The sequence below is a fragment of the Camellia sinensis genome, chromosome 10 (genome assembly GCF_055761805.1).
Source record: "Camellia sinensis isolate YWXY chromosome 10, ASM5576180v1, whole genome shotgun sequence".
Lineage (NCBI taxonomy): Eukaryota > Viridiplantae > Streptophyta > Magnoliopsida > Ericales > Theaceae > Camellia > Camellia sinensis.
In genome coordinates this window covers 154948519-155020607 of record NC_138970.1, presented here as the reverse complement: position 1 = coordinate 155020607, position 72089 = coordinate 154948519, and the positions used below count along the sequence as shown (strand labels likewise).

At 34.6% G+C, this 72089-nt stretch overlaps 2 protein-coding genes and 1 long non-coding RNA gene across 9 annotated transcripts; all 3 read right to left on the bottom strand.

Moving 5' to 3' along the window:
- Positions 1-22163: 22163 nt before the first annotated feature.
- Positions 22164-23823, bottom strand: LOC145801384 (uncharacterized). The gene is made up of 2 exons (XR_014342780.1): positions 22455-23823; positions 22164-22366 (listed from the first exon to the last, which is right to left on the bottom strand). It is a non-coding gene; the product is annotated as an uncharacterized LOC145801384 (long non-coding RNA).
- A 7710-nt stretch (positions 23824-31533) lies between these two features.
- On the bottom strand, positions 31534-40594 carry LOC114315065 (Metallo-hydrolase/oxidoreductase superfamily protein). Of its 6 annotated transcripts, none has more exons than XM_082892640.1 (8): positions 40219-40594; positions 40031-40127; positions 38696-38821; positions 38407-38565; positions 35684-35802; positions 35028-35219; positions 34844-34934; positions 31534-31696 (listed from the first exon to the last, which is right to left on the bottom strand). In XM_082892640.1, the coding sequence occupies exons 1-8, from the start codon at positions 40365-40367 to the stop codon at positions 31604-31606; spliced, it is 1026 nt and encodes a 341-aa protein (XP_082748766.1). In that variant the 5' UTR covers positions 40368-40594; the 3' UTR covers positions 31534-31603. The 6 variants fall into 6 exon arrangements, with proteins under 6 accessions (XP_082748766.1, XP_082748765.1, XP_082748767.1 ...); XM_082892639.1 differs by having other exon boundaries at positions 40031-40136; positions 40219-40543; XM_082892641.1 differs by having other exon boundaries at positions 40031-40118; positions 40219-40530.
- A 1986-nt stretch (positions 40595-42580) lies between these two features.
- LOC114315064 (Endosomal targeting BRO1-like domain-containing protein) lies at positions 42581-51903 on the bottom strand. 2 transcript variants are annotated; one of them, XM_028261632.2, is made up of 8 exons: positions 51573-51894; positions 51375-51443; positions 50341-50508; positions 49772-50033; positions 49522-49688; positions 49174-49323; positions 42873-43149; positions 42581-42779 (listed from the first exon to the last, which is right to left on the bottom strand). In XM_028261632.2, exons 2-8 carry the CDS (start codon positions 51417-51419, stop codon positions 42685-42687), a joined length of 1164 nt encoding a protein of 387 aa, XP_028117433.2. In that variant the 5' UTR covers positions 51420-51443; positions 51573-51894; the 3' UTR covers positions 42581-42684. The 2 variants fall into 2 exon arrangements, with proteins under 2 accessions (XP_028117433.2, XP_082748764.1); XM_082892638.1 differs by having other exon boundaries at positions 51375-51903.
- Positions 51904-72089: the final 20186 nt, after the last annotated feature.

Below are 72089 nucleotides of genomic sequence, written 5' to 3'. Positions count from 1 at the left end.
GTTGGGTTGGTAGGGCGTGGATCGGACTGATCCAAGCATTTCACAAGTTGGTTGTCCTTCGTTTTCCTGATCACACCTACAACAAGTCCAGTAAAAAGGTTTCAAAATAGATGGTTCCTTCTTACGGACCCTCCGACAATCAAATTAGATGAAGAAGACGGCGAGGGAAGGAACTTAGGCCCCGTTTGTTTTCAGAGGTAGAATGAAGGGGATTGATAGTGAGGGGATTAAGTAAAATTATGTTTGTTTTGATAATAGTTGTTAGTGTAGAGATTGTTAAATTATTTTTTTTAAATAAATATAAAATAATACAAAAAATACAAAAACATTAAACATTAATATTTTAAAAAAAAATGCCCAACATGTAAAAAAAAATTAAAAAATAAAAATAAAATAAAAAAATTTCAAAAAAAATAAAACAAATAAAATAATAATTTTTACTTAACAAAAAATACAAAAAATTAAACATTAATTTTCAAAAAAAAATTCCCGACATGTAAAAAATAAAATAAAAAATAAATATAAATAAAAAATTTCTAGTCCGCCGAACTATTTTTCTAATACCAAGTCCTAGAGGCCCATCCGAATCTCCTTGGGGAGGCCTATCCTAATCCGGAGCTCACTATCAATCCCCTCCCCATCTCTCAAAACAAACACAATATTAGTGGGTCTCACCTCACTACGAATCTCAATCTCCCCTCTAACTCTCTAAACAAACGAAGCCTTAGAGAAATTTTTGCGCTAAGCAATGGAGGGAGAGGGAGAGAGAGTTATTTGTTATTAAGCGTTCCCCAGAAACTTCCTTATATCTCTTGTTAATCATTTCTTTATCCATTCATGATGTTCCATTGTCTGAAAATCCGCCACTTACTTGTCGTCAACCATGGCCATTTCCCTATGCTTCAGAGTGAGAGGTCTTATTGCATTTAATGCCTTAGTAGTCTCATTTAATACTTGGCGCATGGGTTCAATAACTTTGCAAAATTTTTGTCTGCCACGTCGCTGGACTCATGCTTGACACGTGTCCAACTGGTGCCTAGGCTTGACTGTCGTGGGTTCTCTATCAGGGTTGGTGTTGGGCCCGTTCTACTGGCTCTATGATGATAACTAATCAAATAATTATTTAGGGAACCCATAGCAGCCAAGGGTTAGGCCCTTCTGGGCCATGCCCATTAATACCCTACACTAATTTCACACAATGATACTCATTCATTAGTTGAAGAAGAGATTAACTTATTTTTAGAAGCTAAAATGTTAAACACAATTTAAATTAACAATTAATTTTAGAAGTATTCTTTTTATATATATTTATACAATTGAGAGGGTGATTTTTGATAAAAATTGGGCCGAGCTATGAGATGGGCTTTGTGGCCCAAAGTGACCAAAAACTTGGTGAAAAGGCCGCAATGTTACTCCGGCCCAGAAAAGGCCGCAGTGTTACTCCGGCCCAGGAGAGGCAAGGCTACTCCGGCCTAAGAGAGACAAAGTTACTTCGGCACAGTGACTGTAAAAGATACTTCGGTCCGAAAGCAACTTGGAGTTATACCGGTATTGGGGTTAGACCGGCCGAAAGTCGTTGGTTCGGTCCAAGACCGCATCATGGGTTCTGCATGGAAAGCTGAGATAAGAAAGGGAAAATACAAGGACCGAACTAAGGATGAGTTCGGTTTATTCAGTGGCTCTGCATAGCCAAACTTATTTCGGTCATATAGTAGTTCGGCCAAAGTAAAAACCATCCCACTTGGTTTAAGCAGTGGGGGAGGGTGTAAAAGGATAAGCATTATCCTTAGAAGTATGAATCCTAGGAGGACTCTGCATGGAGAAATACAAGTCTTACTAGGATTGTGCCACGGGAAACTTATAAAAGCTCACAAACATCACCTTGGAGGAGGTAATTGAACACAAATTTTCTAAGAACATACAGCTTTTGTCTATCTGTCAAGTTACTGACTTAGGCATCGGAGAGGTTTCCGGCACACACCCGCCGGCTAGCTCACGTTTGTGTTTTCAGGTGAGAAAGCGACGTCGTACGGAGGAGCGTGGACTTGGTTAACAGGATTATACGAGGAGAATTATTTCCTCCCCGTACAACAATCATTTACCATTTTGACCAAAAGAACTAACTACAACCCCAACAAAGTGATTCTATAAGATGAACAATAAGCACATCCCCAACAAGTGAAATGTGAACTCAATCTATAAGCGAGCATAGTCCACACAAAAGGGCTACTTTCAAGACATTTAAGAGGGACTATAACTTGTCAAAAAATAATGCTCGTGCACATTTTTTTTTTTCGTCAAAATTTTCGGCCTACTTTGATTTTTGTGATCAATAAATAATAATAGCACAACTCGGGAGAATTTGGATATAGGTTGTGCCATGTGGTCGAGGTGCCGCCAAGGTGTTGGCTGAGGTGCCACATGGACGAGTCAGATTATCGAGATGATTGCGGTATTGCCAAGATATAATACGGTAATACTGAAATCCGAGATATTTGAATAGAGGATAAGAGTCATAAATAAATGATGCGCTTAGTTCGGATAAGGATAAAGCTATTGAGTAATTCATCCTTATCTAACTAAAAGTCCGAGATAAGTATTTTACTTGAGTCCTATGAAATACGAGGTCTAGGGGACGAGGGCACTATTGGCTATAAAAATAAAGTACCTCATAGTTCTAAAGGTATACTTTGACTTGGGCATTGAGTACTTATTTGATATTCTTAAGTGGTAAGTTGACTGACTTAATCGTCGGAATACCTCTGGGTGGACGAGCCACCATGGTATTCTTGTCTTCTTAGTTGGCAAGTATTTGGTTTAATTTATTCTACCACGTGCTCTTCAACTAAGTTCCCTCTGTGATTGTGAGGTCAGATATCAACACCCATAATTTCCAATAAATATGATGTGAATATTCTTTATGCTTTGCTTTAATAATGCCGTATTGGTGTCACTCAATTACAGTTGTTGCATAATTAAAGATGAGATGGACTTATTTTTTATAGTTAAAGTTCTAAACACAATTTAGATTAACAATTAATTTCAAAAGTATTATTTTATCTGCATAAACTAACTTCAACTCCAACAAAATGATCCTATAATATGCGACAATAAGCATATCTCCTATAAGTGAAATGTGAAGTTAATCTATAAGCAAGCATATTCCACACAAAAGGGTTAATTGGAAGACATTTAAGAGAGGTTAGAACTTGTCACAAAATAATGCCCATGGGCATTTCCTTCCGTTAAAATTTTAAGCCTACTTTGATTTTTGTGATTGACAAATAATAATAGCACAACTTGAGAGAATTTTCAACGAACATTATGTGAATATTCTTTGTGTTTCATTTTAATAATGCCTTGCTGGTGTCACTCAATTACAATTCCAATGAACATTGTGTGAATATTATTTGTGCTTCATTTTAATAATGTCTTACTGGTGCCACTCAATTACAATTGTTACATAGTTAAAGATGAAATTGACTTGTTTTTAATAATTAAAGTTCTAAACATAATTTAAAATAATAAATTTCAAAAGCACTATTGCCATACATGAACTAACTCCAACCCCGACAAAAGCGATCCTATAATATGCATCAATAAGCATATTCCAAACAATAAGCAAGTATATTCCAAACAAAACGAACTTAAGACAGATTATAACCGGTCACAAAATTATGCTCATGCACATTCTCTTTCATTAAAATTTTTAGCCTAAATTTTAATTTTTATGATCGACAAATAATAACTGCACAACTTGGGGGAAATTCCAACAAAGATGATGTGAATATTCTTTGTGTTTGGTTTTAATAATGTCCTATTGATTCCACTTAATTACAGTTTTTACATAGTTCAAAATGAGATTAACTTGTTTTTGTAATAGTTAAAGTTCTAAACACAATTTAAAATAATAAACTTTAAAAGCACTATTGTGTTGAAGTGTCAAACTTTCATAAATTTAAATCTTAGGATCTTGAAATACGTATCCAAAATTGGATATAGATATGGAGATACGTCATATACACATATTCTTGGATGAAATGTTATAAATTATATAAAAATATATTTGAAATTGAATACGATTCAAGAAAAATATGAAATTTTTATATTTAATTCATGTGAGGCTAAAAATATTGCTTTATTGGTAAATGTGAGTTTCTTCTTCTCATATATTGTAACAAATTAAAGGATTCGAGTGTCTAAATTGGGTACAAGTATCCGACACATATTTTACACCTTTACTCATGTTATATCCGATAGACATGGGTAAAGTGGAAAAAATAGAAGAATTCATGTAAGACAACTTACATGAATTAACAACAATCCCAACAAAAAAGTGATCCTATAACATGAATCAATAAACATATTCCAAACAAGCGAAATACGAACTCAATCCACAAGCAAAGCATATTCCAAACAGAACGTATTTAAGATAGATTGAACTGTTATGCTCATGCACATTCTCTTTCATTAAAATTTATAGCCTATTTTAATTTTTATGATCGATAAATAATACAGCACAACTCGAGGGAAATTCCAACAAATGTGATGTGAATATTCTTTATATTTCGTTTTAATAATGTCCTATTGGTTCCACTCAGTAGTTGTTAAGTAGTTAAAGATAAGATTGATGTGTTTTTATTGGTTAAAGTTCTAAACACAACTTAGAATAAGGCTGAGTTATTTTAAAGTTTAAAATTTTGAATTGGAGAGGATTTAAGAGGTTCATGGGACTCAACATAGATTATGTTTCATTAACCAAAATTGTTAATTTTGTAGAACTCTCAATATATTTCATCACTAAAAAAAATTAAATCGATCTAGTAATCGTAATTTATTCATTTTGTTGTGTTTACCTCGGAAAAAATGAGTGATAAGTATGTTCCTTTTTGAAATGGGCCTTTATGATCTATTTTTGACAGTTCAAATAATCACTACAATATATAAAAGTTTTAGAAATCAAAATTTTTTTTCCTCTAACAATATAAATTTTGTTGCAAAAAATATTTAGAGACTAATTTCAATTGTTACGAAGACAACCGCTAAAAGATCATCCTCAAAAGTCAAAAAATGAGCTTTTAAGACAAAATTTTAAAAATGTCATTAATAAATATACTTTTAAGGACAAAATAACTTAATCCAAAAAAAGTTTATTTTTAAAACAAAACTTTTGGTCCCAAAAGAGTAGTAATTCAACCCTAAGATATTACAACTGGTCATAAATTACGTTTATGCACATTTTATTTTGTTAAAATTTTAAGTTTGCTTCGATTTTTATGATCAACAAATGAATAATAGCAAAAGTTGAAAGGAAATTCCAAAAAATATTCTTTATATTTTGCTTTAATAATGTTTTACTGGCGCCACTTAATTACAATTCACTATAATAAATAACAGTTTTAAAGACTACACTTGTTAAAAAATGCTTGGATAAAAAAATGTGTAACATTAAAATATGTATATATGTATATATAATATTACCACAAAATGTATAATTGCATTTTTAAACCACAAATTGTCTTAATTCTATCAAAACATTTTGTAACATGTAACACAAAATACATAACATATATTACAAAAATACATAACATGCCGCATAAAGTATACACATAAAATTTCTCAAGATATAATATTTATTTTAACTAGTTAGTTTTTTATGCATGTAAGCCAATAAGATTCTTTCTTTTAGCTAATCATTTTAAGAATTGTTTATTTTTTTAAATTTGCATATGCCATTGAGAAAAGAAAAAGGAGAAGAGAGAAAACAAATTATTTTTTATATTTAACTAGTATGAAAGATTCTCCAAATATAACTAGTCTGAGACTCTCCAAATATAAATTATTAACTAGTCAATAGAATGTGAGATAAAATAACTAACAAGATGGCTAACCTAAACAAAATGAAGAGAAGACTAGCTAAAACAACTAAAGATATCCAGTTAGCTAACCTAGAAAAGATTCTCAAATAATTAATTTAAAATCACATTTTTTCAAAACCATTCTTATCAGACCTACATAATCCCAATAAATTGATACTATAATATGTAATAATATCACATTCTAGTTATTTAAAATTTTAAGCCTACTTAATTTTTATAGTCGACCAATGAATAATATAGCAACTGTGGAGAAATATTTTGTTAAATGTACTGTGAATATTCTAATGTTCAAGTCTAAAAATAAAAATAAAAAAACCTTCTAATGTTGGCTCAAGCTAACTTCAATCCCAAGAAAATAATTATAAGTTGTATTTGAATCATAAATTTAAGTAGAAATATGAAAAGAAAAAGTGAAAAATTAAAAAAAATGTGAATAAAATAGGAGGATTCCCTCCAATCCAAGGTGTTGTTTGGGTCGATAGGCTTACTATGGATCCCGTTTTGATAATTCGAACCATTTATTTTGTTAGACATATTATATATTTCATTTACAAAAAAATTAAATCTATCCGATAATCATCATCTAATCAATTTATTGCGTTTTTCACTAAAACACTAAACAGCAATTATTCTTTAAAAATAAACTATTCATTTTTTTAAAATAGTACATAAGCATGATGACTAGCCTGTTAGAGAGATAAAATGGAGAAAAAACTAAGTCATGTATTTAGCTAACCTATTGAAGATGCTTTAATGGGAAATTCAAAATGATACATAATTCCAAACACTACTCATCATACCTGCATAATCCCAATAAATGCTTATCACATTCTCTTTCTTTGAAATTTTAAGCCTACCATGATTTTTATGGTCGACAAATAAATAATAGCACAACTTGAGGAAAAAAAAAATAACAAATAAACTATGAATATTCTCTGTATTTTGTTTTAATATTGCTCCACTCATAAATTTAAGTTGAGTCGATTTGTTTTAATAGCTAAACATGACTTAAAATAATAGATTTTAAAAGTACTCTTCCAATGTTGGCTCCAACTTCCAATCCCAGATCTTGACAGGGTCGGTTTTGACATTTTTTTGGACCCAAAGCGAGTTTTCGATAAGGGCCTTTTATACGTTCAAGAAAAAATTACAATCAAAAGATTATCTAGTAATTTTTTTTTTTTTGGGACATAAAATTTACTTAAATATATAACAAAGTTTACAATAAGAAAAATATTCAAAATAATTTAAACTCAAGTACTAAATAAAAAATAAACAAATTGTAACAAAATATCACTTAAACACCACCATTCTCGGATTTTTAGTTGTAAAATTGCTAATCAAACTTACATAATTCAACTTATCAACTAAATATTTTTCACTGGATAATATTATTAATCCATTCAATCTTTATTGTAACATAGGTAAGATTTATTCAATTTTAAATTTGATTTTTCTTTTTTTCTCTAGAAACAATTGTAACTGACATATTTAATCATATTGTAAACACAATTCATAAATTTGGAAAACAATTATTCATTTTTTTCAAATAACTCATCAAATCAATAGGCTTTTTGATTTTTTTGGAGTAAAAACAATCACCTATTAGTTTCAAATAATTTACTACATCAACAATTTATTAGTTTTAAATCTTTTTCGAATTTTGTTGAGACCTTTCAAATTTAAATAATTTCTTTTATTAATTGGTGTGATAACTAAAAATATTTTGGGGCCTATCTTAATAAATTTTTGATGCCCAAAGTGACAACTTTGCCGGATTTGGGTCAAAGCCGGCCTTAACTCTTGATTATCAAAAAAAAATGACTGCAATTACTCTATCCTTGCATTGTTCCCTGCAACCTTGCAATTGGTAGCAGGTATGGGTGTTTTCTTTTTTTTCTTTTTTTTTTGAATAGGGAAAAAAAAAATACTTTGAGATGTCATCACGGCATCCATGAGCCTAGGCCCGAGATAGTCAGTTGCTAGCCTGATTTAATCCAACCCATAAGAAGGGACCCACCACCAAGGCACCAGCAAAGCTCAATCATACACTACAGACAAGCCCAGGGTTCGATCGAAGTACAAAGCGAGGTCACCGAAGTGAGCCACTTGAAGAACCAGTGTTTCACTCCTCCTAAGAGTTGAACTTAGGTCACGCCTGCAGAGAAAGATGCCTTCTCTATTAAGTCATCACCCCCGATAGTTAGGTATGAGTTGGTTTGAAAAATGACTTTTTAACATGATTTTTAGTTAAAATATGAGATGTAAAAAGTTAAAATGTTTTAAGAGAATATTTTACTTTTATGAAGAACATGTAAAACGTAGGATAAAGAAGAAAGAGTCTTCTAACTTTTTGTTGAGTAAATTGATCTAATGTTAATAATTACATAATTTAAATGACGTTATTTTTTATTTTTTTAAAAATAGCAATAATATAATTTTTAAATAAATATAATTTGATGATTTAACTGCGGACCATCCAATCAATATAGACTGCGGCAAATCTCATAAAACCAACCGTTGGAATTATAAAATGAATTCATCATAGTATAAGATGGAATGGGATGGTTACTGTGTAGGGGCATGACAATAATTGTTGTGCAACTGGTGTTTAGTTTTGGGCACATTTCCATAATTTAATTCATTTACTTTTAAAGATATATAGAGTAGAATATATTTGTAAAAAAATTAAATTGATAGAACATTGATGATCTTTTCATCAAATTGAATTTGTATCTGAAAAAATAATTTAAAATGTGATATAAAACTAAATAATGCAATTCAATTAAGGGGTTATCGATATCTGAACAATTTAAGTTTTTATAAATATTTTTTATTCAATGTACTTTAAAAAGTGAACAACTTAAATCATCAAAATAAATTTCATTACCATACCAATTCTGCATAAAATATATTATGAAATGAGAAGTTATTCAATGGTTTCAATACCAAATTCACTTCTAATGACTAAAACAATGAACTTTACTAATTTTATTGGGTTATTTACATGGAAATACTAATGAATTATTAACAAATATCATTTTAATTTCTTAACCATAAATGCATATAAATAAATTCCTAAATTATGATATAAAACATGTAATAACCCTATATATAGTAAAATAATTTTCCCTACCAAAGGGCACGACAGCTCTTATTGTGCCCTAGAAATACCACCCCCTCCCATCTGGAAAATTATTAAGTGGTTTAAGGGTACAAAGCATCCATGTCCTGCACTAATCACCAAGTACCAAATCTGAACACAAATTCTTGTTCTGAATTCCTTGAAAGAAAACTCTATATATCTTAAATTTTTTACTAAATAAATGACCAAATATCTCACATGAGACTCCACACTCATATGAGACATTTGATCATTCATTTAATAAAAAAATTTAATACCCCTAACATTATCCTCTAGTGAAGAACTCCTTCCCGCATCTTGATCAATGAAACCAGCGTTTGGAGACTTCCTAAAAAAAAATAATAATCACACTGCTTGGTTTTTATTTTTAGAATTTATTTTTCATTAATTTAACTTTTTTTATGTTCACTAAATTTTTTTTAATATTTTAAGTAATTTTTTAAACTTTTAGACACACCTAACATAAATACACTTAAAAAGTATAATTTTTGTGAAAAAAATCTTTAAAAAATTTACTAATTTTTTTAGTTTTTAGATACATTTAAGTAAGGAGCATCTAAAAAAGTAAAAAAATTACTTAAAATTTTTAAAATATTCACTTAAAACAAAAAAATAAAAAAAAATCAATTTTCAGAAAATTGAAACCAAACACACTGAATAATTTCTCAAAAAATTAAGAAGTCAATAATAATTTATTTTTATCAATTAATAAATTAAATCTCCTATCAATTGTTTTTCATTCACAAAATAATCTTTTTAGTATTTTTTCAAATATATTAACTTTTTTTAAATCTTCAAAAAAGTTAAAAAAAATAATAAGTCACTAAAAAAATAATCTCTAAGTATCATTTTTTTAGAAAAGCTACGACGCACACCCCAAAATGAATATATATAGTATGCATCATACACAAAAATATTATTTTTACTACAAAAATATATAATTTTTATCACAAAAATTAAGCATACATATCGTGATTCTAACATTCACAACTTTTATCACCAAAATTACATTTCTATCACAAAAATTATTAATTCTTTTCATAAAAATCCTAACTTTTCGTATGACTAGTAACATTTTGCATCATTTTTAAAATAAAATAAAAAAATTTAAATACACAACAATAACAAAACAAAAAAAAAAAAAAAAACAAACAAACAAACAAACAAATCAACAACCAGACACAAAATAGACATAGATATCTCACAACTTATCTCTTGTGAGATACCTGTCCATTATGTACTTTATTTTTTATGTTCTTAGCATTGTTGTCATTTCTATGGCAACAATTAGGCTTCTTTTCAGTTTGAAATTAGATTAGAATATGTTGTTAGATTTCATAAGCCCAACACAAAATCTACATCAATAATTTAAATCGTTTAATGTTTAGAACTAGTCAATCCTAACAAAAATTACGTTGATTGGATATTGATAATCATTTGATTAGATTAAATTTGTATCAACGGTAATTATGGTTTAAAAATAAATTATTGATGTAAATATAATCTAATCAAGTAACTATTGATATATAATTATTATAATTTCTTACAAAATAAAAATACTTAATAAATTTCATACATTAAACGATTTGAATTATCGATATAAATTGTGGGGGAAGGGGTAGGTTCGTATATGCCCTATAGAATGCTTCAGTTTGAAAAACCGAACCGGAAAGAGGTTGATAGCTAAAGACAAACCACCCTGAATTATGTACTACCCTTATGTTCAAAAAAAAAAAAAAAAAAAAATTGTACTACCCTAAGGGGTTCCCCATTCAGAATATTCGGAGCATTTCAAGCCTATGATGTACACTATTACGATAATTTGTGTAGATACATTTAGGTCAAATTTGAGAAGACTAAATAAGTGTACTTTTTGATTTTTTATGAAATATAGGTTAGATTTGGATTGGGTTTGAAGTGATTTGTTAGAGAAGTGATATGACTTAAATAAAATGATATGACTTAAATAGGATAGTGACTTTTTAATTTTTTAAATTTTTTGAAAGATGTCAAACTTAACCTTATGCTGTGTTTGGTTGGAGGATTTGGAGAGGGATTTGAAAAGGAAACGGGAAAAGGTGTGTGAAACTATGTGAAATTTAGGCATATTTTAGTCTCATTTCACTTACCTTTTCTATTTTTCTTTCCAAATCCTCCCTCAAATCCCTCAACCAAACACACCATTAATGTTTATGTGTAGGTATAGAAATGGGGAATTGCATTGAAGATATGATTTCATTGGTCAAGTATATTCTCGCTTTCTTTAACTTATCTTCCAGGTAAGAAACCCAAGAGAACGATATTCTTATCCTTTTGGAATCTTTCTTCATCAAGGCTCCACAATATATGGATATTTATGTATTATATATGATGTTTGGTTTTTTTTGCTTTAGTTTTTTTTAGTGACTTGTTAAAAATAATAATAATAATAATTAATAATGATTTAATTTTTAGATTCTTACATACTTTCCACAAACTCAAAAAAAAAAAAAAATAATACTAAAGATAAAAAAATATATATAAATTTTTTGTTTTGATGCAAAGCTCACTAAGTAGCACATAATATCAAAATATTTATAATTTTAATATACTTTTCACATATTCCAAATTAGTTTTAGACTTTTTATAAATTTCAATACATATTTTTCAAAATTAACAATAATCACATGAGCGGCCTTCACATTAATCTATATATAAATTTTGAGAATATGTGATCTTAGAACATATATGTTAAGAGGCTTAAAGAATTATACATTATATATGAAAATAAATATGATAAAAAATATATAATATTTTCAAATCTCTTAATTTATTCTGTTAATGTAAATTGTAAATGTAAATTGTACTCCACCTACCACCTCCACTTCACCTAACACACTCAACTCTACCTACCACCTCCACTTCACCCCCTACCAGCACCACCACAATCTGCTACCTTCTCTTCTATATATAGGAGTTGTAATCAATATACAATATACATCAATCTTGTAATATATAACATCAATCAATAATACAATTCTCTTTATACATTGATACATTGAATTTCAACATGGTATCAGAGCGGGTTTAGAACCTAGAATTTTTTCGCTTCACCGGCGGGCGGCAACCTCACCTTAGCCGTCCGCCGGACCTCACCCTAATCCGCTAAAATTTTCTACACATACCTTGAAATTTATTCGAGTCCACCAACACCACTGCACAATCCTCTGCTCGTCAACCTTTTGTTTCCAACTTTTTATCAGCCACCATGAACACCAAGATTGGCTCCTTAAGAGTTCCACCAGCTTCTCTACCTGTATTTCCTGTCCTCTTCATGATTGTCCTCGCACCCGTCTACAACCATATCATCGTCCCATTTTCCAAGGCAGTAACCAAAACCGAAATGGGTATCACTCATTTACAACGAATTGGGACAGGGCTAGTTCTTTCTATCGTGGCCATGGCCGTTGCAGCTCTGGTTGAACTAAAGCGAAAAAGGGTCGCAGTCCAATCTGGTATTGTGAACTCCACTGAGCCTCTTCCCATCACATTCCTTTGGATCGCTTTGCAATACTTGTTTTTAGGATCGGCTGATCTCTTTAGCTTGGCTGGCATGATGGAATTCTTCTTCACAGAAGCCCCCTTCAGCATGAGATCTTTGGCCACAGCTCTGTCATGGGCCGCCGAACGAACCCAGAACGGGCTCCGCACCGTCCTCACCCGCCACGAGCAAGGCGGCATCTTCACCGCCGGGGGCTACGCCCGCGCCTCCGGCCTCCCCAGTGTCTGCATCGCCACCTCCGGCCCTGGCGCCACCCCCCTAGTCCGCGGCCTCGCCGACGCCATGCTCGACCGCGTCCATGTCGTGGCCATCACTGGTCCAGCCCTCTGCTGCTTTCCTTTCCTTTCTTTTATTTTACTATCTCTCTCTCTGTATATGTTTATTATATTCTACCCCATCCCTCTTTTTTTTTTTTCTTTTTTTTCTGAAGCCACTTCCCCTTTTGCACCCCACCCACTCCCTCTCTCTCTCATCCTTTTTTTGAAAACACACTTTATTCCTCTCCATGTGCTGTTGCCTCACTCTTGATTCTCACTCTTTCTTTTGTCAGACTCCTCTCCCCCCCCCCCACCATGTGCTGTCGCCCGCACCCATTATCGCATATATATCTATTCTAAACATAAAAATACCACAAACAAAAAAAAAAAAAAAAAAAAAAAAAAAAAAAAAAAAACCAACAACAAAACAACAGATGAAGAGTATGGAGCAGACATTTCGATATATAATATATATATATACTAGATATTCGATATATATACTAGATCTATAATAGATATATATATATATATATTAGATATATAATATATATACCAGCTACTCTTTCGGATTTACAAAAAAAAAAAAAAAAAAACATCATCATCTCTCCTCCGTTTGATTTCCAACTCCATTATTTTTATTTATTTTCTCCAAACCACTTTCCTTCTTTTCCCCATCTTTCATTTTTGATTTCACATATATTTTTCTTATTTTTTCTTTATTTTTCTTTCACATTATTTTTAATCTTTTTCCCATTCCATTCATACCCTATAGCTTTGCACACCAAACCATATTTTATTTATCTCAACGATCAACCCTGATCACAATTTTACATAAAAAAAAAAAAAAAAAAAAAAAAAAAAAAAAAACCACAAACACAAAAACCACACCCACAGTGGGATTTTTCTCTACTCTGCCGCCGGTCTTTTCTTCTTGCCTCCGTCCTGGGCGGCCCTTGACGGTGCTGCCTCCGTGTTTCCCACTCCACTGGGCATGACCACTATTCCTTGCTCCTCCACTGCAGCATATGGCGGCCCTCCAAATCGGAACATCACGGTGGCCTTCCGCTTCAGCTCCTTGTTTTCTGCCCTTAGCACGCTCATCTCTGCTCGCGCATCCTTATACATGCGTTGGAGCAGAGCCAGCTGGGAGTTTAACTGCTGCACCTCATTTGTCCTACTCTGTAGCCGGTGCGACAGATTTGTGACCGCCGTCATGCTTTCCACACATGCCTTCAGCGTATACTGATTGGCCTCCACATCCGACTGCACCGCCATTTTTTGCTCCACAGACCGCATCGGAAAGTTCAGAGGAGCAAACCCAGCGGTGTTTGGTTGAGGTTCACTGGCCACCGCCCCAGCTCTCTCTCCTGTGGACTCGTTGAGGTCGGGAAAGAGGGTAAGCAGCCCGCGGGAAGACGAAGCCATTTTCTCTCGCAACAGAGTGTTACAGACTCTCTCTCTCAGCACAACAGTGTTACAGCCTCTCTCTCTCAGCACAACGCAGACTTCTTCAGAGGTTTCTCTCAGTTTCTTGTCTGAGCCTCTGCCTCGGCCTCAGCTCCGTCTTGGTTAAATAGCCGAGGCAGCCACGCGCATCGCGCGCCTTTTCTCGCCGACAAACTGGCACGCCTTTTCATGGCACGCCTTTTGATGCATTCGGGCACGCCTTTTGATGGCACGCCTTTTGAGGGTGCGGGCACACCTTTTGAGGGCACGACTTTTCAGGGCTCGATATCTACATCCATGTATATTTTTTGGGCAGCCTATCTATACACACTCATACAGTGTCTTCTACACCGGTCAGCTTTATCAATCCCTTTGTTTCAACCTCAAATAGGTTTCTATCTTCACACCTATTTGAGTTTGAGGGGGGGTTATACCAGTATCATGTATAAGTCGCTCATGGCGCACTCCCTAAGTCGCCTCCTCGGTGCACCACCACAGCTTCTACATCGGTCCGACATGACCCCATAAACTGTATTCTACATCGGTCTGACACGACCACACAGTGTCTGCTACATCGGTCCAGCATGACCTCGTAAACTGTCCTGCTACATCGGTCCGACATGACCCCGTAAACTGTCTTCTTCAACGGTCCGACATGACCCCGTAAACTGTCTTCTACATCTGACACGACCACACAGTGTCTGCTTCATCGGTCCGACATGACCCCGTAAACTGTCTTCTTCAACGGTCCGACATGACCCCGTAAACTGTCTGCTACAACGGTCTGACACGACCATACCGTGTCTCCTATCCTGTTTTATTTATCAGTTTATTTTTCTGTTTTGTGACTCTCTCCAAACTCAAGTTGGCTAGTGCCTATCCTCCTTGAGTTTGAGGGGGGCTGTTAATGTAAATTGTAAATGTAAATTGTACTCCACCTACCACCTCCACTTCACCTAACACACTCAACTCTACCTACCACCTCCACTTCACCCCCTACCAGCACCACCACAATCTGCTACCTTCTCTTCTATATATAGGAGTTGTAATCAATATACAATATACATCAATCTTGTAATATATAACATCAATCAATAATACAATTCTCTTTATACATTGATACATTGAATTTCAACATATTCTTTAAGGAGCACGATAACAAGACCATATACACAAATGTTTGGCAAGTAATATCATATCTCTTCTACTGATCAATAATAGTGTATTAACAATAATATTTAAAACTTTCTCAAAAATAAAATGTATATATATACAATTTATTTTCAATATGACGGACAAAAAATAGATCAAGAAATGATTCATAAAAAATAAAAGTTGAGATTAAACTCAATTATGGAGAAATTCGCATTCACAATAAATCTCAGCTTATCATTGTTCTTTTTATGGCTTATTCTGTCTTTTAATTATATATTCGTAACTAATATTAATTTAAATTTAAACCACATATTCTCAACCTATTTTTTCAAAAAATATGTATACATCTTTTTTGGGTCTACCAATTGACTAAACGAAATTAAATGGGTGTTAGGTACATGCCCGAAAACCAACCAACCAAATGAAAGGTGGCCAAAATGCCATGTGATCTAGATCTATTCATATGCTCATATTTGTTTTGTCTTTCGATTTAAAAAATAAATAAAAACATTAGATGTATAATTGTGTGACACATCACATTTTTGGCATGAATCTCTCCGTGTTTATAACATGTGGATTCACTCTGAAGAAATCAAGGATTAGATTGTGTTTTTTTTTTTATTTGTGTGTTGTGAAAAGATAGACATTGAAGATAGAGCAAGAGAGAGAGAGAGAGTTGTGTTTTTATTTTATTTCAAATATGGATGTCCCTTCAGTGAATCTGAAGGCCAAATGGCTCTTGCAGTCTCCTAAACCACAGAACACTGTCTAGTACCACAGAAAAAGTCTTGTTTTGATGTATTTGATGGTTGATGATTCTATAATGGTCCTTCATTTTTTTGGGTTGTTTGGTAAGAAAAAAAATAGTCTGATTTAGGTTAAAATTGATAAAATAAATTAAAATAGTTAATACGATAAAATATCAGATCAAATTTATAATCATTTTATTTTTTTTTTCACAAACATTACATTCAACTACAAAATAATTCAATCATCTTCCTAAACACAAAAATTTTAACCTATTAAAATAGTCAAAAACTAAAATAACTTACTAAAATAGTAACTTCTCAAACACCCACTTTGAAAAATTTATTGATGGGCACCACAGGGTTATGTTCCAGGCCAATTATGCATTATTATATTTTTTTATCTTTTTTAATCACTTAATATAAAATTATAAATTTTATCTTCTTCATTAATTATAATACATATGTAACATACCGATGCGCTATCCTAAACCAGCCAATAATTTCTCTTTCATTTTGGGATTGTAGATATTTTTTCCTAGAAAATATACAAATTTTTATCATCAAATCTATTCAAAACGTGAGTGTACCAGTTAAATTATGACTTATTTAGGGAAATATGTTAAAAGTTAATTTTTTTATTTTTTTTAAAAAATGGGTAAAGTAATAAAGAGATGATATGACTAAAAAAAATAAAAAAAAATTGACGTTTAACTCAATTATCAAAATAGGCTTATAACTAAAATATGTGGTACGTCATCTTTATATTTTATGGATTGTTTGAGATGTTAATGGTATATTTTTAGTGTTTTTATTTTTATTTTTTTTTGAATTATATCATATTTTTATTTTTCTACACATCTTTATAAGAAAATTTTAAAAATTATTAAAATAGCCTATATAATCTTAATTGTAGGTATTTTTTAGAGTTTTTTTTTTCAAAAAAAAAATACTCTGTTTGGTTTTTATTTTTAAATTTCACTTTTCAGAAAATTTTACTTTTTCATTTTTAGTACTTTTTTATTTTCCCTGATTTTTTTTAATATTTTAAGAATTTTTTTTAATTTTTAGACACACCTAACATAAATAGACTTAAAAAATATAATATTTGTGAAAAAAAATCTTTAAAAAATTTACTAAATACCAGAAATATTTATTAAAAAAATATATGAAAATTCAGTGCATTTTTTATATTTTTGTGTATTTATTAATTTTTCAAAATATTTTTTCACAAATATTTTACTATTTGGATACATCTAAGTAAGATACATCTAAAAAAGTAAAAAATTACTTAAGATTTTAAAAATATTTAAAAGGAAAAAAAAAACTCAATTTTTAAAAAATTAAATTTAAAAAATTGAAACCAAATATATTAAATAGTATCGCTATATTTGGCTGACCTAGATAGACTCACAAATGCCATTTCCAAATGTAGTGCTGTTGATTGGAGGTCCAGTTCAAAATCTGGACTAGAGAGGTTGTTTGGGCTTGGAGGGCTCATTACAGATTCTATTTTAATGATTTAAATTACTCATTTTATTAAGTATTTTGTATGTTTCATTCACAAAAAAATTAAGTCAATCTGGTGATTGTAAGTTGTTCAATTTACCGTATTTTTTATTTTAAAAAAATAGTGATAACTATGTTTTTAAAAAATAAACCATATATTTTTTTGATAATAAAAATAATAAATTAAATAAATTACAATTATTAAATTAACTTAATTTTTATGAGTAAAATACACAAAATATCTTATAAAATAAATAATTTAAATTATCAAAGCAGAATCCACAATGCACCCCATAAACCCAAACAGCCTTTCCATTCTCCTCTTTGTTGTTTTTTGCCTGATCTAGATAGCCTCTGTTTGTGAAGATGAATTGGGTTGGGTTGGGTTGGGTTGGGTTTGGAGGTATTTTAGTCACAAAAAAATAAAATATATTTTTTAATTTAATAAGACAAAATATCACATCTAACTCATAATTATGATATTCTTTTTCTCATAAAAAGTCAAAAAAATCAAAAAAATCCTTCTTAAACAAGACTTTTTAACTCCAAAAATAATTTAAAAAGTCAAAAAGTTAACTCACTTTCTAAACAAATCGATAAACTCATAAATGGCATTTCTCAATTAAGTAGTAGTACCTGTTTGAAGGTTGTATTTGGTATAATTTTTAAATTGAAAAATTAAAAAATATGTATGGTTTATTATTTTTTAAAATTGTTTTTTTTCTTTCCTCTCTCTTTCTTTCTTTCTTTCTCTCTTTTTTTTTTTTTTTTTTTTTTACATATTATCAATTATTTTTTCTCTCCTTTATTCTCTGTTATCCTCTCGAAAAATTATTTGGTGTTCCTGAGACGCCATGTGGCGGTGCCCTTCACCAATTACAAACCTCCATACTCTCTCATATTCCCCAATCACCCAATATAAATTCGTGGAGCCCACCTCTTCCACCAATTACAACACCATTGGAGCACCACGTGACAGTGCCCCAAGACCGACTAATAATTTCTTCATTCTCTCACATTCTACGCATCAATTAATCAATTTTTCTCTCACACTCATTTATTCAATTACCAAAACAAAAAAAAAAAAAAAATACAAATCATTCCAAAATTATTTTCAAAACTCATAATCAAATAAATTTTTAATTTTCAAAACTTTTTTCAAACTCGTATCTTTCAAAAGTCGTATTTTTTTCTGATATTTTTATTTTTTAAACCAAAAAAATCCCTTACCGAAGGAGGCCTTGGTTTGGCACCTCTTGTAACCCTATTTGATTTTTGCCTTTTTTTTTTTTAAAGGAAAAAAAAATAAAAAAGAAAGGTTTAAATCATTTGAAATGTTTATTTTTTACCAAAAAGTCTACTTTAGTCACTTAGAATTTTTTAAACATAACAATATATTAAACAAACTAACTTATTTAAGCAACAATTTATCTGTAAGCTTATTTTATGTCAATAAATTAGTTTAAAAGCTGAGTGTGAAAGAAAACCTTAATTTATTGAAATGAAAATTAAAATAATTATTTTGTCGTAATATTATATTTTCATATTTGATTTGGTAAAAAGGACAAAGAAAAGATAAAAATTCATGAGTTTTGCTCCTGAAAATGCAGTTAATCCTGTCACAATTAATATTTAATAGCTTAGTAATCTATTAATTAATAATATTTTTGAGAAACCAACTTGGTGTTTATTAATTTTAAAAACCTATTGTATTTATTAATAATTACATGAAAAACTTGAACACTATTAAAGATGCGAATGCCGGCCCAATCCTAAATTTAAGGCTCATGCCCAATGTAGGTCTATGAATTTTGAGTAGTCAATGGATTGGACTCGGGTTGGGGCTAGATTCTTAAAGCCTAGACCCTGTTCATAATAAAAATAGAAAATTGTTATTAATCCTACATTTCTTTTTAGAATTCCCACCTCCTCTAACCTTTTTTTTTTTAATTCCAATTTTGTCCTAACCTAAAATTTCTCTTTTATCCTTATGCCTAATCTTTTAACCTTAATTTTCCAGACCCTAATCACCTTCGACAGTCACCACCATCTCCGACCACCCTCACCACCATCTCCAACCAGCTCCTCTTCCGCTTTTTCTTTTACAAACCTAAATCAGAGAGAGAGAGTGAGATTGATCTCCACCCTAGTCGCCAACGTTGAGATTACGATAGGGATCGTGATTTCCACTACCGTCTTCTTCTTCTTCTTCTTCTTCTTCTCGTTACAAAATCCATCGCTAGCCATTGCGTCACCATCGCCGCCATAATCTCCGCACCATCGCCTCACTCTCTCTCTCACTCGATCACCATCTCAATCTCTCTAAAAACCCTAGGTCTAGGGTTGGGGTTTGGTGAAAATGGCTAGGGACGACAGAAGAGAGAGGATCGGCAGTGGCTGCAGCAATAGGGGTAAGTAGCTACAAAGGTGGTTGTTGAGACGGTGGTAATCGTGATGTGGTGATAGTGGTAATGGCCGGCGACGCAGCAGCGGAGGTAAACTAGCGATGACGGTTGTTGGAATTGGTGGAGATGGAACTAGGATTAGGATTAGGATTAAGATTAGGGTTTGAGGTATAGTTGGTATTAGGACTGTCAATGACTAGAATCGTTCGTAAACAGGTTCGAATACGGCTCGGTGCGAGTTGATTCGAACTTAGTTCGTTAATTTTTTTTTGTGCTTGAGCTCATTAAATTTTTAATAAACAAGTCCAAACATATTAATGCTCAGCTCATTAACTGGCTCGATTAATATTTATTATTTATATATTAAATAATATAAAAATATGTATAAAAAATAAGATAAATATGTTATTTATATATTCAAAAAATATAAATGTAAATAATAGGTAACTACAAATAGTACATTTACATAATAATGGTGGTAGATATTATTATTTTGGTAAAATATTGACTTTTTTTTTAGTATATATATATATATATATATATATTGTATACATAATTATAGAATTAAAATTTTAATTGTAACTTTAGTTTCATACGTAAATATGAATTTATAAATTTTTTGACACGTTAAAGCTCGTGAATGGCTCAAGCTTGAGTCAAGCCTAAGCCAACTCTACTCGAGCTTAGTTTGTTAAATTTTTATTGAGCTCGAGTTAGAGTTCGAATTCGTTAAAATCTTAATAAACAAATCCAAATATATTAAAATTCGGCTCGATTCGACTCGTTTAAAGCCCTAATTGGTATTGAAGTAGGTTCAAAGAAAAAATAAAAGAGTTTCATTTTGTTAGGTACGCGTTCAAAGAAATAGAGAAGCCAATGTAAAAAAATGAGGGCACATACCAACCCTCTAAAAATATGAGCTTAAACTTCGGGTTGGATTTGAGTCATATGAGTCTAATTTGACCTTTATATTGTCTTTAATATGGGCTTTTTTATTAACTTCAAAATTTATTTTAAAAAATAAAGAATTATAATATAAAATATTAATGCGCATCACAAGAATAAAAATTACACATTGAATCGTATCATAAAAAGTAATAAAAAATGAAATTTATTTATTGAAATATAAAAATTACATTCATTATCATAATTTCAATAAATTATATGCATCTTTAATCTCATGAAAATATAATTAATAATTTCATAATCATCATAAATTTTAATCTTGTTCTCATACTAAAAACGCATATGTACATAAAAAAATAAGGAAAATTATGTAAATAGTCCCTATAATTTACACGATGTGTTAATTTGGTCCCTTTAATTTCAATTTGCTCGATTTTGCCCCTTAATTTAACGGATTGTGTCATTTTAGTCCAATAAATAATAGTTGTTAAATTAATTTAATGAAAAGTCAAATAATATGTCAATTTGGTTCCTGTATTTTTCACAATGTGTCAATTTAGTCCCTATCGAAATCGAGAAAATTGAAACTATAGGGACCAAATTGACACATTGTTTAACCTTCCGTTAAATTAACTTAACAACCGTTATTTATTGGGCTAAAATGACATAATCCATTAAATTAAGGAGCAAAATCGAGTAAATTAAAACTACATTGACCAAATTGACACATCGTGTATACAAGACTATTTGCATAATTTATCCAAAAAAATGAGAAGAATAATAATAACTAAGAAAGAGAAAAAGTAGTATTTATTTGTGTATATATATGGTTGTAATACGGGCTTTTAGAATGGGCTATGGGTTTAGGCTTTTGGACCAGCTTATGTGTTGCCCCATCGGCTAGCAGCCCAAGCCTAGTTCATATTTTTTAGGACCGAGCCATGCTCCGGCCAACCAATGGGTTTTTTTTTTATGAGGCTTAATGCTAATAGTGGTAGCAATTGTTTCCAATTTTCATTCCTAAATCAAATCTCATTTCTCTATCAAATTGGATACAAATAACGGCATCATTATCAATTCGTTTTTTTTTTTTTTTTTTTTGGGAGAAACGGTGAAATTTCCAATTGCATATTAGCATATCTCGTACACATATCTCAAGTCTTAACTCAAGTGTCAAGTATTTAATACGAGTATTTCATAATTTAAAAGAGACTGTTACAGGTTACAATAATATACAAATGGACACATGTTAAGTTTAATGATTCCCATTATTCCTCGATAAATTAGATTTACTTCTGCATTATTGGTCTATGAATAATGTTTCATACACCGAATATAAGAATCCAAGCTCGAGTCTGGATCTTCTGTCATACTTTCCTGCAGGGTTTCCTGTAGTGCCTTAAAACGACGTCGTTTTGAGACAAAATTTTCAAAAAAAAAATACAAGCAGCAGAACAGAACATACCACTGTCATCATCTCTCTCTCTCTCTCTCTCTCTCTAAGCAAAACCCACATCAGTTGGAACACATTCGTTGACTCTACAGCCACAAGAAGGCCTTGTTTCCATTGAAGAAGATGAACAACAAAACACACCACCATTGAAGATATGATGGTCTTGCCTCTGTTGCAGACATGGAAGCTGGGTTCTCTGGAAATGTGTAGGTTCCATTGCAAACAATATAAAGAAATGTGTGGTTCCATTGCCACAACTTCCAACAATGATAGTAAGATGAACAATAATGGTGAAAAAAAAATTCCTAACCATGATATGGGATTTGGGTCCTTGAGTGCTAAATTAGAACATGACATTGAGTTCTCAGTGAAACAAATTGAACACAAAAAATACATGAAACAACAAAGAATTCAAATAAAAACATGAAAATTCAACGGCAAACACAAGAAACCCAAAAAACAGATCTAAAATTTGAATCAAGAGTTCATAATTGGATGTTGAGAGGGAGATTTATGATTTGGATTGGGCCGTGGTAAGGGCCGGACAAATTGTGGCCCGAACACATTTGGGTCGTGGCAGCCTGGGCCCATCCAGAAAGGATTTTCGCTCGGTAATGGCACAGTTGCTGTGAAAACGAGCTACTTGCTCGGTAATGGTATAGTTGCTCGGTAATGGCATAGTTGCATAATTGATGTCGTACTAGCAGTCAAGTGAGATTCGGCCGAGATGTCCGCTGCCTCACTGGGCTCCACGGTTCATGCGTTAGCTCGGCAGGAAGGCCGACAGCTAACCAGCATGACTTATCCCGAGCTCGGCTAAGCCGGAATGCAACCAAGCTCGGTCGTCATTGAGCTTGGCGAGCGGAGCGCTCTGGCTAGCTGCGCAGCATGGCCGTTGACAGCCGAGATGCTGCAGCCCGGCTGCCGAGCTCCCAGTGGTGTGGGTTGGCAGTTAGGTGATGTTCAGCCAGATTTGTGCTAACAGATGGGATAGCAGCACCACGTGTCGAAAGACTAATGGGAGTAGATTTGGGACGCAGAAGGTATAAAAGCGAGTCTGCGCCCCCCACGCTAGGGCAGACGAACATTTAGTGAGATTTACACTAAATACTCAATCCTCTCTCTCTCTATCCCTGTGTGTGTCTAACTTGATCGTCAGAAGGGGTATTCCGGCCACACACCGCTGAGTAGCTCACCGCCGTTGTGCTCGCAGATCGATCGGACAAGCAGGAGCTTGGAAGAAAGGAGTACGGGCTTGCCGGAATATTTGCTCCCCGTACAATTGGCGCCATCTGTGGGAACCTTGACAAACAAAACCTTGTCTTCCAGACTCATCTGATCGCCATCCATAGCGAACAACGACGAGATTCCGTTGTCTGCCATTGACGGAGTTACCCCGGAGTCAGGCAGACGAAGAGAAGGACATCCCGCCATTCCTCCAATGGCTGACCTGGAGACATCCCCAGGAGGACACTCAAGAGACGCGCGAGATAAGCGCAGAAGAAGCTTTGGTCATTCTCGGAGTCCAGACAATCACCGGCGGCGGAGAGAATCGCACGCCAGACGACTAGAACACAAGCTAAGGGACCAAGACGCCATCATCCGGAGAATGGCGGCGGAGATGGAGGATCTCAAGCAGCATGTTAAAGGGAAGGGTGTAGCTGGAGTGGGAGACCACAGTGAGCGCACCCAACCCCGCCGTTCATGTAGTCAGAGCCAGCGGCATACTCCGTCCATCTCAATCACCAGAAGTTATAAGGTTGGAGATTCTGACGCGCATGTACAGAGGTCCAATGCGCAAGACAGCACCTATCAACCTTCACGACCGGCGATGACGTCGAGGTATTCTTATTCCGCTCGTTCAGAGGATTTGCGGGTAGTCTTGAAAGAACGGGCTCACCGACGGGAGGCTCATAGGGTGCCGGCGTTCCAACGGCTATCTTATGGGATTCACGCCAGTGAAGAGGTCGGAATGCCTCCACCCCGCCTAGCTGCGCCATTCTTTCTAGACACAGACTTAGCAAGGCTGAGCGCCACCCCTTTCTCCCTGGAGATATAAACAACACCGCTTCCGGCAGGGTTCCACCAGCCAAAGTTCACGCTCTACGACGGAAAAACCGATCCTTATATGCATGTAAGCCACTTCCGACAGGTCATGGCCAGACATAGGCGAAATGACGCCCTTATGTGCCTTATCTTCCCGTCAAGCTTGGGCGAGCTGGGCTTGAAATGGTTTGAGAGGCTGCCGGAGGGGAGCATAGAAATGTGGCATCAGTTGGCGGAAGTCTTTGTGACGCGCTTCAAAACCAACACTAAGACGCCGAAGGAACTTGACCACCTTCTCAGTGTCAAGATGGAGCCGAGCGACACGCTCAAGGCATACAACTCCAGATACTGGGAAACCTTCAACGAGATCTTGGATTGCCCGGTCAACCTTGCAATCACGCAGTACAAGCGTGGTCTCCCGGTCGGACATAGACTGCGGGACTCGCTTACGATGCACCAGCCGACATCCATGGGCCAACTAATGCAGCGCATCAATGAGCACATCCAAGTAGAAGATGATGCGGCAGCATCTACCGCGAAGGCAACCCCGGTAGCAACAGACAAGAGGTCGGCTGGCAAGGTACACGCGGTCGGACAGGACTCAAACCATTCAAATGATCGCGCAGAGAAATCAGACCGTGGCTCAAATTGCAAAAACCGGGGTAGGGGTCGTCGAAATGACAGAGATGACTACCCCCGGGATGACGTCGCTGATGCAAACAGAAGGTTGAAGGCCAGGACAGGCATTACCACGATTTTTAAGATTCCAATTCATCGCATACTTAGTGAAATCCGTGACGAGGATTATGTCCGGTTTCTTGCTAAGTTGGGCGACGGACAAAAGAGTTTCAACCCGCGGTACCGTTGCACATTTCACCGGGAGTGCGGCCACTGGACAGAGGACTGTTTGCCTTTGAGGCAAACTTGGACGAGCTAGTCGCAGCCGGACACCTGGACTTTTACATTGACGGGGGCGTGAAGGCAAATCAAGCCCCGATTGATCCGCGTGCACCGGGTGACTTGGAGGCGCCCCCTCAAGGAGTGATTAATGCCATTCACGGCATAGTGGAGCCGGCGCGTGTATGCGAGCTCCGGGGTATGATCAAGAAGGTCGAATATAAGAGAGAAGTTTTGTCGGTCCAGCCCGCGATCAAGAGGGGGAAGATCGAAGAGAAGGACGTGACCAGTTTCTCTACAAGGGACTTAGAGCGCATTTAGACACCGCACAATGATGCCTTGGTGGTCACTCTCCGCGTCAAGGAATTCGATGTCAAGCGCATCTTGATCGACCAGAGAAGCTCGGTCGAGATCATGTATTACGACGCATTCAAGCAGCTCAAACTCCGCGATACAAACTTGGCTCCGTCAACTTCACCGCTGGTTGGTTTCAACTCACAACCAGAGTGGCCTTTGGGAAAAATTATCCTGCCGATCAAAGCGGGATCCGTGGTCAAGCAAGTGGAGTTCTGGGTGTTGCAGGTGCCATCTACTTATAACCTGATCCTTGGAAGGGGATGGCTTCACACTATGCAAGCCGTAGCGTCGACCTTTCATCAGGTGATGAGATTTCCCTCGGCTACGAGGGCAATTGGGGAGATTTGAGGCGATCAAGTCATGTCGAAGCAATGCTTCATGGCAATCAACGGGAGCCGAGCTGCCAAAGGCTTCATCCAAATGATAGAGGGAACGGAAGACCGAGAAGTCCTTGACGATGTAGGCACTAGGGCCGAGGACAAAGCCGTCGAAGAATTGGTCGAAGTGCAAATTGATACAGCGAGTCCGGACAAGTTCTTCTTGCTCGGCTCAAGCCTTACCGCACAAGAAAGGACCGAGATAGTTGAGTTTTTGATGGCTAATATCGAAGTTTTCGCATGGTCACCTTATGACATGCCCGGCCTCGATCCGAGTTTTATTTGCCATCACCTAAACATCTTCCCCGAAGCCAAGCCGGTCATTCAGCGAACAAGGAGATCGGCGCTACATCACGCCGAGGTAGTTGCGGAGGAAGTGAAAAACTTGCTTGAGGCACGAGCTATTCAGGAAGTGCACTACCCTCGATGGATTTCAAACACAATTGTTGTACCAAAGAAGAATGGGAAGTGGCGAGTTTGTGTCGACTATAAGACCGTCAACCGAGCTTGCCCTAAAAACAGCTTTCCACTGCCCAGAATAGACCAGCTCGTGGACTTAACGGCTGGACATAACAGGCTCAGTTTCTTGGATGCCTACCGCGGTTATCATCAGATTTCCATGCATGGCCCCGACCGCGAGATCACCTCCTTCACTACACCGAGGGGACTCTTCTGCTACCGAGTCATGCCTTTTGGTTTCAAAAACGCCGAGGCAACTTTCCAAAGGATGGTGACCAAGATGTTTGCTCCTCTACTAGGTCGGACAATAGAGGCTTATATTGATAATATGGTGGTTAAGAGCCAGCATCAAGCAGACCACTTGTCCGACTTGGCCGAGATGTTCGCCATTCTTAAACAACACAAGCTATGCTTGAATACATCTAAGTGTGCCTTTGGCATGGGATCCGTAAAATTCTTGGGCTTCCTAGTCACAAACCGAGGCATCGAGGCAGACCCCACACAAATCCGAGCCGTACAAGAGTTAAAGCAACCTAGCTCGGCTAAGGACGTGCAGCATCTGGCCGGCATGGCCGCCGCGCTTAACCGATTCATAAGCCGGTCATCAGATCGCTGCCGCCCATTCTTTCAAGCTTTGAAATCAAAGTTCTCTTGGGATAAAGAGTGTGACCGGGCTTTGGCCGCGCTCAAGTAGTATCTGTCTTCAGCGCCACTGTTGGTAACACCGAAGCCCGGCGAAGAGCTCTACCTTTATCTGGCCGTTTCACAGCATGCGGTCAGTGCGGTGCTTGTCCGGTCGGAAGGAATCAAGCATCTCCCTATCTTCTACGTCAGCAAAACCTTGCTACCGGCAAAGTCGAGATACTTGCCGCTGGAAAAACTTGCATTGGCATTGATGATGGCCTCCAGGAAATTGGCGCACTACTTCCATGCCCATACAATCATCATTTTGACCAAGTTCTCCCTCAAAGCTTTGTTCGAACAGGCGGACTTATCCGGTCGAATCCTCAAGTGGGCGGTTGAATTGGGACAATTCGATGTCAAATTCCAGCCACAAACTGCCATAAAAGCTCAGACATTGGCCGACTTCGTTGCTGAATTCTCACCTGGAGCTCATCTGGTATGCCCGGTGGCTATTGTCGCGGCAGATGAGGAGGTGAATGCAAGCCAGACCGCAATAATACAGCTAGGCGATAATGGCGACGCGGAACCTGCGCGCCCCGCCGAAGAACCTTCGGTTAGTACAATACCACAGCCCGGCGATGCGATGACGGAGTTGGGTATCACCGACCAACCTGCTCCGTCCAATACTGCATCACCAAGGGAGGAAGAAGTGGAACCGCTCAGCATAGAGCCTGCAGCCAGCATAATACTACACCCTGGCGATTCGCCTATGGACTTAGGCATTACGGATCAACTTGCCGAGTCCGGCACCGAATCGCCGAGAGGAGCTGAAGTGGAACCGCTCAGCACAGAACTTGAAGCCAAACAACCGAACAACCGTGATCCCATCAACCTTCAAGCCTCTCAGGACCCCTCAGACTGTTGGAAGCTCTTTGTTAGCGAAATGTGGAAACTTTTTATTGATGGAGCCTCGAACCGTCACGGTGCCGGGCTAGGTATAGTTCTGATTTCGCCAGACGAGCTGACTATCGAACATTCTATCACCCTCGGATTCCCTGCCTCAAACAACGAGGTTGAGTACGAAGCGCTTTTGACCGGGCTCAAGAACGTGCTTCAGATGCACGCATCCGAGCTAATGATTTACAGTGATTCCCAGCTTGTGGTTAACCAAGTTTCTGGGGTTTACAAAGCGAATGATGACAGAATGATGAAGTACCAGGCTCTGGTCAGAGACCACATCAAGCGATTCCAGGCAATAAGGGTCTAACAGATTGGCCCAGAAGAAAACGAGACAGGATGGCAAGTCGAGGCGTCGACCGGGCAAGTTTGAAGACAGGTATGTCAACTAGCCCGATCACCGTCTAGCAGACTGTGAACTGAGGAAGAGTTATCCCGGACAGAACAGGTAATCCCAGTCACGCTTGCGCAGACGGAATTAAGGGGCAATTGAGAGGGAGATTTATGATTTGGATTGGACCGTGGTAAGGACCGGACAAATTGTGGGCCGAACACATTTGGGCCGTGGTAGCCTGGGCCCATCCAGAAAGGATTTTCGCTCGGTAATGGCACAGTTGTTGTGAAACCGAGCTACTTGCTTGGTAATGGCATAGTTGCATAATTGATGTCGTACTAGCAGTCAAGTGAGGTTCGGTCAAGATGTCCGCTGCCTCACTGAGTTCCACGGTTCATGCGTTAGCTCGGCAGGAAGGCCAACGACTAACCAGCATGACTTATCCCGAGCTCGGCTAAGCCGGAATGCAACCAAGCTCGGTCGTCATTGAGCTTGGCGAGCGGAGCGCTTTGGCTAGCTGCGCAGCACAGCCGTTGACAGCCAAGATGCTGCAGCCCGGTTGCCGAGCTCCCAGTGATGTGGGCTGGCAGTTAGGTGATGTTCAGCTAGATTTGTGCTAACAGATGTGATAGCAGCACCACGTGTCGAGAGACTAATGAGAGTAGATTTGGGGCGCAGAAGGTATATAAGCGAGTCTGCGCCCTCCCACGCTGGGGCAGATGAATATTTGGTGAGATTTACACTAAACACTCAATCATCTCTCTCTCTCTCTATCCCTGTGTGTGTCTAACTTGATCGTCGGAGGGGTATTCCGGCCACACACCGCCGAGTAGCTCACTATCGTTGTGCTCGCAGATCGATCGGACAGGCAGCAACTTGGAAGAAATGAGTACGGGCTTGCCGGAATATTTGCTCCCCGTACAGATGTTATCAAGCAAGCTTACTAAGACCCAATTGACAGACCCAAGGAGAGAGTGATGGACAAAACCCAAAGCCGAGAGCCCCCTTTTCTCTTGATTCAAATTTCAGATCTAAGGAGAGAGAGATAGACAAAACCCAACCTAATTGACAGACCCAGGGTTTCATCTAATTTCCACAGACAAATGAGAAAAACAGGAAAAATAATAATAATAATAATAAAGAAATAAATGTGTTTGGAAACCGAGAAAAATGAGGGAAATTATACTATTTAGAAGTTAAAAGAAGTAGTCATACAATGAAATACAAAAGCTACAATAGAAAATAAAGAAATCGATCAACCGATCTCTTGATCAACCATCTCTATATATATATTTCATATCTGCTCTTCTTGATTGATAAAAATGGGAAAATCATTATAAGGAATTCTGGGTTTGACTAGAGCCATAGAAATCGACGAGTCTCTACAAAATCGAGACCTAGGTTTTGAGAAGAACAATGTAGTCGGTGGTTTCTTGGAACAACTGGTCGGCCTTTCTCTCTTGGTCGTGGGTGGGTATGAGGCTTTTCAAAGCTTCCAATTTCTCAAAAACTGAAGAATATGATTCGACATTGATGAGTGTTGTTGAGTTCTCTTTCTCGTCCTTCTCATGGGCTGGACATGGCATTCTTTTGCCTTGAGCTCATAGAGATAGAGAAAACAGAGACATAGAGAAGAGAGAGAGAGAGATGTAATGAGGCTGAAAAGCAAAATAAGAAAATAAAATAAAAAATAAAAAAAGGTCCAAAACGGCGTCGTTTTGGACCACCGCAGAGCCAACCGCAGGGAAGTACGACAGATGATCCGGACTCGTCCGAGCTCTGCTCGAATGAGGTGGCATAGCCTACGTGAATTCTTTGCTCACGCAAGTAAAAAAAGAGAGAACTCTCATCTCCCTCCTCTCACCCTCCTTACTTTTACCCACAATCTCTTAGATCGGCGGCCACCATCACTACAACAGTTGTCAATGACTCTTCCCAGCCCGACGAGATAATTTCGCCACATCTAGCGCCAACCCCACTGAAAATTTCCCTCACCGCCGCCTCTCCTCTCTCCCCGATTGCCTCTCGTGTGAGGTCAGTGGTGGGTGGTTCACGGTGGTGATTATCGACAGATCTGAAAAGGTGAAGATGGATTAACACCTGAACAAAGGAGAGAGAGGTCTCTCTCTCTCTCTCTCTCTCTCTCTCTCTCTCTCTCTCGCTCCACTTTCCCTCTCCAAATTTTGTTTCTTTTGTGTACTGTATCAAATCTCTAGGCTTTGGATTTGTAATCATGTAGTGAACAAATCAAGGTTTGCTTTGTTGGGGCATTTTATGTATGTTGACTAACCCTAATAAATTATCATGTCTGATTTGAAATGCAATTCTCTCTTAGATTTTCCAATGAGTAGTTAAGTCTCGTGTTTCATCTTGCTTAAAAATTGGTCATGAAGTTGGTTTTTGAATCATCTTGCTGAAATGCATTTCATCTTGCTTAAAAATTGTTCTTGAAGTTGGTTTTTGTGTTTTAGAGGAGGGTGAGGAGAGGAGCATATGAATCTTGAGAGTAAGAGAGAGCTCTGTTTCAAAGAGAAGAAGAGAGAGAGAGAGAGAGATTGTTTACCATTTGAGAGTAAATAGAGAATAGAGGGAAGGTGAAGGGTTTTGGGTGGCAACCTGGGTGTGGCCTCGGTTGGTTGGTGGAGGAGTGGCGGTGAGAGTGTGGAGGTCGGTTCTCCGATCATTCCTTCCTCACGGATTCAGAGGGCGGCATATGTTTTGTTGTGCATGTGTTTTGTTTTGTTTTTTTTTCTTCACAGATTTAGATTCATATCAGAGAAGGAAAAAGGAGGAGAAGAAAGAAGAGGACAAAGAAGATGGTTTTGTTGTGCGGGTGTTTCACATATACATGTAGCAAATGGGCCTCAATTGGCAGCAAACTTTGACACCTAATTCGGGCAATTCAGGCGGCTGATTTTTCGATGGACCTAGTAGCGTTGTTGTTCTATATATATATACAAGTTGATAAACTCTGCCCTTAAGAAGCTAAGAAACAGCCCAACAAATGTCCAAAGCTTACTGGCCCATACAACCAAATATTAGGAATTCCTAGTAAATAAAATTTCAATTTATAAAAAGTTTGGAAGACAATTATTTCATTCAAAAACACATCATGAAAGTTTTAAAGGTGCTGAGATAGGTAGCGGCACACCAGGAGTAGGCTCTAGTACCTCTGCATCCGGCAGCTCCCTTGACAAAAGCTCCTGCATTTCGAACCAAAGCATTTCTCTTTTACTTCCTTTTGTTTGCATATTTTCAGCAACAATGAAACTTATATATAATAGGATATAGTTAAAATATACATACATACACACCAAAAATCACAAAAGACAATAAATTTTGCAGAAATTACTAATCAAATTAGTTGAGTATCGCTTCTTAATTATCACACTTGTAGAGGATTTTTGTAAATTACATTTTTAGGGTGACATGGAAGGAGGTATATAACAGAGTCTAATTAATATACAAGTATGGCCTAAAAGGCCAGAGCCCATATGCTATATATATCCACAAGCATATACAAGTTACTTACAAACTGGACAAACGATGCAACAAAACAATCTTCCCTCAACCAAAACAATAAGGCAATGTTTATTTGGGTGAACATGACATTGGGATTCAATAAATAATCCAACAAAATACATAATCTCACGTTTGATTAAGAAAATTAGGGTCCGGACTTATAGTCCACCTAGACATGATATCTCCATTTGCGGAGTTTTGAATCCCAAGAGAGGGGTGGTATACAAAATGGGGGACTACGGAGAGGTTCAGACTAATTGGTAAAATTACAAAATTGATAGGATTTTGTCAATCTCTCCTCATAATCCTAGGTCAATCCAAACATGAAATGTGATACACGATCTAGGGATTGATAATCCCAGGACTAACAGTCTCAAAAATACTAATGCCATCTAATCCAGTCCATTCCAAACAAATATGAACTAAAGGAGTAAAGATCTTTTGTTGAATACTTTGATTTGTATTGTTAAGCCAATTTTCTAATAGCTTAAACTTTTGGAACAATTGGTGACTTAACACCTTTCACGCTAGTCAAATGTAATTTAAAACTATCCTCAAAGGTCCTCCGATTCCGCTGTTGCCGAATGGTCCAATACAATGAGAGCTGCAGTTTACCAAATCTTTCTATTGGACTTCATTGGGCAAGGTTGTATGTAACTAAAACTATTTTCTTGCTTCTCACATATATATATATATATATATATTCTCTTGGAAATTTATAAAAGGGTTTGCAAAATTTATCCAAAAAATTATATTCTTGCATATTGGGGAAAAATCAAATAAGGAGGCAAGAACATATTCAAGGAGTAATGATGTGTATATTTTACGTCTTTCAAAAAATCACCAACCTTCTCTACGAATCTTCTGCCTTTCTCATTCCTCATGTGTTTAAATTTACAACAGCTGAAAAAAGGTCCTCACATAAACTTTAGGACTTCTGACCATACTACCCAAAATATTAGGGACTACTCCAAGCCATGGCGACCATGATTGTTCCTCAATCTGAACACCTTGAAATCCTAGATCATTCACAAGACTATTGGAAGTCCCCAGATTTAAAGCGCAAGTACATGAATCTCCCTGTAGAAATTTTGGACAATAATTATTCCCCTACCTATCATCCCTTGCACCCTTACCCATTACAACAGAGTGCAAAAAAATTTACCCTTCTACTCCATAGAGAATTTAATATAACTGAACTCCTAATTGTAAGTACCACAAGTTTTGTGGCTGTAAACCCACAGCGTAGCATACCATAAATTTGAGTATAACTCATATCGTAGTCCTGGTATATCATGCCTACTATCTGCCTCTGGATGACTTCAACAACTTCGTTCCCACTCCAGATAAGTTAAAATCACTAACTCCTTAGGAACAACTGATTAATTGACAATAACTATCCTATTTCTCACACCTATACAAAAGAGCCCAACTCATGCATATCCGAATGTCTAATGCTGCCCGAATAGCAAATTTTTTTTTAAAGAACAGGCCCATTACTAGTACATGTCACCAACATTTTTCCTCCGCACATGATCTAGGAATTGGAATGTTCCTAATCGATGTCATTGGAATTCGAGCAATACTTCCAATACTATCTTAGTTGCAAGAGTGATAATTCACTCATTCTAATAATTAATCTGCAATAAAAATAGCATGGTTGTTAAAATCGCGATCCGGATCGTAGGATCGGACGATCCTACTTTGCCAAAACGATCCAGATCGTTGTAGGATCGATGTTACAATAGGATCGCAAGTAGGTTCGTGTAGGATCGCATGGGATCGTGTAAGATCATATGGGAGCGTGTTAAAATCGCGATCCGGATCATACGATATCCTACGATCCTACTTTGCCAAAACAATCCAGATCGTTGTAGGATCGATGTTACAATAGGATCGCAAGTAGGATCGTGTAGGATCGCATGGGATCGTGTAGGATCGTATAGGATCGTAGGTAGAATCGCAAGTAGGATCGTAGATTTTATGATTTTTCACCTTATTTTTAATATGTATCATTTTAATTTTAATTTTTATCTTTTTTTTTTAATAGAAAGTAGGATCTTACGATCCTCGATCCGATCCTACGATCCGATCCACCAGACCGTCTCACCGATCCTACTTAGGATCCCGATTTTAACAACCTAAATAGGATAATCTAACACCCACTGGTCTACAGAAAGATGATTTGTTTACCATCCCAACAATCCGTGTAAGTTTCCAGAATAATGCTTATAGCTTTCATAATATTTCCAAGTCCTTGAGTTAGAGGGCAAAGCTTTGGCCCAGTAGTTGTTATTGTTACTTTTTAGTCATTCTACAAGGTAATGTGTCATTTATTTTCCCAACCTAATTGTACTATGCAAGCCATCAATTGTAACTGGTAACTTTATACAAAGACCACTTAATTAAACAAATTATGCATGTGCAAATTACTAAGTTTATAATTTTAACTTCTTTTCCTTTGGAACACAAATTGAATTACATTTTTTTGGCAAAGATAGATTTCAAGAACTTAAATTAGAAGCCCTGAGCAAACTTATTCCACAGTACTGGGGGATTTGTTTGGTACTATGGTGAACAAGATCCTGGAACTAGAAGAGATTCAAGAAAGTTCCCTCTACTATGGTGATTTTTTAATAAACCAAAATTTAGATAAATCTTTTTCTTTATATTGTGTAAGATGTTGTTTCTGACAATTAGTGGTTACGCATGCCTCCATCACATTGTCTGCATCAATTAGATTATAAAGGCATACTATTGTCACTACCATAATTTTCTTTTCGTTTACTATTATCTTTTCTTTAACCAGTAAGTGACAGAAATCAAACCTTGAATGATGCTATTGTTCCTTCAGACTGAATTAGGCTAGTGAGAAGTCCTTTGCTGTCAAGATCTCCATTTCTCATGGGCACAATAAACCTATAACATAGGAAAAGAAAGCCAACCACATAAATATCCTTCCAAAAAACAGATGTTGAATAGGATGCCAATATAAAGGTACAGTTCATATACTTGGCACAAAGCATCTTGGCAAGTTGAACTGCATCTTCTTGTCCGGAAACCAATGTAAAAAATGGTAGAAGCTGCTTTGTAACGGGTGTAATGACAATGTCAGCCTGTTCCTTCTCCAGAAGAGTCTTGTTGTAAACACAGTGGGGTTCATGGTAAAGAGTCAACTGTCCTTGGGAGGAAGTGACAAGATACCTAAGTAAACATCAGGTTAAACAAATTGTAGAAGAAACCTATAGAAATGTAGTAGGTTAGATCCATGTTTGTTTGGGCGGACATGGCCTAGGGATTGGATTAATAAATCCAACAAAATGCATAATCCGATGTTTGGTCAATAAAATTAGAGTCCGGACTAAAGTCCATTCGGACATAGTATCCTCCATATAGGGGACTGTTGAATCCCAAGAGAGGGTGGGTTACAAAAACGAGGACTATGGAGAGGACAGACTAATTAGTTAAATTGCAAAATTGATATGATTTTGTCAATTGCTCTCCATAATCCTGAGCCAATCCGAACATGTGATAGGATATACAATTCAACGGGATTGCTAACCCCCAGACTAACAATCCTAGAAATGCTAATCCCATCTAATTCAATTTGTCCAAACAAACATGAAAGGTAATGTTGCTTTGGAAGAGTGTAGCAGATGGAAATTTACCCATTCTCAGGGCGCTGCCAAGGAGGACCAAGAACTGGCCCTGGTGTAGCCCGAACTTTAGCTTGAGAACCATTGCTCGCTTCAATTTCAGAGCTCTGACCAGGTTCTAAGTAAGTGACCTGGAGGATCATGAAACTAAATTAGGATGTATCTTGCAAATGTATGGCATCAAAGTCACAGTGGATGCTGAACTGAAGATCTCAAACGTATAGCATCATAGATTCATGTCCCCTTTGAGCTTCAAGTTAGAAGCTGAAAGGAAACAGTCAATTTCGATGTAGCAATTGTTCGTAATCATATCCAACATCAAGGGAAATATGGAATTAAAGAACCAATAGAAACTTCTGCACCTAAGTGGATTAGCAATAATTTGATTAAACAGTGTAGTTAAATACTAAGATCCTATGAGTATGTGGTATCAGAGCCAAAGATTGATCCACCGCCTCTGTTCAAACAGCGTGATTTCCTTCTTGAAACGACCACGTCCGTTCAAATCATCGTCACCAAACATCATCCAGATCAGTCATCGATCGCGAAACCCCCAACCATCACATCGTCCTGCTATTAAAACCCACCATCACTACCAAAATTATTCCGTGTTTGATTTCAGTTTTTTGAATTCAGTTTTCTAGAAATTGAGTTTTTTATTTTTTGTGTTTTTTTGTTTTTAATAAATATTTTTCAAATTTTAAGCAATTTTTTTTAAAAAATTTTTTAGATGCACCTTACTTAGATGTATCTAAATTAAAATTAATGAATACACAAAAATACGAAAAATGTATTAAATTTTTGTATTTTGTTTTACATTTTTTGTATTTAGTAAATTTTTTAAAGATGTTTTTCATATATATTATACTTTTTAAGTGTATTTAACGAGGTGCGTCTAAAAATTTAAAAAAAAAATTTGCTTAAAATATTAAAAAAATTCAGTGAAAATAAAAAAATACTAAAAACAGAAAAGTAAAATTTTCTGAAAGGTGAATTCTAAAAACTAAAACCAAACAGATTGTTGCCTTCATTCAGCAACCATCATTGAGAACACAACCGTGCAAAAATCAAAATCGCCCTGAATCATTTCTCAACAAACTCACACTTGAAAAACCAAAAAAAGAAAAACTTTCTTCCTCCCCTTCAACCATGATCACCAATGTTCAATTGTAATCAAACTTGGATGTCTTACATCAGAACATACACTGGCACAAATACAATCAACTTTGGATAAATTGTTGGCCCGTGTTTTAGCAGATGATTCAAGAATTCCTCATAGGGACCAAGAAACTCCACAATATGAGGATAGTGCTATTATTTTAAAAGTAAATTCAGTAGGTATTGAAATCCAAGAACTCGAAGTAGAAGAGAAAGAAAATATCACATGCAACGTGGTTTTATCAAAAGAAGTGCTCCATATTGACCAGCCACCAACTGATTCTTTTATCAAGTTAGACAGGATTGATTTTATTGGCATTGAAGATTTTCTTTTTCGTGTTCAATCCATATTTACTGGGCCTCGTCAACAACATGATCATAGGGATTCGTTGGACTAAAACAAAGATCAGGAAATTCGCATATTTCATGTACTTGATTCGCTGGATGGAAGAGTTCACTATTTTAGAGCCAACTCAAGGTCAAGTTCTTAAAATGATGCAGAATGTGCGCGGTCCAAGTTGGCTTGGATATTTTGTCATTTTATGTATTAACATTTGTTTATTTATTTTTTATTTATAATTAAGGGCAAATTATATTAAACCCTCTCAAACTATCGACCACTTACACTTTACCCCCCTAATGTTTTAAACCCAACAATTACCCCCTTTAAATTATTTGAATTTGAACATTAAGTCCTTCTGTTAGTCATCTGTTAAAAATTTGGATAAAAAATTGTCAAGTGTTGTGCACATGATAACTATATTAAATTTTTACAAAAGATAAAATAGGATAATTTGATCATAAAATTTAATTCAATCATCATGTGCACAACACTTGATAATTTTTCATCTAAATATCTAACAAAAGAACTTAATGTTCAAATTCAAATAGTTTGAGGGGGGGTAATTATTGGGTTTAAAACATTAGGGGGGTAAAGTGTAAATGGTCGATAATTTGAGGGGGTTTAATATTATTTGCCCTATAAGTAATTATGATATAAACAATATTTAGTTTCTAATTTTATTAGGATTAAAATAATAATAGGATTCTCTTTACTATTTTGATTAGGTAATAATAACAGGATTCAGTTTCCTATTTTGATCAGGTTTCTTTTGACTTATAAATATCAGAGTTTATTTAGTTTTGAGATAACAATATTAAGGTTGTGACCATTTTTGTGTTAGGGTCGTGACCCTTGTTCTTATTTCTCTATTCTTATTATTTCCTTATATTTTTTATCTTCTCCTTGAGATCAATTCTCCATATATTCTGGCTTTGAGATTAATCAAATAGTTGAACTTAAAAGCCATTCGGCATCACTATGCCTAAAATGTTAAGCTAAAATGCAACCTAGGGCAACAATTTATAATTCATGTCATCGTTGGATCAGTAAAGATTGCTATTATTATTTCATCAACTTCCATTTTAATGTTCAAAATTTTCCTATAGCATACCAAGAACTTGTGTCTATAATTTAGATAGATTACACATAATTCAAGACAAAATGTTTTCTATGGCATTGAAAAAAAAAACAAAAAAAAAGATTCAAAGAAGTAAAACCCAAACAAATGACTTACATTACGGAAAAGGGGATCCAACAGGGTCTTTGCATTTGGAGTTGCTATGACTCTAAGATTCGGAAACTTTTGAGAAAGTGGTTTCAAAGTCTTTAAATGGCAGTGGTCATCTAGACTTTGTGTAATCAATAAGCAATCTACTTCAGGAAGATCAGAAAGCTGCACTAGAATTACATATCACAAGGACAAGTCAAAAATTTCCATAACAAAACCAAGAGAGAAGTGCAATATATACCTAAAAACAAACCATTTACCATTTCATAGGTAGTTCATAACTATAGAGAAGTACCTGGAAATTCTTCAGAAACTTCTTGGCAGCATCATAAAGCCAGGGAATACCAAAATCCAAGTTACCAACCAAGATTGGATCAACCAAAATTTTCAACCCACCGACATCCCACAGCCAACTATTGCCCTGCCCATAACTCACCCAAATGTCAATCAAATCCAGTAGCGGCTCAAGCCCTAGGCAGCTAAGGTGCTTGCCGAGGGCCTCAACTAGTGGAGGACCTCTTTATATATATATATATATATATGTGTGTATATATATTTTGTATGTACACATAAGAGAAATCATGAATTAAAACATTTTAAAAAAAATCTCTCTGTACAAAAATTAAAAAACACTTAAATCTTAAACTCTAAATCAAGACAACATTCATATTACAAAAGGCGAACTACATGCAGGTGCCCCCAGAGTCTTTCATTTGCATCCCACCACAGAAGTGTTGGTAATTTTTTTAACCTTCTCCCACCTGCATGTAGTTCCCTCTATTATAAATATACCAATTCATCAGTTTCTTCAAATCAAAATAGGTTTTAACAATTCCAAATATAGAAGATATATTTTGATTTTCTATATAGCTTCAAAAAAATTAAAATCATTACATGATGATAGTTTGAAAAGAAAAATTAGTCTAGTCTCATCTCATCTCATCTTAAATATGACACTTTTTCTGGTTTATGGTTTACTAGTAACAGTGATTTCTGGATAAATGAATTTTTCAAAACTAATGCTCCATTTGGATGGATGGATTTCAAACGAAGGGATTTGAAATTGAATTTGTAATATTATAAGAAGATTAGTAATTGAAGGTAGATGATAACTCCAAAATGGAGGATTGAACGTAGGTATTGTCATGTGTTTTGTTAAGATCTTTATACAAATATAAGTACAATCTTTTATGGGGAAGGATTTCAATCTTTTATGGGGAAGAATTTCAAATAACTATTTTTACAATGTTGTTTGAAATCCATCATTATTATAAAAGCTCTCTAATCCATTATTGATATCTAAATCTAAAATATTACATTGATTTAAAAGCCATACTCCTCAAATTATTGACGTCAAATCTATTCATTTCAAATTCATAAATCCAAAGGGAGCCTAAAATTGATACATGAGATCGATTATGCTACAAGAAATATGAAATAGAGTCATAATATCAATTGAACATAATATATTGAAAAAAGACTTGATTATAAACATTTAATTAGTACTTTCATATCTTTAAAAAATTACAGTGTAAAAAGTTATAAAAAAACTTCAATTAAAATTTTTGCAAATCTCCCAATAAATCACATAACAAGAAGAAGAACCCAAATAAAGAAAAACAAAACCCACCTCCAAGTAAGTGAGTTTGAACACATCATCAGCACCAGAAAAGCTCGAACCCACCATGTTTTCCTCAGAAATCACAGCAGAAACAACCCTACACAACCTGTAATAACTTTGATATACTGTAGATATAAGTAACTTGTAAATATGCGCGCGCGCGCGTGTGTGTGTGTGAGAGAGAGAGAGAGAGAGACCTGTGTGTTGAGAGTTTGAGGGTGCTGGAATTGAAAGAAAGTGGAGTATGATGAGTTGAGGTGAAATGGGTAGGTGAGAATTTAAACATGGGTTTGGTTTTGGAGGGTTTGTAGATGTAACAGGGAAGAGAATTGCATTGAACAGCCATGGTTGGTGCTTCTTGAGATTCAACAAGACTAAGAACAATATCTGGTTTTTGCTCTTGAGATTCAACAAGACTCTAATTCACAATTATATTTTATTTTATTTTATTTTATTTTTTTGAGTTGATAAAAAAGTGGTGGTTTGTGAGATTCACTGATTGTTCCCGCGATTTAATGTCTTGTGTTTCTCATGATTTTCAACCTACATCACGAAAAAAATTAATTCTCTGTTATTGAATAACACATAAAATAAAATATTACATACTAATCAAAAAATAAAAATAATTTATAATATTTTTTTTCATGATTCTTAATATCACCATGTTTAGTTATCATTTTTTTAAAACACTTTTCAAAAAATCCTACTTTTTTATTTTTGCGTATTTTTTTGTTTTTATTGATTTTTTTTAATATTTTGAGCAATTTTTTTAATTTTTAAACATATCTAACATAAATATACCTAAAAACTAAAAAAAATTGAAAAAAACCTTTTAAAAATTCACTAAATACTAAAAATATAAAAAAAATACGAGAATTCAGTATATTTTTTATATTTTTATGTATTTACTAATTTTTAAAAATATTTTTTCACAAACTTTTTACTTTTTAGATACGTCTAAGTAAGGTGCATCTAAAAAAGTAAAAAAAATGTTTAAAATTTAAAAATATTCACTAAAAACATGAAAACCAAAAAACTCAATTTTCAAAAAATTTAATTCAAAAAACTCAAACCAAACACACTGTTTTATTTATATATTTGGTCTTGGTTAAATGTTTGGGGCAATAAGTAACTTGTGATTTGGTGTTTTTAAAAATTGATTAAAAGTTGATTTTTTTATTTTAAATTTTAAATTTTTTTTATTATTTTATGAAAGAAGTAATATAATTTTAAAAAGATTAATTAACTTCTGACTTTTAAGTTATCAAAATGCGCCCTAATCTATTTCTTACCCCATTTTTTTAAATCTGATCATCAAAACCAAATACCAAATAAATAAATCACCAAAACTAATGGTTCAGATTGTGCCACGTGGAAACTGCAAACCCACTCTCCCCTCGCCCCTAAGTAGATGAACTCGTCTGCTGGTTGACTCAGAACTCAGACGAGTCAAAAAAAAAAAAATCCTTACTCGCCCTTTTTAATGAAATGGAGCTGAGATCATATTCATATGTGAAGGTGCTGTGTGTGCTGCATCTAAGACCAAAATGGGGTCAAATATTAACTTTTGAACAAAAAATAAAAATGTTCGGATATCAACTATCGAACAGAATTTTTGTTTGAGCAAGTAATTTTTGTTCATAAGTTCATATTTGAAAATTTTATTTTTGTTTAGAAATTGATATCCAAACGATACAATAATTTGTACTGAGATAAAGTATAATATGCAAATAGAATTACCCTTGATTCTATAATGGATTCTCATATTACATTTTACTTTTAAAGACCTTTAAACTATGTTTGATTCATAAATTTTTTGACAGATTTAGAAAGAGAAAAAAAAAATGAGTTATATTAAGGACCCCAAATATTCTACCAAACCGCTCACATGGGTGTCTGAGTCTCACCCCCTGTGAAAAATTTAGTAGAATATTTGGTATAATATTTGAGATACATAACATTTCTCAAAAAGAATGTGTAAAACATAAATAAAATATAATTATATTTCATTCACATTTCATCTAATTTTTTTCTTTTTCCTTTCCAAATCCATCTGAAAATTCATAAACCAAACACAAGCTCAAACAATCAAATCATTGTAGTTCTTTTAACTTCACAAATGCACATGGTGCTCAAATCATTTTTATTTATTCAATATGTTGATAACCATGCACGTCATTTGCAATTTAAAAGTAGCTTTGACAAATTGTTTCTCTGGCCAAAAAAAAAAAAAAAAAAAAATAGACACAATGCTCAAATCATTTTATTCAATTTTTTTTATTTTTTTTGTTGGTCTACATTTTATTCAATTTTGTTAACAATACATATTATTGTCGTTTGCATTTCAGAAGTAGCATAGTTAAGAAAAAACACTGTACAAAAATACTTTCTATTTAAATAAAAATAAAAAAAACAAACAAAGAGAAGGTTCATGCATACATTGATGTCTTGCTTCAACATGTATCCTGAGTTTCGCAAGTAATACAGCAAACAGACACTGATAAGCAATAATGATAATCCCAGAGAGAGGGAGAGAGAGAGAGAGAGAGAGAGACTCAATTTTCATCATAAACCCTCTAATTCATACAACTGAACAAAACTTTGCCAATCTCTTGTAAATAAAGATACAACTTAATTTCCTCACAAAAACAGTACCATTATTCTTAAATTGCATTCCAACATTTTGCAAACTGAGAAAATGAGAAAATACCAAGAAGCTTGATGACCTTTGCTTCCCCAAAAGTATAACTATAATACCCTGCACAATTATTTTTGTACACTCAAATTTTAAAAACAAGTGATCTCTCCCATCTTTGAGGATGATAAGCTATGTAACTCACGATTTTCTTACCTTCCGGTATTGGTAACTCATCATGATCCGGAATCTTCTCACGCCAGACAAAATCATTCTCATGTTCATACTTTCTCAGCAGTGCGGTCACCTCATCGATTTCCTGCTTGAAGACCAATCGCCATGACTCCTCCCCTGGAGTTTTCTTTTGCACATTTGTTAATCCGTACTGAAGAACTCCAATGGCAGCCCCAACCTGACCAGCAATCTTTAGGCCTTCCGCGAGGAATTTGTAACTTTTTAACTCATGAAGGGCTTTTGATGATGAAATGAAATCCTACACAAACAAGAACAATCAGCCAAGGCAATTATCAAATCCAATCTAAAATGAAGACAAGGCCCCCCATCCAACCCCAAGATCAATGACAATGATGGTTATGGCATTGAAATTGATGATGCTAATGAAGAGAGAGTCAATATATAGCCCCCATCCAACCCCAAAATCAATGCCAACAATGATGGTGATGGTGATGCTAATGAAGAAGGGAAAAGAAACAGAAAGAAAACCATGGGAAGAGAATCAATATGGCCATGCATTTAATCAAGATGAAAAACCAGACAATCCTAAACATAATTTTCAAACAGAAAAGCACCAAACAAATGCAATAAATCATACAGTGCCGAGTCACAAGAATCAGAGATTGATGCTATATAGCCTATAGTAGTCACTTCTTAAAGAGAACAACCACCCTCTTGTAGATATTTAATTTTAATCAAATATTTGTCATGTTTTATTCACCCTTCTCCTCTCTTTTTTTTTCCTTCTTTTTTTTCCTTTTGCTTCTCCTCTTTTCCTTCAAATTGTTCTCGTTAGCTTCTCAAGCTTTCGGTAATGCCTTAGCAATGAACTCGACTTGCTGTTTACAAATTATGTCTGTAATCCTAATAAATTAAAAAGAGAGCCAGCCCCTAATTATCTTCTCAGAACCATCTTATAATAATTCTACAGCATCCATAATCTTTTTTTTTTTTATCAGAAACCAGATTTACAGATCTGAATTTCTTGCCCATGGTCCCAACATATATACAAGGTTATAGCTCCGTGAAAATGCTATCTTATTGCAGGATTATATTAAAACAATAATGCATTTTGCCCATATAATCACCGTTTGGAGTGAGTCTTGGTCTTCATTTGTTGTGGTCTTGTCAAAATTCAAGCCCAAAAGTTCCACCTCGGGCGGATTGATAATGAACCCAAAGTAAAGTGTTTTTTTATAGAATCAGTAGTAACATTAAATTATCAGTAATAAAGAAAGGAATTAGTATCTATCTTTTTGTTTCACCAGATAATATAAAACATCAATCAATAAATACATCAATTTATCAATTTTAACATGGTATCAGAGCAAGGTTAGCTCTTGGTAATCTTCACCTTCCGGCGGGCGGCAAGCTTGCCTTCACCGCCCGCCGGACCCCAACCATGCTTATTGAAACCTCCATCAACTCCATTACCTTCTGGTCCATCATCTCCAACCGCAATCAATCTTGACAAGTCACCATGGGTCGCATGCACAGTCGCGGTAAGGGTATCTCCGCTTCGGTACTGCCTTACAAGAGAACTCCTCCCAGTTGGCTCAAGATCTCCTCTCCAGATGTTGAAGAGAACATCTGCAAATTCGCGAAGAAAGGCTCTGCTTCAGAGAGCTGTGTAGAGAGTCTGATGACAGAGATAGTCTCTTCTTACTGCAATCACTTGTACGCCAACAAGCCAGAGCTCGCTGCTCGAAGGATCGAAGCTATTGGCTATCAGGTCGGCCACCAGCTCTCTGAAAGGTATACGATGGACCGGCCACGGTTCAGTGATCATCTAGAGGCAATCAAGTTCATCTGCAAGGATTTCTGGACTGAGCTCTTCAAGGAGCAGATAGACAATTTAAAGACCAATCATAGAGGTACCTTTGTGCTACAAGACAATCAATTCAACTGGCTTTCACACATGTCAATTGAAACCTCCTCTCATCAATCTACAAATTTCTCCTCTCTCGCTTCCTCCCAATGACCACCACCAGCAAAAAAAAAAAAAAAAAAAAACCAGTCCTCCGCCGGTCCTCCGCCGTTCGATCCATCGAAGCCGGCGATTCCAGTCTCCTTTCCGATCAAAACCCTAGACGACCTCGAGTCAAGGTCGTATTTCGATTCATTTCACTTCCCAGCGGCGGCACTCACCACGCCGGCCAAGGTGCTTTCGGAAACCTGTGCAGCGGCGGCCGCATGTTCGCTCCGCCCCAGATCTGGCGCCGCTGGCACCGCCGCATCCACGTCAACCAGACGCGCTACGCTGTCGCCTCCGCCATCGCCGCCTCTGCCGTTCCCTCCCTCGTCCTGGCTCACCTTGCCTAGGGTTCTTCACTCTGATGAACTCCCTCGCAACCAAGAGCCGTCCCTGCCGAGATGAAGGATTCAGTTCTTGGAGCATATATTATCAAACCACTCTCGATCTCTCTCTCTCGGTTTGGGGGGGAGAGAGGTTAGGGAGACAAAGGCATTTTTTTGAAGCTAACAAAAAAAATAAAAATAAAAATAAAAATAAAAAAAATTAAACATACATAAATCAATAAAATATTTCTTTTGCAGGGACACTATCCCCACTCTGCACTCTCTTTTGCAGGGGCACTAATCCATCTTTTTTGAAAAGAAACCGAATCACACGCTTTGCACACCAAACAAATTTCATCTCACATTTCTTTTTTTAATATATATCCATATATATATATTAAAATAATGGATCATAAAACCAAAAAACATGTGCACCCACATTCTTTCACACTTTTGCACCCACGTTCTTTCCCACTTTTCTTTTATATATATATATATATTTATTATAATATATTTTCACTACTCCTACTTTTATTTTATTTTATTTTTTTTCTATCTTTCTTTTTCCATCCATTTTCCTTATTATACAACTCGTGAGCATCACCCTCTCTTCCGTAAAAAAAAAAAAAAAAAAAAAAAAAAAAAAAAGGGACGCAGAGATCTGCACACCAACCTCATTTTATTTATGTCGGGGCTCACCCCGTTCATCATGTTTCCACATACAAAAACAAAAAAAAAAAAAAAAAAAAAAAAAACAAAATACAAACAAACAACCACATTCACAGGTGGGTTTTTTCTTCTCTACTCTGCCGCCGGTCTCTTCTTCTTGCCTCCGTCTTGGCCGGCCCTTGAGGGTATTGCCTCCGTGCTTCCTAGACCACCAAGCAAGTTGCCTCCTCCCTGCTCCTCCACTACAGCATATGGTGGACCTCCAAATCGGAACATCACGGTGGCCTTCCGCTTCAGCTCCTTGTTTTCTGTCTTTAGCACACTTATCTCTGCTCGCGCATCCTAATACATGCGTTGGAGCAGAGCCAGCTGGGAGTTTAACTGATGCACCTCATTTGTCCTGCTCTGCAGCCGGTGCGACAGGTTTGTGACCGCAGTCATGGTTTCCACACATGACTTCAGAGTATACTGATTGGCCTCAATATCAGTTTGCACCGCCATTTTTTGCTCCACCGACCGCATCGGAAAGTTCAACGGAGCAAAACCAGAGGTGTTTGGTTGAGGTTCACTGGCCACCGTACCAGTTATTTCTCTTGTGGACTCGTTCAATTCTGGAAAGAGCGTGAGCAGACCACGGGGAGAGGAGGCCATGTTCTGGGTCGCTGGACGGGAAGAAGAGGCCATGTTGCTGAGTGTTTCAGAGACGGGTTGGTTACAGAGTATTACAGAGTTTCTCTCTCAGCAAAGGAAGAGTTTTTTCAGAAGTTTTTTTGTCTGCCTCAGCCTCAGCATCAACCTTGGTTAAATAGACGGGGCAGCCATGCGTATCGTGCGCCACTTGACGCCAGACGACAAACGGGCGCGCCAGCCAAGGCACTCACGTGCCTCGCCATCATGTCCGGCACATCTTTTTATGACTTGGGCTCGCCTTTTGATGGCACGTCTTTTTATGGATTGGGCACGCATTTTGATGGCACGCCTTTTTATGGATTGGGCACGCCTTTTGATGGCACGCCTTTTTAAAAGATTGGGCACACCTTTTGAGGGTGCGACTTTTCAGGGGTCCGACAAGACTCTGTAAACTGTCCCGACATTGATTCCGGTTAGCTCCTTCAAAGGTCCGACAAGACTCAGTAAACTGTCCCGACATTGATTCCGGTTCGCTCCTTCAAAGGGTCCGACAAGACTCTGTAAACTGTCCCGACATTGATTCCGGTTAGTTTCTACAAGGGTCCAGCAAGACTCCGTAAACTGTCACAACAACTGTCACAACAGTATCTATTACAACGGTCCGACATGACCCCATAAACTGTCTTCTACATCGGTCTGACACCGCCATCCAGTGTCCTCTACACCGTTATGACACCACCATACAGTGTCCTCTACATGGTTATGACACCCCCATACAGTGTCCTCTACAACGTTATGACACCACCATCCAGTGTCTTCACCAATGGTCTGACACGACCATACAGTGTCTCTTATCCTCTTTTATTTTTATGTATTTTCTTGTTTTGTTACTCTCTCCAAACTCAAGTTGGTTAGTTCCTATCCCCCTTGAGTTTGCGGGGGGCTGTTAAAATCCACCTACTCTCCACCTACTTCACCCACTTAAACCTACTCCACTAAACCTAACCCACTACACCACTACCACCTCACCTACTCCACTAAACCTAACCCACTACACCACTACCACCTCCACTTCACCTACTCCACCTACCACCTCCACTTTACCTACTCCATCTACTACCTACTACCACCTACTCTTCTATATATAGGAATCATTGTAGCATTCAATAATTCAACAATATCAATATATCAATCAATAAATACATCAATTTATCAATTTTAACAATATGTTTCTTTAATGAAAACCTACATCATCTTCTTACCTTTCTACTAAAAGCAAATAAATTTAAGAAAGCTTCCCATCAATAAAAAATGAAAGGGAAAGACTATGGTAAACACCCCTCAAAGGATGTGTCACCATATGCACCTTATAACTAAGGAAGAAAATGACATAACTCCATATTTTCTGAGTCATAACCACAAAAAAAAAAAAAAAAAAAATCATAACCAAACACCATATGCGGCATAACCACAGATCTCATGAGTCATAATTAAAGAAGAAAATTGATGATAACAAAAGAAGAAAATGACATAATTAGGAGTGCATATGGTATACCCTTTCAAAGGGTATGTATTGTAGAATTTTCCAAAATAAAAATTAAAACATAAAAAAGGTAATCAATTAGTCTATTAACTAGTAATTTTCAGGCTTCTGAAGTCATCAATTATTAACATATTAGAGGGTAGTCAGTGTAATGAGCAGATCCAGTGGGGCTTTTATTCAAACATGTGAATGAAGCCAAATCAACCCTAGCCTGTATTCAGAATTCAGCTCAGCAAGACAAGGTTACGAATATCCTATGCATTTGTACGCATCAGATACACATATTGTGTGCAGATGAAAAGTACCACATGCCTATTGGAATTTTCATCTCTGTTCTCTACAATGTCACTTGGGAAAGAGGCATTGAAGACACAAAAAGACCTCATGCTATTATTATTGTGGAATATGCACTATATATAGGCAATAAACAGCCATAGGAAGGGGGACCCCAGAATTATACTGAGATATGAACGCCTCTGAAAATTCTAGCCTCGTTTGAGAATAGGCTATTTAGTAACTTTTTGATTTTTTGGCTAAAATATGAGGTAAAAAAAAATAGTATGATTGGAATGACTTTTTGATTTTTTACGAAAAGATGTGAAAAAAGTAGAGAGAAAAGCAATCTTTCACTTTTTGGTATAGGTTATAAACTTTTTGATTTTTTTAGTAACTTTTGACTTTTAGGCTAAAATTGTTGAATGCCAAACGAGGCCTAAAAGGTGCCATTAGTAAGGAAGAATGAAAAGCAGGAAGGAGAATGAAGACAAAGGACACAGAAAAACAAGTATAGAAAGTATTATTTATCACTTGATAACTATATCCACTGATGAAGTAGATACTAGAAGCATTACCAAAAATGAAAGTGCTCACACATTTTCCAACATTTAAGTAAGATAAAATGGTTTTGACAAACAAAGATTGTATACAATATGCACACTAGACATTTGCATCCCTTTACTTCTGATGGAAAGATTCAAAATAATTCGAAGACATTTAGAAAAAGCGTTTCCACAAATGTAATGGACCGTGTAAATATTCAGGAAAAAAAATTAAAAATAAAAGTTCTACAACTTGTTGAGCACAGTTTCTAATAAGAATTTACCAATAAGGCCTGTGTAGAGATTATGCAAAATGCATACATACCACAAAGCGCGCTGAAATATCTTTGCACTCTGTGGTCGCTGAAGGCAAAATAACAAAAGCTTCATCAAGTAATTGTGCAACACCACAATGCAGCTTTGCCAAAAGACCTCCAGTGTTTCCTTTTTCCTCTGCCTTCTTTATAGTTACAGCCTAAAATGTTTTAAGGAAATGTTATAGTAAAAAAATAAAAAACAAACAAGCAAAAGAGCCTTATCAACAGCCACCACATAAAGAAATAAGCAGACATTGGAAAATTTAATGAATTAACAATTGGTGTAGGCAATTCTCAAATTACAATCTTGTGCAAATCTAACAAAGCCAAAACTACAAGAGAAGACAAACACTTACTTGGGCCTCCGCCAAGCAAATGAGGCTCATAACCGATGCCACACTTGAGGTAGCTTCAGGTGGCCTTTCTAGTACCAATTCAGACTGCAAACATGGAAGGACCTCATGAGCCAGATGGTGATAAACCCCAGCAGCTTTTCTGAAAAGGGCAGCAGATTTCACCAAATCTACAACAATGCATCAGATATAAGTAAATACAAAATTTTCAATTAACACAAGTAAATGTAAAACAAGGGAAGATTGCACCGACCTGCTGACAAAACTTCTAAAGCCCATTCCCGAAGCAGTGCACCGTAAAGGAAAAGGGCCATGCCCAGCTCATATCGCAAATTATCAATTTCAAAGAACTTTGGACCAGTAAGGTTAAAGAAAGATGATGAACTAAGAGCGCTACTCCATCTTATCTTAAGGTCAGAAGTCCAACGAACCATTCGGGGGTTGTCACTAACTAAGCTGACATGGTAAACCAAGTTTTCCAACAATGGTAAATACTGCTCCAACTTTTGAAGGTCCTGAATGCATTTGAAAAAGAACAGCAAATAAATGAGAATAAAATCAAGCGGCCCAAGATACCGATGAGAATTGACACAGCCATGCTAATTAATTTATTTGAGTTGAAAATCCAGAGTATTTGAACTCACAAGTTCATCAACAGATAAAATCATCACCAAAATGACCAAACAGTGATGGATATAAATGAAGTGATTTGTTGAAATCAAAACACAAACTCAATAGAAAACTAGGGTCATAAGAAGCCATATGGAAAGCTTCATTTTTTGTCATATACATGCTCCTTTTACTGATTCAATCATAGAATACCTGTTCTGATTGAGAAGTCAAGCCCCCAGACATTTCCCTTGCAATAGCCTCTGTAATGAAGCTGCTTTCATTGATGGACTCCTCGATTGCCCTACGCTTGGAGCTTAACTCCTTCAGTTGCTCAAGTGTGCCAGAATCACGAGCTGGGTATATGTCTTCAAACACAATCTGCCAATGCGAATATCATATCACTAACCAGAATATAATAACTAAACCATCCAATGTAGTGCATAAACAATAAAAACCCGCCTTCTGTTATTAACATGTTAATTCCAAGTCCTACTTTTGAGAGAGAGAGAGAGATGAAGACAAGATGAAGCACAAAGTAAACACATCAAACTCTGAACTTCAATGCATAGCAAAAGCTATGTTGTTGCATTGAAATCCAGAATTCAAATCAAGTGCAATTAGCATTGCTATCAGGGGGTGTGTGTATGCACGTTCAATGGCTATTCAGTTTACGGAATTTAAATTCAATTCCAAATCATATGATGTACAAAGTAACTGAGCAGCTAAAATGCAACTGGATCATCCAATAATTTCCCAATTCCACATCTCACGTTACCCAACAAAACCATAATCCAAAGCATCATTAACTCAAAATGTTAAAATAGATATTTGATCAATTAAAATCTCTTTGATACAGTGTTCTAATGTCAACTGCATCTTTGAGAACTTAGGGTGTTCATGTCAAACCACAAACCATTCAATTTACAAAACCACATATTATATAGATCTATCAAAACAAGCATAATATCCTTACCAGTTAACAAACTATGCACAAAGCCTTCAAACACAGAAAGTTTTATACAAATACAAATAATTCAAATATTAACAAGCTATCAAAATTTCAACTCAGTGAGGGAAAAAAAAAAAAAAAAAAAACCAATAACTCCAGCACATTCAAAGACTCAAAAACGAAGTTCCACAAAAACCCAATTATGATATACTACTAATCGAAGTTCCGCAATACTAAACTGGGTTTTCCAAAAAACCCAATTATGCATAAGAATAAAGAGGGGAAAAAAGAGTACCTTCTTAGTTTTAAGCTTTGCAGGGTCCCCAAGATGCAGCACCATCTCTCTCTCTCTCTCTCCAATGAACTACTTCAAAATTTCAATCAAAACTTGGAATACTATACATGCGATGCGTATAGAACTGGGTTTTGTGTGTGTGAGATCAAAACAAACAATTTAAGCGACAAAAGAGGGGAAAATTTTACAAGAAGCTACCTTTGAAAGGTTAGATGTACAGGATTGGTAATCAATTGAAATAAACCCAAATTAATCAATTATTGCAGTGGGGGTAGAGAGAGAGAGACTAAACTATTTTAGTGGGTCGTTTTCGATCATTACTCTTCCAGTCATTTCCGTTCCTTCTTGACCAAGGATACGAAATGGTCTCACTCTTTGGGGACGAGCCGACTCGGTTCGATCAGAACTGGGAACTCGGGATCGGACTCACTTATATGTCATTCATGGCTAGGAATTTCATATTGGGTTGGGCCAGCATGAAGTTGAACCTAAACTTTAGATAAACTTTAGATAATTTACCGCCATGTTCGTTGAGATATTTGAGAAAAGGTCTTAAAAAAAAATATATATATGTTATTTAAAATTAGATAAATTATAAGTATATTTTATTTATATTTCACCTATATTTTTTTTTTTTCATTTCTAAATTCATTCTCAAATCCTCTAACCAAACACAGTGTTAGAGATTTGTAGAATTGATCACGGATTTCTGGATCATTCAATTTGTAAAAAAAATTGTGTATATTATTAATAAAAAACATTAAATTAAATTAATAATAATAATTTTTTTATTTTATCATGTTTGTTTAGAACGTATAACTTGGACGAGCTCGACCTGACTAACCCAAGTCCAATTTGACCTTTTTTAAGATTTTGACAAAATATTTTTAAATTTGATACGGATTTAAATAAATCTGAATTGAAGCTAGATAGGCTTAGATAACGACACCAAAAAAATAAGAACAAATCGACACCTAAATTATACATAAATATAATAAAAATACATATAAGTTATAGTTAGGGCTACAAATAAGTCTATCCAAATTTTAGTATGCTTGTGCTTATTTATTAAGATTTTAATAAGTCCGAACTAAATAAAAATTTAACGAACCGAGCTCAAGTTGAATTGGCTTAGACTTAACTCGAGCTCGAGTCTATTCACTAGTCTTAACGAACCAAAGAAATTATAAATTCATACTTGCATATAAGATTAAAGTTACGATTGAAATTTTGATTATACAATTATATATATAATATATAAGCATACTAAAAAAAATCAATATCTTATCAAAATAATAATATCTACCATTTTTATTATATAAATACATTATTTATAGTTAGCAATTATTTACATATAAATAAATTTGACTATTATATTATTTAAATATATAATAGCATATTTATTCTATTTTATACATATTTTAAAATTATTTAATATATAAATAATATGTTTATTTTATTATTTAAATAAATATTAATCTAGTCAACTAACGAGCCGAGTTTTAATATATTTGGACTTATTTATTAAGATTTTAATGAGTTCGAATTTGAGTTCGAACGCAATAAAAATTTAACGAACCAAGTTCGAACGAACCTTTATTGAGCTGAACGCGAGTTTGTTTACAAACGACTCTATTCATTTACAATCCTAGTGAGAGTCATTAGTGACATTAAAATAATTTATATCGTTTGATCAAATTGAGGCCAAGTTTGGGAAGACTAAAAAAGTGCACTTTTTGTCTTTTTGGACTAAAAAATTGAGGTTGAAAATATGGATGTTTGGGTTAACTTTTTGACTTTTTATTGAAAAATGTGTAATAAAAAATTGTAAAAATTGATTTGTAGGGAAAAATTTGAATTGGGAGTTGTGCAGTCGTAATTGTTGACTTTTGGTGAATAGTGTTAACTTTTTAGCTTTTTGAGTAACTTTTTGACTTTTTGACTTTTTTGGATCTTCCCAAACTTGGCCTGAATATATTATATATACGAGTAAGACAATATAAAACCTTACATTTTTTTTCTCACCCAAAAATTATAAATGCACGGTAAGGCAAATCAATTCTTCAATTTTTATCTCTTTCACATTATATAAATTATTTATTTACATGTTATTAATGATTTTGTAAACAAAAATGTAAATCTACTTCCAGCAAACTAATTAACTTAGTTGCGCAAAAAAAATAATAATAATAATTATATGTAATTCGGGCAATTCAGACCTAACACGAGTTTGGCTTAGGCAAACAATATCAAGTTACGCTCTTTTAGTCTTGGTTTGGCTATCATTTTGGGACTAAAAAAACACAAAATGGCAAAATAGGCTAAATAAGCTAATAGCATCCCCACCAAAACCCTTAAACCTCTTTTTAACCTATTTTAAGGGGTAAATGGTTCCCTATACACCTACATCAGCTCCCCTAAATAATTCCTTAAATTAGTTTTTGCTACAGTGACTCCTTATTTGTAAGGAGTCACTATAGCTCTTATATATATATATATATATATATATTTGCTTTGTTTAGGGACTACCGTACACATTTATGATTTTTATTTTTAAAAAATTTATAATTAAAAATTAATAATTAATAAAATAAAGAAAAAATAGGGAGTTGGTTAATAGAATAGAGTAAGAATAGGGACTTTGTTGGGGAAAGTAAGTGAGAAAGTGATTCCTAAAATAGGGAATGAACTTTTTAATAATACTTCAGGGGAAAATTTAGGTAAACTGGTGGGGATGCTTTAATAAGACAAAAAATATTGCATCTAACCTATAATCATTATACTTTTTCTCTCACAAAAGTCAAAAAAGACAAAAAAATTAAAACCAAACGAGATTAAAAAAGTCTTAACACAAAAAAGTTGGCTATATTAGCCAATGCCAAACGAAGCTTTAGTATAACTCAAGATGGGCTTAGACAATCTCTCAACCCTTTGAACCCACCTAAGGGGTTGTTTGAGATGTTCTAAATAAGTACACTTTTTGATTTTTTGATAAAAAAAAAGTAGAGGAAAAAAATATATATGTTTGACGTAACTTTTTGACTTTTTACGAAAAAATATGTATTAAAATATTGTAACAAATAGCAAAATAACCAAATTACCTGTAAATATATAAATGCCTACTGATAGTGATGGCACCGTCATGCATACGGTGGCAGCAAGATGTATATGACCAGATTGCCTATGGTGCTGTTCGGCCTATGGAGGCCCACCACAGGTGCCATTTTGATAATCGAAACCGTTCAATGTGTAAAACTCCTCCATTAATATATGTTCGTAGAAAATCAAGTTGATCGGATATCGATAGCTATCTGATCGGGTTAGTTTTTTGTCAATGTCCATTTTTTTTATACAAAACTGATTTGATCATATAGTTATCAATATCCGATTAATGTAATGTTTTACAAGCACATAGTACTCGATGAGTTCTACACATTGACGGTTTAGATTATCAAAATGAGACCTGTGATGAGCCCCCACGGGCCGAACAACATTGTTCTATGTATTATGAGAAGTGCATCCGGCTACCTAATGTGTACCAGCAGCACTGCAAACAGAACATCACTTCAATACACTTTTTGACTTGCATTTTTTTTGTAAATTTATTTATTTTTATTTATTTATTTGTGAATAATGATAACTTTTTGAACTTTTTAGTAATTTTTTGATTTTTGATTTTTTTTTCATGAATGCCAAACGAGCACTATACTCCTATGTTTGCTTCAAAAAAATTGATAGTCTATTTTTAAAACATATTTCCACCTATTTTTGTAAGAGATAAACGCAATAAAATAAAAATATTACAACTATCAAATCGATCTAAATTTTTCTATTAATGATATATATTAAGAAACATATAAAATAAATAATTGAAATTGTCAAAAAAAAAAAAAAAAAAAAAAGAATCGTGAGGAGTCTCACAAGTCCCCTCAAATTAGTTCTTCATTTCATCCCAACCCAATTTTTTTAATTGATTGACTGAATTTGAAATAATCATAACTTTTTATATTAACTACTTGATGATGTTGCAATGATTATATGTATACGAGTAGTGCACCCATGTTATATACAGGAATTTCTCTGCGGAATTTTTTTTTATATATATATAAAAAAAAATAAAATATAGATCCCTCTTAAATTTGTTTAAGCAATAAAAGTCATCGGTTGTGTTTGGAACGATTTTCAAGTTATGATTCTACCCACATAGTTTAATAGAATGTTTAGATAGAATGTTTGAACTATATTTTCACAACATTTAGAAAATTTTGTGTGAGGCACGATTTTTAATTTTTTTTTTAAAAAAATTTGGCCTAACCGGTCGTCCGGCCGGTTGACCGGAACAGTGCAAATATATATATATATTTTTTTTACAATTAACATATGTTAATTTTTATATATTTGAAAAAAATATTTTCTGAATTTTTTAAAATTTTTTATGTGCTTTAATAGAATTTTGAGTTGTATGTTTGGTTATGAGTTATAAGTTTTTATATCAAATAGGATATGTCACGTCAAAAATTTCCCACTCAATTCAAAATTCTTTTCAAAACTCTTTCACCAAACAAATTTTCCACACTCAAATCATAATTCCAAAATTCACAAATTCAAAATACAATTCCTACTTTCAAATCATATTTAGAAAGTTCTACCAAACACAACATTTATTTTTTATCTACTAACCTCTCAAAAGAGAAAGCACAAATCTAAAAGTGCAGTGTAAATGAATAAAATTATAGCACAAATATTATTGCCATTTTTTGTTTTTTTGATAAAGTACCAATAAATCTTAAAATACGATCTTGTAAATTATTTAATCCTTCATTTTTTCTTATGAATTCAAAGGTCCCATTAAAGTAGAAATTATACAAAAGGTAATCATTTACACGCTTGAGTTTAATTTTTGCACGATAAAAATGGGTTTCTTTAAATATGAAATTATACATTTTGTAACAATTCAGATTTTTAATTATTTTGTAGAATTTATACTAATATTATTTAATCACAGTTAAAAAAATATATAATTTATTATATATTATTATGTGTAATTTTGTAAAATAATATAATTATTAAAAGTTTAGGGATCAAAATATAAATAATAATAATAATATTGATAATAATAATAATAATAATAGATGTGATAGTAAAATAAATAATTACTTTATATTAGTATATGATAGAGTGTAATTTAATTAATAATTAATTAATTTATATAGTTATATTAAAATATTAGATTAAAATATAATTATTTTAAATATTTATTAAAAGATAAGTATAGATCTACAAATTAATGAACGGATCTGCGGAATGATTTGCGCCTGGCCACGTGTTGGGGAGAGAATGATTTCTCCTCCCTATCTAAGGAGAAGCGGGTTCACCTGGGCGAGAGAAAAAGAAAGAAAGAAACAAATGAGACAAAGAAAGAAGAGTGAAAGAAAGGAAAAAAAAAGAAAGAAAAAATAATGGAAGTTGAAAGGATTTTTTGATAGTGAAAGGAAAGGGTAAGGTATTAAAGTTTTAATGTGAGTTATATTATATCTTGAGTTAAGTTATATTATATCTTGAGTTATCATAATATATTTTATGTATGTTTTGATTTATCATATTTATTTTATACAAGTTATATTTTAGAAACTATTATAAATTATATAAACATTTCAATTACGTGGTTTTATTTCTGAACCCTATTTGCTTAAAAGGAAACTCATGGATATGTTTGTTTATATTTTAAAGAATATTTAACTATGACCTTATATACAATTATATTTTGTAAGTATCACCACGGGAGTCTCATGTTTTGAGGGACTTAAATAACCATTGACTTCTGTTTTGCCACTTTGTGTTCCTTTATTTGTCATGAATCCATTGACCTCTGTTCTGTGCGGAGCAAAGTGTTGTGCAGAGATAAGTGCTCCACTATTGTGGGAGCCACCTCTATAGTCTGTACGAGCCATCTCTTGAGTCCGTACCGCAAAGTGCTGTGCGGAGATAAGTGCTCCACTATTGTGGGAGTCACCTCTATAGTCCGTACGAGCCACCTCTTGAGTCCGTATCTCTGTTTTGACTGTCATTCTTGTGACCTCTATTCTGTTCTGTTTGGCACCATGGTTATGGTTACTTATTTACATAATTTCTATATTTCAATTTCTGCCATTTAAATGATATGTTTACCAATGATTTATTTACCAAACTGAGTTATGTAAATGTTTTGGCCTAATTAACTATCAATGGTTATTTCGTGTCCCTTATACTCTTGGTATAATATTTCTTACTTTGCCAAGTGCTTATAGTTGTTTATCAATTTTCAGGAAACAACGCAATTCAGAAATAGCTTTTGGAAAGTCTTAGATGCAGGGCTGCGGAATAGACACACACAACACTTTTATGATATTTTTATATGTAAATATCGGTATTTTTTGTCAATATATTTTGTAATAAAAATAGAAGCTCCGATGATTATTTTGGTATCCTCATTTAAATATTACTCCCGCTCGTGTTTATTAATTTGTTTAAGAATTGGCCGGAGGTAACCCCAGTTACTGCCATCACGATGCTTAACCCTTGGGTACGGGGAGCGGGTCGTGACACATTTGAGTAATCTGCACCATAGAAGTTTTGAATTTTTCCTCTTTTTGAAATAAATCTCATATTACGAACAAGAACATAACACTTCAATGTAACATACTAAAAAATTTCTTAGTGTACATTTCCTAAATGTAATAACGTAACACCCCAAACTTTTTCCAAACATAACACTCCAATGTAACACAAAAAAAAAAAAAAAAAATCTTTGGTATACTTTTCCCAAACGTAACAACGTAACACACCAACAGTGGCATAGCCAAGAATTTCCTTTAACGAGGTCATTTAACAAAGTATCATCAATGTCATATATCATATTTTTAGTTCTACATAATCTGTCAATATTAACATTTACATAATACTGTGTAAATTTCATATATTCCCAAGTAACATTGACAAAAGTAACCCAAACTAGTGAAATTACAAGTAAAATCAAAATATTGGGATATTAACACCATCACTTCAACAAAAATAAGTAAATATCTACGCTACTATAATTGTCCGCGACGACTTTTCATTTTCTAGAAGCCTAAATTTCTGAATAAAGTTTGATTTTGTTTTTTACCTATTGGGGTCAATTTGTAAAAATTAAAAAATTAATTTATTTTATTTAAGCCCACTAAGTTCAATTTGTAAATACTCATAGTTTTTTACATATACTCTATCAAAAATTTGAAGTTCAAAGCATAGCTCCAACCCTGCACACCAAGTTTTTTTCAAACATAACACTTCAATGTAACACACAAAAAAACTCTTTAGTGTACTTTTCCCAAACGTAATAATCCGATTGATATAATCTCAAACGTAATATTCAAATGTAATATACATAAAAACATTAAAAAATTACTTAATGTACTTTTTTTTCTAACATAACACTTATAATTTGTAATTATTTATTTACCCAAAACTTATTAAGAAATTTTTTTACTTCTTTTGGAAAAGTTTACAATCCTTTTTTTTTTTAATGTTACATTGGAGTATTACATTTGAAAAAAGTACATTAAGAGATTTTTTTGTGTATTACATTACAGTGTTACATTAATGATGTGTTTGGTTGGGGATTTGAGAAAGGATTTGGAAAGAAAAATAGAAAAGGTAGGTGAAATTTGAATACAATATATCTGCATTTCACATAATTTCACACATTTTCCTCTTCTCTTTTCAAATCATTTCTCAAATCCTCCAACCAAACACAACGACAGAGTGTTACACTGAAATCTTATGAATTGAAATTATATATTTACTTAAAGTTTACTCCTTTTAAAATATTTGAAGAACCTCACATCATTTTAAAATGTTTGAAAATTTTTATATTTCAAGTCATTTTTGTATTACTTGGAAATGTTTGAAAAAAATTTACATTTCAAGTCATTTGAAATAAAAATGATTCTCATATAAAAATTCATCATCCAAATTTTGATTTCCATAAGTTTTGTATCTTATCTTTCTAGCACCAAAAAAGAGGGGGGGAAAAAGAAATGTAATAAAAATAAGGCTCTAATCGTAAATTCAATTTTTAAATAATATATTAAATCTACATTTTTCAAATCAATGAGACTAAGTAGTCTATAAAAAAAAGGGGGAGATTTATTAGAAAATCATTTTTCAAGTGTTTGTATCCCAATTAGTCCATAAGATATTATTATATTCCAATAAATCCTCTTATTTGAACATTTGATCTACCAAATCACAATTCTCATATTTAAGGTATTTTATGGATATTTTTACCCTTATAAATATTTTTTGAACGGTTAGCAATTTGGTGATATGAACATTCATATTTTACAATGTGAATATTCACATTGATATGTGAATGTTTACATTGACAATATGAATATTCATATTGACATGTTAACATTCATGTTAGTAGAGTGAACATTCACATTGGTAGAGTGAACATTCGTACCGTAAATGTGAATATTATTAGGTGTATTTTGGTAATTATGTCACCCATAGGACTTATTAAAATATAAAAAATAATATAGACTAAATAGAACATAAGTAGGTGAAATTTTTTTTATAAAAAAGTGTCTCTAAAAAAAAACTCTTAAGATTAATTAAATCATCATTCCTCAAAATGAAATTTATATGCAAATTTTCCCTTTTCTTTTTATAACGGGTGGGAGTTGAATCATTTTGTATCACACAGTACTTGTTGAGTTAGAAGAGTTTTCATAGGACTAGATGGCACGTAAGTTGTCCAAAAATGCTTTTCTGATAAATGTCTCCCAAAAAAAAAAAAAAAATGGAATCATTCAATGTGTTTAATTTCAGTTTTAAATTTAATTTTTTAAGTTTTTTGTTTTTCGATTTTTTTTTGTTTTTAGTAAATATTTTTAAAATTTTAAGCATTTTTTTATCTTTTTAAATGCACATTACTTAGATGTATCTAAAAAGTAAAATATTTGTGAAAAAATATTTTAAAAAATTAATAAATACACAAAAATATGAAAATATACTGAATTTTTGCATTTTTTTAAATATTTTTGGTATTTAGAGAATTTTTTAAAGATTTTTTTCACAAAAATTATACTTTTTAAGTGTATTTATGTTAGGTGTGTCAAAAAATTTTAAAAAATTGCTTAAAATATTTAAAAAATTTAGTAAAAATAAAAAAATACAAAAAATAAGAAAGTAGAATTTTCTGAAAAATATTTTCAAAAAACTAGAAACAAACATAGTGATTCATTTTATTAGGCATTTTTTTATATTTTATTCATAAAAAATTAAGTCGATCCAATAAGTTGTCTGCGGTGTGTCCCATGAAATACACAACGTATATAATTTGGGGCATTTATTAGAGCATCTCCAATGTTATATCTTGTTTTTACTAAATTTGTGTAAAAGCTCCATCTGATATCATGCGCTCTAACAGGCGAAACACCGATCAACCGAACGGATGTCCGGCTGATATAATTTTTTGACAAATTTTTGCAAGGAGGTGGTCATCTGGGTGGACATCCGATAGGACATCCGGGTCCCAGTCGTCCTCAATTTGGTGAAAGATTTATCATGTCCTCAATTTGATACTGATCCGATGAATACATTGGAGTAACAAAAATGATATTTTTTCATCAAATTTAAATTTAATGAAAGAATTGATGATACGTTGGAGATGATCTTAGGCACTTCTTGTATTTCATCTCCAAATCTCATTTTTGATGATCCGAACTATTCATTTGATTAGATTCTTGTATTTCATCCCCAAAAAAAAGAAGGAAAAAAAAAAAACAGATTGATCCGATAATCGTAACTTATTCAATTCATCGTATTTGTAACCAAAAAAATAGACAACAACTGTATTTTTAAAAATAAACTATTTATTATTTTGGTAACAAAACGTGATAAATTAAATATGTTATGATTATCGAATCGTCATAATTTTTTATGTGGATGGAATATATAAAGCGTTCAATAAAATGAACAGTTCGGATTATTGAAACGAAATTTATGGTAGGCCACATAGCTCAAACAACACTCTTCAATATAGATTATGGATTGGAGGTACTCTGTCTCCTAAATGTAAATATAACTCAAAATTTGTTAACTATTGTAGATATAAAAATTGAGATCAATATCAAGATCAATTCTAATCTTCTTCTTTTTTTTTTCTTTTTTTTAATATCAAATATACTTGGGACACCCAAACCCTATATATAATTTTTTACTCATTTTTTTGAAGAAATATGTGTCACATTTGTAAGACTTTATTATTATTTTAATATTGATAAGATGACCGTCCAATATTAAATTTGTGCTATGTATGGAATGTGAAAAAATAAATACTGTATTTTTACATAAATAATGTAGGTATTCAAACTTTTGTATGTAAATTATGAAACATGATTGACTTAAATATATCATGAAATGTTATTATATATTCTTAATATTTTAAATATGCATGTTGATAGACATGTATTTAGGTCACTGCCAATTAACCATTAAAAACTAAAATATAAAATTGAAAACTTAAATTATATGTTAGCGTTGGCAACTGTCTAGTGTAATTAATGACTCTAGAGTGAATGATATTAGACTATCCTAGTTACTTAAGTAAGAGATACATAATTTATACAAAAATGTTTATACATATATATAACACGTGTCTAGTTAGTTCAAGTGAGCATTTGATTAATCATTACCAAGTGTTGATATCTGAAATGGTGACTAGGATTCAATATATTGGTGAATTTTTATTTTTTTATTCTGAATCAAACCTATTTGTTATTGTTATAATTGATTTTTGTGGTCCAATTTGTTAATTTGTTGGGACTACTTGTCAATGTTGGCATCTATCTGGTGTAATTAATGACTCTTTCCAAAACGGATACAACTCAAGTTTAGGCTATTAGGTTCTTTTAACTAATTAATGAAGAAATGCAGCCTTGGGTCTTTATTGGCGCACCATTTTGGCAGATTACTTGGAAGTTATCATCAGGTCTACTATTTGATTTTATCGCTATAGATTTTATTTACAAAATTTGTTTTTGATCTTTTGTAACCCTTCCTTCTTGACCTAAGACATACTCATTTTTTTTTTTTCTTTGGTTCTTTTGTTTTGTGATTGTGATAGACATACTTAGTTGTTGATTATGATAATTAAATAAAAGAAAGTTAATTTATAATTTTGCTTAAACTTGTATATAAACGATGAATATCTTCTGATTTTTTTATTTGTTTTTTCATTTTTCTCGTTTTGTTTTCATTTGAGAAGTGACTTTTTGATTAAAATATGAATTGAACGTATAGAAAGTGTTTAGAAATGATTTTTTTGATTATTTTGTATGCTTTTTAACTAAAATGTTGACATGCCAAACAAATGCAATTTGTTTGGATGATTATCATGTCCATACCAAGATTGGGTTTGCTATGTGTAGAGGATTTTGATTCATTTTCGTCATGTAACTAGAAGGGTAATTTTGTGTTTGATTCAAGTTTTACAATGTCTATAGTATTATGTTGGGATCAGTTTGTGCAAAACAAATATATATTTTCTTTTATTTTTTTGGTCATTTTGTATTTATCTCCTTATGTTCACAATTTTAGGATTTGATGATTATTTGGTTGGTCAATTATTATGCATACGTCAAGGGTTTGTATATGAAGATCTCCTTTAATCCAATACATGAAACTTTATATTTGGTAGAAGTAGAATTAAGGTAAAACAGATTTTTTTCCCTCCCTTGTGGGTTTTTATAAGTTTTATATCAAGTTGTTTTATGTGAATCAAGTTTTGTTACCTATTCAAAATTTATTTATTTATTTTGGTACATTGGAAGAGGAGTGACGTAGAATGAGATACAGAGAAAAGACAGAACTCAAACGGCCACGGCCGTTAATTTCAAAAATATTATTCTAAAAAATTACATATAACATTGCAAATCTTACTATTTATAAGCCATTTATTTTAATTAAAATAGAAAACCTAATCAACTAATATCTTTTGCTAATTTTATTTAATTAAATCTAATTAAACAATAATAATAAACTACCAACTATAATTGTGGGACTTCGAGCCCACGGGCTTCACCCTTGGCTTCCAAATTCTCTAATCAGTTAAGGGTTGCATCTTCAATTCTTCTCTAGTGGAACAAAACTCAACTTTGGGGAATTAGGAGCATGCTCAAGAATGTCATTCGATGGAGAAACATGCCGAATCAACAAGGACTTCTTTAATTTAACAACACGAGAATCAGTGACGCAAGTGAGAGTATACTCTGTCTTATCATGAATGAAAGAGTAAGTGTTAGCATGTCTAACATGAATGGCATCGCAATTCCATATCCATGTACAACCTAGTAGAATATGACAAAAAACTTGAGAGAAAGAACACTACATGTTACCGTCTTGTTGAGTTTATCAATACTGAATATCACAAGGTATCGTTTATCAATACCACTTGATAAGGGTCAAGGTTTGCTTTAACCTTCAAACCCAATTTCTTTAGGATTTATTCAGATACATCATTGGTACAACTTCTCATATAAATCACTAATGAGCATACTTGATCCTTACACTTCACCATGTATGAAAACTTTGTCCAAGCTACAGTTTTCAAGCTCCTTCAAGTGTGGCTTTCTAAACTAAGGCTGAACGATTCCAATCACCATATCTTAGAATTTCTCATCATTGAAGTCAAGATCAAGAGGTTCAACAACTTGTTTATCTAGTTTTGTTTTCTCGAATTCTTTTATCTCCACGATATTGTCATTCTTAACCATTGCAATTGACTTATTGGCACATTAATTTTAAGAGAAGAGAAATGCTAGGTGTGATGTCCAAAACTTTGGCAATTAAAACACTTGGTCTACCTCCATATGAAGATTGAAAATGACTAAGAGTAGAACATGGAGACCAATCAAGGAGCTTATTGCGGATGGGTTCCATAAAAGTCCTCTCACTTATTGTAAGATTGTCTACTAGAGGCCATACAAGAGTAGTCTTCTTTACCACTTCTTCCATCTGAAGTATGGCTTAGACAGCGTCTATTGTATGGTAAAGCTTGGTAGCAACCAATCCATGAAAGATTTTCAAATTTAGTCTCTGACAATACATAAAAATCATGACATCCTCATTATATGAAATCATGATAGCAACCAATTCATGTACAGACTTGTTTCCTCGTGTTATCTAAGTGAATTACAAGTGAGCTTGTTATTTGTAACTCGGTGGAACAAAATAATAGTTCATTATAATTTTCATATCTTCCCTGTTACATATAGTGGCATAATGTTCTCGCTAATATTTTGGCTACTAAATTATAGCTGCTCTTATAGCGATTCCGGTTTTGACCCGTCGCTTGTTGTATTTTGGACTCAGGTTTTATGGTTTTGAATGGTTATTCATATCTTGTTTCCCTTATCTTTCCTCTATTTTGGTTATCGGGTTGCTGTGGTTGTGTTTGGGACAGGTTGGTTGCTTGTTTTTCCAAACTTTTATTGCCCAAATTTTTGCTCCTCCGCTCGAGCAGCACTTCTTGCGCTTGAACAGGCTTTGTGAACTCTTAGTACTTTGCAAGTCTGCAAAATTACTAGGAGAGTGTTTTCTATGCTCGAGTGGTGTTTCTTACACTCGAGCGGGTGGGCGCTCAAGCGGCCCTTCTTGAGCTTGAGCGTTGGTTTGTTGCCTGCAAAACTATTGGATGTGTGTTTTCTACGCGCGAACATTATTTCTTGTGCTCGAGCGTTGAACTTCTTTTTCATTGTGTCTTGGCACTCGAGCAGAATAACTTATTGTGTCAGACGCTCGAGCGTCACTTCTTACGCTCGAGCGGACTGTGTATATCAGATCGCGAAAATAACTTTTTACATCATTTTTTCATCTCTCTCTAAAACTCTCCAAAACCCTAGATCTTGAGTTTCTCTCTCTGAAACTCATCTTCTCTCTGCTATTTCAACTAGATCCATTAGGTTCTTCACCCTAATGCCTTTGAGAAAAAAAGGTTGAGCACGTCGTGGGCTCTCTTTTCATTTGAACAAAAGTGGATTTCGGTGTCTTTGGAGTTTCAACCTTGCTTTGCTCGTCTTCTCTTCTTGAGGTAGGAATTTTCTACACTTTCATATGGTTTTTAGCTTAGTTATTTGTTATTATGTAACAATGATGGGAGTTAGGAGTACTTTGGACAAACTTAGGGTTTGGGTTTAAATTCAAAAGAGGGATTTCTAAGTAAATGTAATATAAATGGTTATGGGGTTTGAATATGAGGTTATCTTGTGTCAAAATAGTTGATTTTGACCTTTGGGTTAATATTTGAGAAAATGGGAGTTTGCCTTAAAATGGTTCAAATATTTATTTTGTATAAATAAATGAAATTGGTGTTGTAAATATGAAATTGGATGAACAGTGAAATAAACGGTGGAGTTGGAAATATACATCACCTTACACCCATGGAAATTTGAATAAATTATCTGTCTTGAGATTGAATATCTGTTTAGAAATATCTTTATTGGGCTATTAGTGGGAGATAACTATGATTGTTGTAAAAATTACATGCGGATTAGGTGAATTGAAACTAATTTCTTATTGGTTGTCATTAAATATGACTACGTTTTAAATACATTATATATGTATGATTGTTTGGGAGAAGAAAGAGGATGTACTCCTTTGTTTAGGAGGAAATAGAGGATGGACTCTGTTGAAATTAAGTTGGCCGAAGTGTCCATGGTGAAAGTTCAGAAACCGCGCGTATACATGGGTGCCAATTCCTATGGACGAAATTTCTATAAAATGACAACTAAAGTGTTTGTGTGATAATTGTGTTGATTTGAGAACCACTGAGTTGTAGTCTCAGTTGGGTTGTCTGAAAGATAATAAAATTTGCTCATGAATTGAGATGAAATGATTTAACTTGAAATGAATTGAAGGAAAATGGATTGAGATACAAATTTGGTACCTTATGATCATGTAGAATATGAATGTTTTGGCATAGGCATTGTATATGCACATTATACTTATATCTTTGTTAAAATTCATATATTGTGTTAGACTGTTTCTACTGGGCCTGGGCTTTGGCTCAGCCTATTTGGGAAAACCATTTTTAAGTATTGATGATATGTCTCTGCCAAGGCAATAGCTTGAAGGGACATTTGGGAGTAAGAGCTTATTTCTTTTGTTGTATTCTTTTGTATAGCCAAGGGCTTTAACTGTATTGAGGTAAGCTCATTTTTGTTGTAACCAAGCAACGACTTAGAAAGATGTTAGCCTATAGGGCATATGGTTACCTGTTTAGTTTTCAGTTCTCTTATCATTGTAACACATGCTGTAGATTCAGGATGAACAGTTTGTGAATGTATATCGCATATGTTATCTTTTGTATATGAACTCTGATAAATGAAAACACATTATTTTTTTTTATTCTTCTGCTTATAGGTTGTATTTATTGCATTATTTTGGGGGCGTTACAACTTGGTATCAGAGTGTACCAGATTTGAATACTTTGGGTACGTAGAAAGTGGTTATTACCACAATGGGTTTGTCTCGCTTAGCTGAGACGTTAGTATATATTGTATGCTTATGTGATAACATACTTATATGATTATATGGGTATGGGATTAAATTTTCAGGATGTTGATTGAGTTCACAGGTCTCTAGGAGTCTTGTTAGAAAGGCACTTGATCACTACCATTTCTAACTAGAACTCTGGTGACGCTGCAGGACGGTCATTATCCGAAAATGAAATTCGTGTGTGTTTATGTGACTACGTGCTTATGTGGAATGAATTACTATTGTCCATCATATTAGGACGCGAGTAAGTTAGCCTCGGCACATTTGTAAATGTGCTAATCTCTTTTGTTACTTTCATTAGGATGTCAGGACGTGGACGTGGTGGTGGTAGGTGTGGTAGGCTTAAAAGGCATGAGATGCCTCTACCAGATGATATTCCGGCACAGGAAGAAAGGGTTAGTTAGACCAATGTGGTCGAACCAGTAGGTCAGCAGGCCATGTGCGCCTTAGCCTATGAAATGGCTGGAGCATTGCGGGAATCTATGGACATTCTCAGGGTTGAGAATCAAGTCTAGGCCCAGGTAGTTGAGGCAAGGCCATCTTTTTTGAAGAGATTTTGCCCACAGTCGGGTGGCACATCTGGTGCATCTGGTTTGAGGCAGACACAGAGCCACTAGCCTGCACAGTTAGCACAGGCCTCAAGAGCCAATCAGGGAGCCTCTTCGGCTCAGTCAGTGCCTTACACTTATGCTCCGAGGGGTGAGCAGGTTGAACAGAGACCTACTAGGCGTGTGTATGCTGTTACAGCGCCAGATCTTGTACCAGCGCCTTCTGTAATGAGAGGTACCTTTTTGTTTTGCAATTTAGTTGCTAATGTGTTGATTGATACGAGTGCATCTCATTCTTTTATCTCGTATACATCTGCATCGATTTTGGAGTTAGAGTTGGCTCAGTTAGCATCTCCTATTTGTAGAGTCACCCGTTGGGGGTGAGGTTATCTTGAAATAGGGGTATCGGGGTTGTGACATCGAGGTTGCCGACTTCCTTTTGCATTTGTGTAGCTTGACATGTCTAGTTTTGATGTCGTTTTGGGTATGGACTGGTTATCATCATATCAGACTGTTATAGATTGTTATCGTCAAAGGGTTATTGTATGTACCTTGAGCGGTGATTGCTTTTACTTCTTGGGGGACCAGGTGAATAGAGTCTTATCATCTTTATATGATCCGCGTAGGCGAAATGAACTTAGTTTCCTTTTTGCTAGCATTTTAAGTAGTAAGTGTGATGAAGTCCGAGTTGAGTTACCAAGGGTGATTTGTGAATACCCAAATGTCTTTCCTAAGGATCTTACTAGTTTACCACTTCACTGAGAGATTTAGTTCTCTATTGATTTAATGCCTGGCACGGCACTGGTTTCTATGACACCTTATAGATTTGTACCTGCTGAATTGAGTGAGTTGAAGATTCAACTCCAGAAATTATTAAATAAGGGTTTTATCTGCCTTAGTATTTTGCCTTGGGGAGCACCGGCTGTCACGTCCCAAAATTTAGACAATTAAATATTAAATTAGGATTAAACCCCAATCAATATTCCATCATCCAAATCTTAGGGGTGAAACAAAAAAAAAAAAAAAAACTAAACGCCAACCAAACCATCCACCATAATCTCATAACTATCCAATACCTCCAACATTAAAGTAATAATAAATAGTCAAAACAACTTAAATAATGTACGGTTACAAACCATGCCAAATTATCCCAATACTAAAGTCATAAAAAAAATAAAATAATAAATACATAAACTAATATCAACCTAAGCTTAAGAAAACAAAAGCAGTCCAAACGACAAGTCCAACAACTATAGTAATTACATGTCACCACCGTAGCCCTAACTAATACTGCAAAGGAAGTTCAACTAGGCTCAAACAGAATGCACCTGAGTTGCCAAGAGACAAAACAGGTCAGTATACAGGTTCTGGCCGGTTCGACCACTGGGTCACCGGGTTTTCCCGGTTTTGGCCCCAATCCAGGTTTAGGGGGTTGACCTAGGGGTGGGCGCGGGTCGGTTGCGGCCACGAAACCTCCAATCCGCCATCCGTCCGCCAGATTGGCGGATTGAAGAAAATCAATCCGCATCCGTCCGCCAATCCGGCGGATGTGGATTGAGCGGATTGGCGGTTTGGCGGATGGATGCGAATCGGTTTGGCGGTTTAAAATTTTATAAATTTTCAACATAATTCAACTTGTGCACTTCCTTAAAAAAAAAAAAAAAAAAAGTATTACAGTCAATAACTTAAAAAAGTATTACAATCACTGTATGCCTTATCCAAAGAAAGAAAGTTTGAAACTTTAGAATACCACGATCACTGTATGCTTCATCCACATGTTACAATTACAGCATGATTCATCCCTATAAAGTATTACAATCTGTGATTCTTAAAATATAATAACAATTCAAACCACCAAAACCATAAACAGAGCAGTAGTAGAGATTGAATGTCTCTATATTGTTACATCTACATATGTTTTTGAAAACAAAAACCAACCAGCATATATCATATTTTTTATTTATTATTTTTAGAGTTAGATTTAAAAACTAAAAAATATAGATGAATAATATGTTTATTTTTTTCAATTCAAAAATATATTCAAGTTAAAAACTTTTTTTCAACAGAATATTTAAATTCTTTTTCAATTGAAAACACAAACATAATATTTAAACAAATTGAAAATACAAAGTCTTATAAATTACTACAGGTGCTCGCGATTTGGCGGTTTGGCGGTTCGGTTGCGGCCAAAAAATCTCAAATCCGCCATCCGTCCGCCAAATTGGCGGATTAGAGAAAATCAATCCGCAACCGTCCGCTCATCATCACGCATCCGTCCAAAATGCGGCGGATCAGTTCGGTTCGGTCGGTTTTGGCGGATTGGTATATCCGCTGCTCATCCCTAGGTTGACCAGACCGGAACAAGGCCCGGTTCAACCGGGCCGACCTGCCGGTCCGGTCCGGGTTTGAAAACAATGCTGTTAAGCAGGCCTTCGGTAATCTCAGATTACTAGCCGGTTACGATGCTAAATCCATAGGGGCGGGTTTGGGTTGTGACACAAAGATCGCCAGTGCTCCTCACGGGGAGTTACTTGAACGAATGAACCCTTTCTGAAGCATCTCTTCCAGCTGCTTCTTCATCTTCACAAGCTCTTTAGGCCATTCTATATGCCGCCTTAGAAATTGGTGCAGTTTGCGGCACTAAGTCAATGCGAAATTCTATTATCCGTCGAGGTAGAGGTCTAGGTATCTCTTGAAATACATCCTCAAACTCACGCACCACATCTACCTTACTAATATCCTGCTTAGGGATTTCTACCGACCACAGAAAACTTGTCATTATCGACTCTTCTTTATCGCTAGAAGTGTGGATAAGCCATGGCATACCGAGAATATCTATATTTACAGTCCTTCCAGCACAATTCAGAGTCACAAAGTAATTTCGCAGCCAATCCATACCCAAAATAATTGTAAACCCCTCAAACCCTAAAACAATTAAGTCTGCATACAAGACTCTGCTCGCAAAATCAATCTCTAAATCTTTACACATCTCTTAAAGAGTAACTGCCCCTCCTAAAGGGGTCTCAACACGAATAGGTCTAAATAATGAGGTAGTTACAAGGTATTTTCTTTCTACAAACTATCTAGATATGAAATAATGAGAGGCACCAGTATCAAAAAGTACTCTAATGGGTTCTCGAAAAAGATTAAAGGTACCTTCCAGCCAACACCTTCACGTTAAACACACAAAAATTCATTCATAAATACTTAGAATAAATTCAACCACCAAACTAAACCAGCTAACTGATGTTTTCACAATCCGAGGATCACCTAAACTCTGACAAGTCTAGGGTAACTTAGAGCTCTAATACCAAACTGTCATGCCCCAAAATTTAGACAATTAAATATTAAATTAGGATTAAACCCCAATCAATATTCCATCATCCAAATCTTAGGGGTGAAAAAAAAAAAAAAAAAAAACTAAACGCCAACCAAACCATCCACCATAATCTCATAACTATCTAATACCTCCAACATTAAAGCAACAATAAATAGTTAAAACAACTTAAACAATGTACGATTACAAACCATGCCAAATTATCCCAATACTAAAGTCATAAAAAAAATAAAATAATAAATACATAAACTAATATCAACCCTAAGCTCAAGAAAACAAAAGAAGTCCAAACGACAAGTCCAACAACTATAGTAATTCTACGTCACCACCGTAGCTCCAACTAATCCTGCAAAGGAAGCTCGACTGGGCTCAAACAGAACGCACCTGAGTTGCCAAGAGACAAAACGGGTCAGTATACATGTATACTGGTATGAGTACAAGATTTAACACCCACGTGTCCACCAGACACAAAAAAAATACATTTAATTCTTGTTACGAGACAAGGCAAGTAGTTCCAACCGCATCAAGATGAATGGGTAGTTTCTCGAGATACAGTGACATTGAGTTTCTTACCCGTACACAACGAAATATAAACTGATTATAAAATAAACAAAATAGAAATAAAAATATGTTGGGTCAGCCCTGCATAAAAAAGTTAATAAGACCCACCATCCTGCAAAAAAAATAAAGTTAAAGTATAATTTAATTATAAGTAACTTGGTGAAGAAGTACAAAAATACACCATTTCATGCTTAAATAATTCGAATTGACCAAAACTCAAAGAACAAATGTACAAATGAATATACAAATGAATTTAACAGAAACTGAACAGGTTGAGAGAAAAACATGATAGAAAAACGTAGACGGAATTCAATCGAAAAATCTGAAACTGAAAACGAACAAAAACTGCCCTGAGATGATTTTTTTCGAAAAATTTCAAAACATGAAAAGTGTACAGAATAATGTTTTACTCCAATTTTTGCGAAACCAATAAAAATGAGTTCGTTTCGTGGGTTAAAACAGCCTCTAAAATATGCATTGCTAAAATGAATCAAAACTACTATAACCAAGATCATCCGATTATAAGTTCTAATCGATCTTTTTAAATAAAAGTTAAAGCACAAAAGTTGTCTAGAATCACGTATATATGTCTTTGCTCAAATTTCATAATTTATCGAGGTCGTTTACTATTTTTGAACATGTACAAATCAATATAATTCACACTATACCAATAAACTCATAATTAAA

Bases quoted from the DNA above. Each gene is read 5' to 3' on its own strand.
- LOC114315064 (XM_082892638.1), bottom strand. From the start codon at position 51,419: ATGGTGCTGCATCTTGGGGACCCTGCAAAGCTTAAAACTAAGAAG. The intron at 50,509-51,374 runs GTACTCTTTTTT...TCGCATTGGCAG, and splicing joins CAAAGCTTAAAACTAAGAAG to ATTGTGTTTGAAGACATATA. The intron at 42,780-42,872 runs GTAAGAAAATCG...ATAATTGTGCAG, and splicing joins TGAGTTACCAATACCGGAAG to GGTATTATAGTTATACTTTT.
- LOC114315065 (XM_082892639.1), bottom strand. From the start codon at position 40,367: ATGGCTGTTCAATGCAATTCTCTTCCCTGTTACATCTACAAACCCTCC. The intron at 35,220-35,683 runs GTAAATTTCCAT...ATGTTTACTTAG, and splicing joins TGGCAGCGCCCTGAGAATGG to GTATCTTGTCACTTCCTCCC. The intron at 34,935-35,027 runs GTATATGAACTG...CCTATGTTATAG, and splicing joins GCCAAGATGCTTTGTGCCAA to GTTTATTGTGCCCATGAGAA.